The sequence below is a fragment of the Coregonus clupeaformis genome, chromosome 15, assembly GCF_020615455.1.
Source record: "Coregonus clupeaformis isolate EN_2021a chromosome 15, ASM2061545v1, whole genome shotgun sequence".
Classification (NCBI taxonomy): Eukaryota; Metazoa; Chordata; class Actinopteri; order Salmoniformes; family Salmonidae; genus Coregonus; species Coregonus clupeaformis.
The window spans coordinates 24,925,091-24,997,179 of record NC_059206.1 but is presented as its reverse complement, the minus strand read 5'-3'; positions in this window follow the sequence as shown (position 1 = coordinate 24,997,179).

The window sequence follows — 72,089 nt, the reverse complement described above, 5'->3', positions numbered from 1 at the left end:
TATTTAGCAACCACCTGTGCATATAGCTCTAACCTAATCTTACCTCATTACCTGAAAAGACAAAGTGCAATTAGTTTCATGTCAAATAATCATGGTCTCTCATCTGTGATTTCATGCTCATCTCAGTCATCTGAAGATCCCTAATGATTTCAGAGGAATTGCTCTCTGAAATCACAGTATTGCCTAAGATGACATTTGAATTCAAAATGTTTTAAGAAAGACAGCATTAAAAAGATAACACTGTGTCTCAATTAATTCATCAAGCAGCACATTGGCTGTACCATATGTCTTTTTTAAATTAGCGCAACACAAAATGGAGGGGAATCGAGAGGATTTTCGCAGCTGTAAACATATGGGCGGCAGGTAGCTTAGTGGTTAAGAGCGTTGTGCCAGTAACCGAAAGGTCGCTGGTTCTAATCCCCGAGCCGATTAGGTGAAAAATCTGTCGATGTGCCCTTAAGCAAGGCACTTAACCCTAATTGCTCCTGTAAGTCACTCTGGATAAGAGCGTCTGCTAAATGACGTAAATGAGGTACAATAGAGGACATGAAAGAGTAGCGGGAGGTCCATTCCTGACTCTAGCTGTTGTTTATGGCTTTTTAAGGCTTGAGGTTGTCTAACAACAGGCAGCAGGCAGCTCTCGATCCACTACAATAGGTAAATTAGTTTCCCCAGGGATGACTGCTCAGCCCTTAGAAAGACCATCTCCCTCTCCACTCACTTCTACTATTAATTAGTTGGAGCCAGATCGGGAGTTTATTAACACATGAAAATGTATGCATGTCACGTCTTGCTCACTTTCAGAGATGTTGCTTTATTAAAAACGTTTTTCTGAATTTCGTTCACTCTTCTTACAACAAGGTCATTTATTAATTGATTCCCGATAGGTGAAAAAACAACAACACCAGAACCTAAGTTCAAACAGTAACTTGTATTGTTTTTAAGACTTGTCTTTGATTGTGTTTCATTCTATTAGATGAAATATGGCCATAGGGACAACAGAGAACATGGATACAGTAGGCAATTGTCTGTAATTACTGGGATTTCACCAGGGACAATGAAGAAAACCTGTCGTGGCCAAATATGACAGTGTATTACAATCAGATATGGATAAGTAGTTATGTGTTTTTATACTTTGCTATAGCATTAGCTACGCTTCAAACCAGATACATTCCCTTTATTTCGATGTTGAAGCCATGTCTTTGAAAGCAGAATCTTTCAACTTAATCAATTCCTCTCAGGGTTTACAGTAGGCCTAAGTGCTAGAATATTAAAGATCCATTTTCTTTTCAATCTATGAACACTTAATCCAATCTATCTTAATATTTTCTTCAAGTATCAGATCAAATAGGGATATTTGAAGTTAAGTTGAATGTCTTTTATCAAATGCGTGCTTTCTTCAGATATTTCAAAACATGTATTCTCAGTTGTTGTTCCGCAAAGTACTTCAGGCAAACCTGTGTTACTTGAATCAAACATGATATACCTCATCTCATAATGTAGTCTTTAAAGGAGACTGGAAGATTCTCTCTTTTCATACAAATACCACCTGAGTTTACGTCGAATGGAAACCAAATACTATGTGGGCCTTGCCATGTGTAAAATCATTTTGGAATTGTACCTACCCCATGTTTTGATTTGGTTGTACGCAAGTGCAAGGTGTGTAGTAAATTGCTTTCTGATTAATCATAACAGTGTGGAAGAAATATGTGTGCACCAGGTCAAGGATTCTTTCATGCATGGCTTTGAGATGTAAGTTAACAATAATTCATTCAGGAAAAATAATATGAATTGTCATATCAGGCATGACTCAATTTTATGTTGCTTGTCTTCCACCCAAGCCTTACACACCTGAGTCAGGAAGAAAAGACAACTAGTAGACAACTGGCACTTAACGATGAAGTCCCCAGTCTAGATTGAAGATGATAATTAGTTGATCAGTTTAAGATGTCATATGATATATATTTTTTTCTTTAATTGTTTTCAGTATTCTAATGTTGTTTTAGTTTTTTGTTTTCTGATTGTATTTGTGCATGCATTCAACAAACTTTGGACGAAGGACTTCCACATTGCCGCCATCGCAGTGGTCTAAGGCACTGCATCGCAGTGCTAGCTGTGCCACTAGAGATCCTGGTTCGAATCCAGGCTCTGTCGTAGCCGGCTGCGACCGGGAGACCCATGGGGCGGCGCACAATTGTCCCAGCGTCGTCCAGGGTAGGGGAGGGAATGGCCGGCGGGGATGTAGCTCAGTTGGTAGAGCATGGCGTTTGCAATGCCAGGGTTGTGGGTTCGCTTCCCACGGGGGGTATGAAAAATAAAAAATAATGTATGCACTAACTGTAAGTCGCTCTGGATAAGAGCGTCTGCTAAATGACTAAAATGTCAAATGTAATCTCCAAAGACAATAGTTCTAAACTTGGTTTGATTTAGTTTTAATTATAAAAAAACAAAAAATATATATTTTAAACATCCATTGGCTGGAAGCTCATTGCTTACTTATCATGTCAATTCTGTAATTGGCCATTTAAACATGCTAAGGTCAACATCCCCATAGTGTTTACATTTTTCTCATGTAAATGTTGTTTGGGAAATATTCAGTTGTTTTTTCTTCATTAACCTGCTGATGATTTCAAGTTGCATTGGATTTTGAATTGAATACATGTTGTTTAGTACATTTAGTACATTTAGTATATTTAGTTTAGTTCTCTGTGAGAAGCAAGTTCATTTAAAGTTATATGAGATTTGGTTTATGTAGATACTATACCTCATTTCAATGTTGTTAATACACCTGATCGAATTAGCATATTCATAATGAGTTTGTAGCACATTTGCAACAGCTGTATGTTCACCACAAGTTTCCCAGAATTGTTTGCTAGAAGTTCACAAGTTGCAGTAAATTTGCCAAAACAGTTTGCCACAAAACTAATTTGGATGTGAAAATATGAGCAAATATGAGCTTGACAAAAATTTGAGGGCAAATTGGCCAAAGATTTGCCACAACTGTTTGCCAGAAGCCTATTTATTTTTTTCAGTAAGGGTAGCTTTGGCCTCCCTTTTTAATTTAAAAGTTGAAATTGTAAGTGGAATTGGAATGAAACTAAATCTTTGTGTTTATTCGTCCCAAGTTACAGTATTAAATGAAACCATATAAAAATTATTTAAATCCAACTATTGGGTCAGTATTTTAGTCTCTTTTGATGGGTGATCTTTGTACACTTTGGACTTAAATAAAGCTATTCATGGTGTGTTGACTCACTTCCTTGACACAGTGGATCCGTTCTATTTTAAGCATAAATCCGGGGGAAAATGCAATTGAATTGAGATGGTCTTTTTTAGCTCAGCTAGACCTCAGTGATGTCTGCATTGAGTTTCAGCAGGTTCCATTCTTTAAAGCAATTTCTCCTCAGAGCCTTTTAAAACTGTGTGCCTGTGCAGACAGATACTATTTTCTAGAATAAAATGGAAACTAAATATGACAAAAAAACACCTCTAGCTAGTTTCCCTAAAGTTAAGATTAATAATGGAAAAAAGTGGTTGCCTGTGCAATGAGGAACCACACTGTAATGGCCTGAGACAGGACTTAGCGAGAGGCTTTATAATGTACACAGGGTAGCCGCAATGGGGAGCAACATTTAGTGCAGGGGACTCTAAAGGAGTAGGGTTAACTACCCAGAGGAGTTTGGGTCAGGTAGAGTTGGTGGTGGGGCGTTGGGGGTTTGCTAGCTGCTTCTGCTGAAAATGCTTCCTCCATTCCCTCAATCAGCTAGACTCGGTCTGCATTCTTTCAGAATACTCTTAGCTCTTGGGTACAGTAACTTAAGACTTACGGAGCCAAGGTCAGTATTTTCTCAACCCTGAGGCATGCCACTAGAGACTCTGTTGTATTTTGTATTTCACTGCAACTTCATTGAACAAAGTTATGTTGTTTGGTCACTAACATTCTCTAGTCGACTGTGGACCGTACAGTGCTCTTCAGAGTCATGTTGAGCCATCAGGGGAAAGATCTGCGTACAGTACATTAGCCACATGCCTTAGAAACACAGGGTCTAGTAACCAGCTCCATGCTGTTTTAGTAATGCTGAATTAGAGTTCAAATAAAAAAGGAATAAACAGTAATAAGTCCACAGTGAGACCGCAGAGTGGTGCCTATGTGGGACTGCTCATGGTAATATGAGCTTAACAGTGATCCAATGCCCTGAAAGGATTTGTGTAAATATGCTGTTTGCTCACGATCAGCATTGTATTTAATAATGTGGGTGAATATTAAATCATCTTTTGATATTTTTTTCATTAGGCCTCCCCATGTGGGATTTCGTCTTCTTTATAAATTAAGTTCCTTGTCTCGTATACACATGAGGAAAATGAACGAGGACACAAAAACCTTTTTAAAGATTAGTAATAATACCAGGCTATTGAAACTATTTTAATTGGTTCCACAACTTTCTTTTGAATACTCTTCCTCCATGTCTACATTCGAGCTGTAAAAGTTTGTACTGAGTGGATGCCAGATTTACAGTTGTGATATTTCAGAATATGTAATGTAGGACAGGATGGCGCTTGCCTCTGGGAGTAGTATTTCATTCAGAGGCAATGCTTGCCCTGTAATTAGGTCCTACGCACACGCTCAGACCATTCCCAGCACACCTAGCTACAGCTCATGAAATCATAGGTACAGTATCCTAAGTACTGATTCCTTCCCCAAAGGCTATTAAAACAGCACTTTGTTCTAACTAGTTAAAAATATATATATATATATTTGAAAATAGACTTGACTGCCTATCTGCTGAGAAACTGTATTAGCTACATACAGTACATAGAAACAGTTACACACCAAAAAAATTACCTTTTAATGCAAGACATGCAAACCGACTTTATACCTTACTTTGCACTTCATCGCCTAAAACAATACCGGGACAATATTTAGATCATACTTAATGAACTTTATTCTCCTATCTAATTAGCACACACCTATACCTCATAAACAAAGAGCTGAATAATTTCACCTGTTCACTCCCCATAAAGGCTGCCTAATAATGCTAATTATGTTTGTTCACTTATAGGGCTTCATTATGTAGGTAACAATCATTAAAGATGCTACAAGGGGTGCATATGTTAGAATTGTATCATCAGTGCTATAATGGTGGCTATTCTCATCTCAAAGTAAACTCAGATTTATGTCAGAGAGCTCAAACTCATTCATGGACAAGGCTTAGAGAGACTACTCAAATGACAACGGATGGAGGTATGTGGTACCCTCACTATGACATGCATATGAATGAGAATCAAATTCTAAGAGAGTCAAATTCTGTCTTTTTAGGTGAGATAATCTAAAAATGCAGCATTGCACTTCAGTGATTTCACTCTGGATTATAAGGCAGGATACACCTATTCAGTTCTACCTGGGTAACTCTTGGCTTGAGACTTCAGTCCAATGACATGACAGTGATATTTTCCACTGCAAATGTTTCTTCAAAGCACATCCTCTATACTGTAGTTTATTTATAATTAATCTATAGTTCATAAACCGACTGATATTCCTACAGCTCCAGCCATTGTTTTGCATAGAGACAGCTTGGTGATTCACCGGTCTCATGCTGCCAGACTGTGCACACTGATTGAGAAACGTAGCTCTTACAGTGTTGTACCCCACTGGGAGACTCTGCAGGCATGGACATGCTCCGACTTTCCATGGCAAGATGGCGCTGCAAAAGAAAAGGCTACAGTAAAATGCCAGCAGACAACAACAGGGTGAAAACAAATGTCATCCTACGGTGGCATTCTACCATTCTGGCACCATTTTATAAATTATTAAGCGCTTTCCATGATGTGATAATTATGATGTAATAAAATGAGCTTATTGTAGATATTTTGGTCTAGTATATACAGTATCAAGAGTAATACAGCTTTGACTACTAATAGCATCTTTCTCTTTCCATTCACCATGCATTATGACCCTTTCACATAAGACCACATAGTTTCTCAGACATGGTTGAGAGGTGTTGCCTATATTCTATTGATGGTTTCACTAACCCATCTCTCTCTGTTATTCTTGGTGAGGGATTTTTAAGCAATTTATTCAGGTGGATATTTAGTAGTTGATTATCTCTGTCTTTTATCATCCACCACACAGTGACATGCGCACACTTATCATACATTAAAACTCAAGTGTTTTTGAAAAACGTCATTGAACTCATGCTTCTAGTCTGCATGTGCTAAAGGGAGGCCCTCGCAATAAATTGTGAAAAGCTCTTATCCAGATTGCTCGAACAAAAGCGCAGCACTTCATTTGCACATTGATGCGAAAGCGGCAGGGCTTTTTCTTCTCTGCTCCTCTGCATACATGGTGAGGACAGTACCTTCTTGTCTTTTCCCCCACCCACCCTAAACAAACATCAAACCAGCTCACCCGTTCGCCCGTGTGCTTGCCCATGTGAAAAGCAGGAGAATATGTCCTGAAACTCTGTCTTTGTTGACATGTTAACTTAAAGTCTCTGTGTCTTTGATCAGAGGAATTGAATATCTGAAGGGAATGTGATTAAAAGTGACATAAATGCCGAAGGACCCAGGCAGCAAGGGGATTTTCCACACAGTGTGAAGTCGTAAGCTCATATAAGAAATACCCCAGTGATTCAAGCAATGTATCCAAACCGGGAAATATGGCAAAGTGTTTTTCTTCCTCCCCCTTTCTTTTCACTGCTAGTTGTATGCGCTTTGCTCTGGATGACTTTCAAAGCTACTTGTTCCACTTTCTTACAGTTATGATAATTGGAATGCAAATATTCAGGTTCCATTTTAAGCCTGTGGTTTTATGAGAGAGGGGTGAGAGATGACAATGTATTGACAGGCATGGATGGCTCAACACTCAAACCTCAAAGTTGAGAGGGATTTTTAAGGAGAAGGGTTCATGGTGGCAGTAAAGGACAGGAAATATGGTCTCTGTCATCTTTACTGAATAACATTTCTCTCTATGCTATTTGGGCTTCAACTGAACACTGTGGATCGAGTAGGCAGTCTGAAACCCTATGTGTCATTCCTTACCAGTAAATATCCTTCCACTTTGGTGTTATGTTTATTGTATGAACAATTCACTCAAGCAGGACAAATAGTGTAGTGTTCAATGCACTCAGTAAGCTTTAAAGCCTGTCTTGATAAACTAATCAACCCAGCTAAGAATCCGAGGCCCACTTAACACACAGAAGTCAACACAAGATCATAATGGTAAATATGTAAATGTTTTTTTGCCGCTGTTTGAAAAGGACATTGTTTTATGTGAGGCAAAAGCCATGATGACCACATTCTGCCATACTTTGTACCATTGACTTCAGGCAAAAACAAAAGGTCAGGAAGAAGCTAAGGATGGCAGGAGTGACGGGCAAATGTGTGAAGCCACTGTTTCTCGAGGCTCTGCGACCAACTAGCTACCAGCCAGTCATACACAAATAGCACATGAACAAAGCCAATGAAAATACACATCTACAAAAGTATTCTTTATAGGTTTTATTTCATTAATCTTTGCAGCTTTGCTGTAAGTGTTTGTACCATGTTTTAGCACTTATCCTTATGTTCTGTAGGCCTGGCTACATGTAAGAGCAGTTTGTGACAATATCCTGAGTGAGAAGTACAGAGCAGTAGATTCTCCATCTTCTCTCCCAACTAAGTAGGTTGACATCCATTGAAAGTCTCTCCAAGTCAGTTCCCAGAGGTAGACTGGCTTCTCCAACCAGCTGCTCCTCTCTCTCTCTCTCTCTCTCTCTCTCTCTCTCTCTCTCTCTCTCTCTCTCTCTCTCTCTCTCTCTCCCTCTTTCATTCTCTCTCTCTCGCTCTGTCTGTTCTAATTCCTCCACAGTTATTTCTGTAATGCCTCGTTTCACATCGCCCAAATGGATGGTCGTCCAGAGAAACCTTGACACCTCATAATTTCATGTAAATGCAGTGCTCTTAAATCATTTAGTCTGTAATGTATACTATCTATATCCAGCAGCCCCCTGATTCCCATATGTGCAAAACGCAGTTCATGACCTCAGTTAACACAGGCGTTCTGTTAATTTAGTACCCTAAATTAAGACCAGTAGTAAAATTGCAACTGAATTGACTATGGGGTAGCCTATAGTTGGAGAAACGTACTTATCTTATCTAGAGTTGCAGCTCTGGGATGGTTGATTGCTGGTAACATTGCTTAGTTATTTTGTGGCAGAATACATTGAATGAAATTCTAAAACATTTAGAAAAACACTTTGGTAGCACTTTAGTTTACAGTGATGAAATAAGAGGGTAATGTCTGGAAAGTACCAAGAAACAACAGCGAAATAAGATGCCAACAACCAGGTAGGAAAGCGGAAATTACCCATTAATAGTTTGTTTGTAGTAACTAAGTACTGTGGAACTATTCTGGTTGTTATGCAGGGTCAACTACAGTGCCTTGCAAAAGTATTCATCCCCCTTGGCATTTTTCCTATTTTGTTGCATTACAACCTTGTCACGCCCTGACCTAGAGAACTCTTGTTGGTTGGGTGTGAGTTCAGTTTGAGATCTATGTTATTGTATTTCTATGTTGGATTCTAGTATTTGTATTTGACAGTGCGTCCTGTGCTAATGCCACGCATGTACCGTGCGGAAGTGGGCTTCCAGCCAGGACGGGTTGGGCCAGCTCTACGCTCCAGACCTCCAGTGCGGTACGGCCTGTGCCAGCTCCTCGCACCAAACCAGTGGTGCGTGTCGCCAGCCCGGTACGCCCCGTACCTGCTCCCCGCACCAAACCAGTGGGGCGCGTATCCAGTCCAGTACGGCCCGTACCTGCTCCCTGCACCAAACCAGTGGTGCGTGTATCCAGTCCAGTCCGGCCCGTACCTGCTCCCCGCACCAAACCAGTGGTGCATGTCGCCAGCCCGGTACGCCCCGTACCTGCTCCCCGCACCAAACCAGTGGTGCGTGTATCCAGTCCAGTCCGGCCCGTACCTGCTCCCCGCACCAAACCAGTGGTGCATGTCGCCAGCCCGGTATGCCCCATACCTGCTCCCCGCACCAAACCAGTGGTGCGCGTATCCAGTCCAGTACGGCCCGTACCTACTCCCCGCACCAAACCAGTGGTGCATGTCGCCAGCCCGGTACGCCCCGTACCTGCTCCCTGAACCAAACCAGTGGTGCGCGTATCTAGTCCGGCACGGCCCGTGCCTCCTCCTCGCACCAAACCAGTGGTGCGTGTCTCCAGTCCGGCACGACCCGTACCTGCTCCCTGCACCAAACCAGTGGTGCACGTATCCAGTCTGGTACGGCCCGTACCTGCTGTCCGTACCAAACCAGTGGTGCGTGTCGCCAGCCCGGTACGCCCCGTACCTGCTCCCCGCACCAAACCAGTGGTGCGCGTATCCAGTCCGGCACGGCCCGTGCCTGCTCCTCGCACCAGACCAGTGGTGCATGTTTCCAGTCCAGCTCCGGTCAGCGGTTCCACTCCGGAGTCAGAGCAGTCCGCTCCACCGGTGCCTAGTCCAGCCAGCTCCGGTCAGCGGATCCACTCCGGAGCCAGAGCAGTCCGCTCCACCGGTGTCCAGTTCAGCTCCAGTCAGCGGATCCACTCCGGAGCCAGAGCAGTCCGCTCCACCGGTGCTCAGTCCAGCTCCGGTCAGCGGATCCACTCCGGAGCCAGAGTAGTCCGCTCCATCGGTGCCCAGTCCAGCTTTGGTCAGCGGCTCCACTCCGGACCCAGAGCAGTCCGCTCCACCGCGGTCCAGTTCAGCTCCGGTCAGCGGCTCTACTCCAGGCCCAGACGTCAGCCCCTCTCCAGGTTCGGGGTCTCCCACACCAGGGTCCAGACGGGGCTTGGTGCATCGTAGAGGAAGGAGAGGGGAAGCATCGCGAGGTCCAGACCAGACCAGGAGCGCAACGGGGAGGCAGGGAGGGAGAGGTCAACACGCCTGGAGCTGGAGCCATCTCCGTGGCTGAATGCCCACCCGGACCCTCCCCTAATGAATCAGGTTGGTGCGGCCGGAATACGCACCTTTGGGGGGGTACTGTCACGCCCTGACCTAGAGAACTCTTGTTGGTCGGGTGTGAGTTCAGTTTGAGATCTATGTTATTGTATTTCTATGTTGGATTCTAGTGTTTGTATTTCTATGTTTGGCCGGGTGTGATTCCCAATCAAAGGCAGCTGTCGCTCGTTGTCTCTGATTGGGGTTCATACTTAAGTAGCCTGGTTGCCGACCTTAGTTGTGGGATCTTGTTTGTATTCTGGTTTGGCTTGTTGTGAGTATAGCCCATAGGACTTCACGTTACGTTGCTTTTGTTGTTTTGTCAAGAGTTTATCTTCATTAATAAATATGTACGCATACCACGCTGCACCTTGGTCTGACCCATCTCTCAACGATCGTGACAAACCTGTAATTTAAATGGATTGTTATTTGGATTTCATGTAATGGACATACTCAAAATAGTCCAAATTGGTGAAGTGGAATGGAAAAAAAATTGTTTCAAAAAATTCGAACAAATAAATAACGGAAAAGTGGTGTGTGCATATGTATTCACCCACCTGTGCTATGAAGCCCCTAAATAAGAGCTGGTGCAACCAATTACCTTCAGAAGTCACATAATTAGGAGTAGTTTTTATTTATTTAATCCATTTTAGAAGAAGGCAGTAACGTAACAAAATGTGAAAAAAAGTCAAGGGGTCTGAATACTTTCCGAAGGCACTGTATGGAGACCGATTAAGGACTTAAATACATGTCCCCCCGGATTAGACAGGGTTTAGACTAATGGGTTAAGTAGTTTTTCTGGTATCTGTACTTTACTATTTATATTTTTGCCTACTTTTACTTTTACTCCACTACATTCCTAAAGAAAATATGTACTTTTTACTCCCATACATTTTCCCTGACACCAAAAAGTACTTTTTACATTTAGAATGCTCATGCAGGACATACAGTAGGGGAAAAAAGTATTTAGTCAGCCACCAATTGTGCAAGTTCTCCCACTTAAAAAGATGAGAGAGGCCTGTAATTTTCATCATAGGTACATGTCAACTATGACAGACAAAATTAGATTTTTTTTCTCCAGAAAATCACATCGTAGGATTTTTAATGAATTTATTTGCAAATTATGGTGGAAAATAAGTATTTGGTCAATAACAAAAGTTTCTCAATACTTTGTTATATACCCTTTGTTGGCAATGACACAGGTCAAACATTTTCTGTAAGTTTTTTCACACACTGTTGCTGGTATTTTGGCCCATTCTTCCATGCAGATCTCCCCTAGAGCAGTGATGTTTTGGGGCTGTCGCTGGGCAACACGGACTTTCAACTCCCTCCAAAGATTTTCTATGGGGTTGAGATCTGGAGACTGGCTAGGCCACTCCAGGACCTTGAAATGCTTCTTACGAAGCCACTCCTTCGTTGCCCGGGCGGTGTGTTTGGGATCATTGTCATGCTGAAAGACCCAGCCACGTTTCATCTTCAATGCCCTTGCTGATGGAAGGAGGTTTTCACTCAAAATCTAATGATACATGGCCCATTCATTCTTTCCTTTACACGGATCAGTCGTCCTGGTCCCTCTGCAGAAAAACAGCCCCAAAGCATGATGTTTCCACCCCCATGCTTCACAGTAGGTATGGTGTTCTTTGGATGCAACTCAGCATTCTTTGTCCTCCAAACACGACGAGTTGAGTTTTTACCAAAAAGTTCTATTTTGGTTTCATCTGACCATATGACATTCTCCCAATCCTCTTCTGGATCATCCAAATGCACTCTAGCAAACTTCAGACGGGCCTGGACATGTACTGGCTTAGGCAGGGGGACACGTCTGGCACTGCAGGATTTGAGTCCCTGGCGGCGTAGTGTGTTACTGATGGTAGGCTTTGTTACTTTGATCCCAGCTCTCTGCAGGTCATTCACTAGGTCCCCCCGTGTGGTTCTGGGATTTTTTCTGGTGTCCTTTGACAGCTCTTTGGTCTTGGCCATAGTGGAGTTTGGAGTGTGACTGTTTGAGGTTGTGGACAGGTGTCTTTTATACTGATAACAAGTTCAAACAGGTGCCATTAATACAGGTAACGAGTGGAGGACAGAGGAGCCTCTTAAAGAAGAAGTTACAGGTCTGTGAGAGCCTGAAATCTTGCTTGTTTGTAAGTGACCAAATACTTATTTTCCACCATAATTTGCAAATAAATTCATTAAAAATCCTACAATGTGATTTTCTGGATTTTTTTTCACAATTTGTCTGTCATAGTTGACGTGTACCTATGATGAAAATTACAGGCCTCTCTCATCTTTTTAAGTGGGAGAACTTGCACAATTGGTGGCTGACTAAATACTTTTTTCCCCCACTGTACATATTGTCCAATTGATGCACCTATCAATATAACTTATTGTCATTCCTACTGCCTCTGATCTGGTGGACACAAATACTGCGTTTCTAAATTCCGTCTGTGTTGGAGCGTGCCACTGTCTGTCTGTAAGAAAAAAAAAAAAGAGAATCCTGATGTCTGGTTTGCCCAAAATTTGATGTATAGCACTTACTTTTACTCAAGTATGACAATTGAGTGCTTTTTCCACCACTGTACTTATTAAGTACATTTAAAACCAGATACTTTCAAACTTTTACTAAAGTAGTATTTTACTGGGTAACTTTTACTTTTACTTGAGACATTTTCTATTAAGGTATCTTTACTTTTACTGAAGTATAACAATTGAGTACTTTTTACACCACTGAGTAGATTTTAGTAAGATTTTAGAAGGTGACTTACACTAGTTCCTGGTGTTGATCTTGATGTTGATGCCTCTGCAGATGTTGATGGGATTGGACTCTAAATAGAAGACAGTCACTTTAGCCTCTGCGGTAGTTAGTTAGCTAGCTAACGCAACCTAACGAAGCTAGTATTAGCTTGCAAAGTTACAAATCACATCACCAGCTGGCCAATTACATTGAAATGCTGTGGAATGTCTAAGAAGGGTATTATGAAAGCGAGCTAGCTAGAGTTTGGTTTAGATAAACAAATGTAGTTCGCTAGCTAGTTAGATAGGTAACATCAGCTACCTGATGTTAGCTGATCAGATGATTTCCTCTTTTAAGTGAAGGGAAATATCTATGGAATAGCATCACTAGCGTTCGACGAAATGGCAACCCCAACAATTGAGACTTCAGTTCCGTTTCAAAATACTCTGTCTGAAAGTGCTGGCTACAAACACAGACATTTTGATATTTCCTCCACAGGGTGGTCCTCCAAATCCTGAAATTGCTATGAATTCTGTATATTGTGGTTTGCTTAGAACCAGAAATGTAGCTGGCCTGTTCCTACCGATGAGATGCAAAAACACTTGTATATATGTGTAGTGAGGAAATCTTTTTTTTATTACACATATTTTATGTTAACATATTAATGGTCATACAGTGGGGAGAACAAGTATTTGATACACTGCCGATTTTGCAGGTTTTCCTACTTACAAAGCATGTATAGGTATGTAATTTTTATCATAGGTACACTTCAACTGTGAGAGACGGAATCTAAAACAAAATTCCAGAAAATCACATTGTATGATTTTTAAGTAATTAATTTGCATTTTATTGCATGACATAAGTATTTGATACATCAGAAAAGCAGAACTTAATATTTGGTACAAAAACCTTTGTTTGCAATTACAGAGATCATACGTTTCCTGTAGGTCTTGACCAGGTTTAAACACACTGCAGCAGGGATTTTGGCCCACTCCTCCATACAGACCTTCTCCAGATCCTTCAGGTTTCGGGGCTGTCGCTGGGCAATACGGACTTTCAGCTCCCTCCAAAGATTTTCTATTGGGTTCAGGTCTGGAGACTGGCTAGGCCACTCCAGGACCTTGAGATGCTTCTTACGGAGCCACTCCTTAGTTGCCCTGGCTGTGTGTTTCGGGTCGTTGTCATGCTGGAAGACCCAGCCACGACCCATCTTCAATGCTCTTACTGAGGGAAGGAGGTTGTTGGCCAAGATCTCGCGATACATGGCCCCATCCATCCTCCCCTCAATACGGTGTAGTCGTGCTGTCCCCATTGCAGAAAAGCATCCCCAAAGAATGATGTTTCCACCTCCATGCTTCACAGTTTGGATGGTGTTCTTGGGGTTGTACTCATCCTTCTTCTTCCTCCAAACACGGCGAGTGGAGTTTAGACCAAAAAGCTATATTTTTGTCTCATCAGACCACATGACCTTCTCCCATTCCTCCTCTGGTTCATCCAGATGGTCATTGGCAAACTTCAGACGGGCCTGGACATGCGCTGGCTTGAGCAGGGGGACCTTGCGTGCGCTGCAGGATTTTAATCCATGACGGCGTAGTGTGTTACTAATGGTTTTCTTTGAGACTGTGGTCCCAGCTCTCTTCAGGTCATTGACCAGGTCCTGCCGTGTAGTTCTGGGCTGATCCCTCACCTTCCTCATGATCATTGATGCCCCACGAGGTGAGATCTTGCATGGAGCCCCAGACCGAGGATGATTGACCGTCATCTTGAACTTCTTCCATTTTCTAATGATTGCGCCAACAGTTGTTGCCTTCTCACCAAGCTGCTTGCCTATTGTCCTGTAGCCCATCCCAGCCTTGTGCAGGTCTACAATTTTATCCCTGATGTCCTTACATAGCTCTCTGGTCTTGGCCATTGTGGAGAGGTTGGAGTCTGTTTGATTGAGTGTGTGGAGAGGTGTCTTTTATACAGGTAACGAGTTCAAACAGGCGCAGTTAATACAGGTAATGAGTGGAGAACAAGGGGGCTTCTTAAAGAAAAACTAACAGGTCTGTGAGAGCCGGAATTCTTACTGGTTGGTAGGTGATCAAATACTTATGTCATGCAATAAAATGGAAATTAATTACTTAAAAATCATACAATGTGATTTTCTGGATTTTTGTTTTAGATTCCGTCTCTCACAGTTGAAGTGTACATATGATAAAAATTACAGACCTCTACATGCTTTGTAAGTAGGAAAACCTGCAAATTTGGCAGTGTATCAAATACTTGTTCTCCCCACTGTATATAGTGAAATAGAGCAGCAGTGAAATGTCCCTTGATAAGCTCTCAATTATGAATATGAGATCAGTACGATGAGGTGGTATATGGTATATGAGGTGTAATGTTAGTTTAGTGTAGAGATTGTATTGTACCTTCACATAGGGCCTTAGGTGGTGTTCCAGTCCCTCCTCATGAGCTACAATATGAACCATCACTCTGGAAACAGATGAACAGGAGGAAAAGGCAGTATTACTCCTAGCTACAGTGGCTTGCGAAAGTATTCACCCCCCTTGGCATTATTCCTATTTTGCTGCCTTACAACCTGGAATTAAAATAGATTTTTGGGGGGTTTGTATCATTTGATTTACACAAGATGCCTACCACTTTGAAGATGCAAAATATTTTTTCTAGTGAATCTAGCCACTGGGATTTTTGCCCATTCTTCAAGGCAAAACTGCTCCAGCAGTTGGATGGGTTCCGTTGGTGTACAGCAATCTTTAAGTCATACCACAGATTCTCAATTGGATTGAGGTCTGGGCTTTGACTAGGCCATTCCAAGACATTTAAATGTTTCCCCTTAAACCACTCGAGTGTTGCTTTAGCAGTATGCTTAGGGTCATTGTCCTGCTGGAAGGTGAACCTCCGTCCCAGTCTCAAATCTCTGGAAGACTGAAACAGGTTTCCCTCAAGAATTTCCCTGTATTTAGCGCCATCCATCATTCCTTAAATTCTGACCAGTTTCCCAGTGCCTGCCAATGAAAAACATCCCCACAGCATGATAATGCCACCACCATGCTTCAATTTGGGGATGGTGTTCTCGGGGTGATGAGAGGTGTTGGTTTTGCGCCAGACATAGCGTTTTCCTTGATGGCCAAAAAGCTCAATTTTAGTCTAATCTGACCAGAGTACCTTCTTCCATATTTATGGGAAGTCTCCCACATGCCTTTTGTTTTTTTTTCTTTAAGCAATGGCTTTTTTTCTGGCCACTCTTCCGTAAAGCTCAGCTCTGTGGAGTGTACAGCTTAAAGTGGTCCTATGGACAGATACTCCAATCTCCGCTGTGGAGCTTTGCAGCTCCTTCAGGGTTATCTTTGGTCTCTTTGTTCCCTGTCTGATTAATGCCCTCCTTGCCTGGTCCTTGAGTTTTGGTGGGCAGGCTCTCTCTTGGCAGGTTTGTTATGGTGCCATATTCTTTCAATTTTTTTATAATGGATTTAATGGTGCTCCGTGGGATGTTCAAAGTTTCGGATATTTTTTTATAACCCAATCCTGATCTGTACATCTCCACAACTTTGTCCCTGACCTGTTTGGAGAGCTCCATGGTCTTTATGGTGCCGCTTGTTAGGTGGTGCCCCTTGCTTAGTGGTGTTGCAGACTCTGGGGCCTTTCAGAACAGGTGTATATATACTGAGATCATGTGACATATCATGTGACACTTAGATTGCACACAGGTGGACTTTCTTTAACTAATTATGTGACTACTGAAGGTAATTGGTTGCAGCAGATCTTATTTAGAGGCGTCGTAGCAAAGAGCGTGAAAACATTTGCATGCACCACTTTTTCGTTATTTATTTGTTATAATTTTTTAAAAACAATTTACAGTTGAAGTCGGAAGTTTACATATACTTAGGTTGGAGTCATTAAAACTCATTTTTCAGCCACTCCACAAATTTCTTGTTAACAAACTATAGTTTTGGCAAGTCAGTTAGGACATCTACTTCATGCATGACACAAGTAATCTCTAACAATTGTTTACAGACAGATTATTTAACTTATAATTCACTGTATCACTAGTCCAGTGGGTCATACGTTTACAAACACTAAGTTGACTGTGCCTTTAAACAGCTTGGAAAATTCCAGAAAAAGATGTCATGGCTTTAGAAGCTTCTAATAGATAATTGACGTCATTTGAGTCATTTGGAGGTGTACCTGTGGATGTATTTCAAGGCTACCTTCGAACTCAGTGCCTCTTTGCTTGACATCATGGGAAAATTCAAAGAAATCAGCCAAGACATCAGAATTTTTTTTTAGAAATCCACAAGTCTGGTTCATCCTTGGAGCAATTTCCAAATGCCTGAAGGTACTACGTTCATCTGTACGAACAATAGTACGCAAGTATAAACACCATTGGACCACGCAGCCGTCATACCGCTCAGAAAGGAGACGCGTTCTGAGATGAATTTACTTTGGTGCGAAAAGTGCAAATCAATCCCAGAACAACAGCAAATGACCTTGTGAAGATGCTGGAGGAAACAGGTACAAAAGTATCTATATCCACAGTAAAACGAGTCCTATATCGACCTAACCAGAAAGTCCGCTCAGCAAGGAAGAAGCCACTGCTCCAAAACCGCCATAAAAAAAGCCAGACTATGGTTTGCAACTGCACATGGGGACAAAGATTGTACTTTTTGGAGAAATGTCATCTGGTCTGATGAAACAAAAATTGAACTGTTTGGCCATAATGACCATTGTTATGTTTGGAGGAAAAAGGGGGGTGCTTGCAAGCCGAAGAACACCATCCCAACCGTGAATCACCGGGGTGGCAGCATCATGCTGTGGGGGTGCTTTGCTGCAGGAGGGACTGGTGCACTTCACAAAATAGATGGCATCATGAGGAAGGAAAATTATGTGGATATATTGAAGCAACATCTCAAGACATCAGTCAGGAAGTTAAAGCTTGATCGCAAATGGGTCTTCCAAATGGACAATGACCCCAAAATGGCTTAAGGACAACAAAGTCAAGGTATTGGAGTGGCCATCACAAAGCCCTGACCTCAATCCTATAGAACATTTATGGGCAGAACTGAAAAAGCGTGTGCGAGCAAGGAGGCCTACAAACCTGACTCAGTTACACCAGCTCTGTCAGGAGGAATGGGCCAAAATTCACCCAACTTATTGTGGGAAGCTTGTGGAAGGCTACCCGAAACGTTTGACCCTGTCACGACTGTCTGTGAGATGCGGTAAACGAAGTCAGGCGCAGGACACAGAACTCTCGGATACGTACTTTGAATACGAAAAGGATCCAAAAGGACACTGAAAATAACTCCACGCAGGGAGGAAATAACCCGCTCACAAAATAGACAACCGTGAAGGGGAAAACAATCACACACAAAGTACAGATGAGAGACAGGGGTAATTATAAGGGAAACAATTAACATAATGACGAACAGGTGTAAACAATACAGACAAAACTAAACAAACACCGATAACATCGAACGGCAGTAGCTAGTACTCCGGGGATGACGAACGCCGAAGCCTGCCCGAGCAAGGAGGAGGAGCAGCCTCGGCAGAATCCGTGACAGTACCCCCCCTTGACGCGCGGCTCCAGCCGTGCGCCGACCCCGGCCTCGGGGACGGCCAGGAGGACGCGGAGCAGGGCGAGTTGGGTGACTCCGGTGGAACTCTGTCAACAGGGAGGGATCTAGGATGTCCCTCCTAGGGACCCAGCACCGTTCCTCCGGACCGTACCCCTCCCACTCCACGAGATAATGCAGACCCCCCATCCGACGCCTCGAATCCACGATGGAACGGACTGAGTCCGCCGGAGCCCCTTCGATGTCTAGTGGGGGCGGAGGGGCCTCTCGTACCTCATTATCCTGGAGTGGACCAGCTACCACCGGCCTGAGGAGAGACACATGGAACGAGGGGTTAATGCGATAATTAACAGGCAGCTGTAACCTATAACATACCTCGTTCAATCTCCTCAGGACTTTAAATGGCCCCACAAACCGCCGGCCCAGCTTCCGGCAGGGCAGGTGAAGGGGCAGGTTTCTGGTCGAGAGCCAGACCCGATCTCCAGGTGCATAAACCGGACCCTCACTGCGGTGGAGATCGGCGCTCGCCTTTTGCCGTCTGATGGCCCGCTGCAGATGGACGTGCGCAGCGTTCCATGTTTCCTCCGAGTGCCGAAACCATTTATCCACCGCAGGAGCCTTGATCTGGCTCTGATGCCAGGGTGCCAGAACCGGCTGATAGCCCAACACACACTGGAAAGGAGTGAGATTAGTGGAGGAGTGGCGGAGTGAGTTTTGGGCTATCTCTGCCCAGGGAATATACCCCGACCACTCCTCCTGCCGGTCCTGGCAGTAGGACCTCAGAAACCTACCCACATCTTGGTTTACTCTCTCCACCTGCCCATTACTCTCAGGGTGAAAACCCGAGGTAAGGCTGATCGAGACCCCCAAACGTTCCATAAACGCCCTCCACACTCTAGAGGTGAACTGGGGACCCCGATCAGACACTATATCCTCAGGCACCCCGTAGTGCCGGAAAACGTGAGTAAACAGGGCTTCGGCCGTTTGTAGGGCTGTAGGAAGACCTGGCATAGGGATGAGACGGCAGGCCTTAGAAAACCGATCCACAACGACCAAGATCGTGGTATTCCTGAGGAAGGGGGGAAGGTCCGTGACAAAATCCACCGACAGGTGAGACCACGGCCGTTGTGGAACGGGGAGAGGTTGTAACTTCCCCCTGGGCAGGTGTCTAGGCGCCTTACACTGGGCACACACCGAGCAGGAAGAAACGTAAACTCTCACGTCCTTAGCTAAGGTGGGCCACCAGTACTTCCCGCTAAGACAGTGCACCGTCCGACCAATACCAGGATGACCAGAGGAGGGTGACGTGTGAGCCCAATAAATCAGTCGGTCACGGACCTCGAGCGGCACGTACCTCCGTCCCTCTGGACACTCTGGGGGAGAAGGGTCGGTACGTAACGCCCGCTCGATTTCCGAGTCGACCTCCCACAACACCGGTGCCACGAGACAAGACTCCGGTAGTATGGCAGTGGGCTCAATGGACCTCTCCTCTGTGTCATATCGTCGGGACAGGGCGTCTGCCTTAACGTTCTGTGACCCGGGGATATACGTGATCTTAAAGACAAACCGGGCCAGAAACATGGCCCACCTAGCCTGACGAGGGTTCAGTCTCTTCGCTGCCCGGATGTACTCCAGGTTACGATGGTCAGTCAGAATGAGAAAAGGGTGGTTAGCCCCCTCAAGCCAATGTCTCCACACCTTCAGGGCCTGGACCACAGCTAGCAGCTCCCTGTCCCACACGTCATAATTGCGCTCCGCCGGACTGAGCTTCTTAGCATAGAAAGCACAGGGGCGGAGTTTTGGAGGCGTGCCCGAGCGCTGAGACAGTATAGCACCGATCCCCGCCTCGGACGCATCCACCTCGACTTGGAACGCCAAAGAGGGATCCGGATGTGCCAGCACCGGAGCTGAGGTGAACAGGTCCTTCAAATGACTAAACGCCCTGTCCGCCTCAGCCGACCACTGCAAATGCACCGGGCCCCCCTTTAGCAGGGAGGTAATGGGAGCCGCTACCTGTCCAAAACCCCGGATAAACCTCCGGTAGTAATTGGCAAAACCCAAAAACCGCTGCACCTCCTTTACTGTAGTTGGAGTCTGCCAATTACGCACGGCTGAAACGCGGTCAATCTCCATCTCCACCCCTGACGCAGACAACCGGTGTCCCAGGAAGGAGATGGACTCCTGGAAAAACAGACATTTCTCTGCCTTCACATACAGATCATGCTCCAACAGTCTACCCAGCACCCGACGTACCAGGGACACATGCTCGGTACGTGTAGCGGAGTATATCAGAATGTCATCAATATACACCACTACCCCCTGTCCATGCAAATCCCGGAAAATCTCATCTACAAATGATTGGAAGACTGAAGGAGCATTCATTAGACCGTATGGCATGACGAGGTACTCATAGTGACCCGAGGTGGTACTGAAGGCTGTTTTCCACTCATCTCCCTCCCGAATGCGCACCAGGTTGTAAGCGCTCCTGAGATCCAATTTTGTGAAGAAGCGCGCCCCGTGTAATGACTCCGTCATACTAGCAATCAGAGGGAGAGGATAGCTGTATTTAATAGTGATCTGATTGAGACCACGGTAATCAATACACGGGCGTAAACCCCCATCCTTCTTCTTCACAGAAAATAAACTTGAGGACGCAGGAGAAGTGGAAGGCCGTATGCATCCCTGTCTCAAGGATTCGGAGACGTATGTCTCCATAGCAGCCGTCTCCTCCTGAGAGAGGATACACATGGCTGCGAGGGAGCGCCGCGCCAACCTGGAGGTCTATCGCACAATCCCCCTGTCGATGAGGTGGTAATTGAGTCGCCTTCTTCTTACAGAAGGCGCTTGCCAAATTGGCATACTCAGGAGGAATGTGCATTGTGGGCATTTGGTTCGGACTCTCCACCGTCGTTGCCCCTACGGAAACACCTACACACCGCCCCACACACTGATCAGACCATCCCTTGAGAGCCCTCTGTTGCCATGAAATGTTGGGGTCATGAGATATTAACCAGGGAAGTCCCAACACCACTGGAAACGCAGGAGAGTCAATTAAATACAACTGTATAGTCTCCTCATGACCCTTCTGCGTTTTCATCTTCAGTGGCGCTGTGACCTCCCTAATCAATCCCGACCCCAAATGCCGGCTATCTAGGGCATGGATAGGGAAGGGCACATCGACTGGTAATATAGGGGTCCCTAACTTATATGAGAAATGGCGATCGATAAAATTCCCAGCTGCGCCTGAATCGACTAGCGCCTTATGCTGGGAATAAGAAGAAACTTCTGGAAACATCACTTGGATACACATATGAACAGCAGAGAGCTCTGGGTGAGTTGGGACCTTACTCACCGGGAATTACTCATCAGTGCGCTGCCTGCTGCCTCGAATCCGAGGAGACCCTCCCCAGCACCGAACCGCTGTGTGTCCTCGGCGGCCACAGTTGGTGCAGGGGACAGCCTCCTTCCTGGCCTCCCCACTACCAGCACCCCCGAGCTCCATAGGGCTCGGCTCGGAGGTGCTGGGGGATGAAATGGATGGCCCCAGCGCTGGACGTCCGCGGGTAGCCAACAGGGTATCCAAGCGAATCGACATGTCCACCAGCTGATCGAAGCTTAGGTTGGTGTCCCTGCAGGCCAGCTCTCGACGAACGTCCTCCCTCAGGCTGCATCTGTAGTGGTCGATGAGGGCCCTCTCATTCCATCCCGAATTGGCAGCCAGAGTCCGGAAGTCCAGTGCGAATTCCTGCGCGCTCCTCCTCCCCTGTCTGAGGTGGAATAGACGCTCGGCAGCCTCGGCAGAATCCGTGACAGACCCAAGTTAAACAATTTAAAGGCAATGCTACCAAATACTAATTGATTGTATGTAAACTTCTGACCCACTGGGAATGTGATGAAAGAAAAAAAAGCTGAAATGAATCATTCTCTCTACTATTATTCTGACATTTCACATTCTTAAAATAAAGTTTTGATCCTAACTGACCTAAGACATGGAATTTGTACTAGGCTTAAATGTCAGGAATTGTGAAAAACTGAGTTTAAATGTATTTGGCTAAGGTGTATGTAAACTTCCGACTTCAACTGTATTATTTTCATTCCACTTCACCAATTTGGACTATTTTGAGTATGTCCATTACATGAAATCCAAATTACAATCCATTTAAATTACAGGTTGTAATGCAACGAAATAGGAAAAACGCCAAGGGGGATGAATACTTTTGCAAGGCATGTCACACCCTGGCTCTGGGGACTCTATATGTTGAGCCAGGGTGTGTAGATTCTATGTGTTGTTGTTCTATGTCAGGATTCTAGTATTGTGTTTTCTATGTTGGCCAGTATGGTTCACAATCAGAGGCAACGAGTATCAGCTGTTGCTTGTTGTCTCTGATTGGGAGCCATACTTAAGCAGCCAGTTTACCCACAGTAGGTCCTCTGTAGCTCAGCTGGTAGAGCACGGTGCTTGTAACGCCAAGGTAGTGGGTTCGAGCCCCGGGACCACCCATACACAAAAAAAAATAATGTATGCACGCATGACTGTAAGTCGCTTTGGATAAAAGCGTCTGCTAAATGGCATATTATTTATTATTATTTTAATTTTATCTTGTTCCTTTTGGTTTGTTCCGTGTTGGTTGTGTTTAACCTAGGACGTCACGTCACGTCATCGTTTATTGTTTTGTTCGTATTATCACTTTGGATAATAAAGTATGTTCGCTCAACACGCTGCGCCTTGGTCTCGGTTGGGGGCAGATTACTGAGGAAGAGGCCGTCCGGTACCGGAAGGCTATGAAGGGGGAGACCCAGGCAGGAGAGGAGAAGCGGCGTCAACTGGGCCGTGGTCGGACAGGCGAGAGGCACCCCCAATAATTTTTTAGGGGGGGGCACACGGCATGGGCGACTGGGCAGCAGGAGGCTGCCACTGGGCGTATTGGGAGATTAGGAGAGGAGGCCACCGGGTTTGGGGGGCCAGAAGGCAGGTTGGCGGAGCCTGGATGGAGAGCAGAGCCAACTCCCCGTACTCAGGCATGGCAGCATGAGACTGGGCAGGTTCCGGGGTATGCGGAGCTGCGTACTGTGCCACGAGTGGTCCGGCATAGTCCGGTACGTCCTGTGCGAGCACCCCGCACGTGTCGTGCGAAGGTGGGCATGAAGCCAGGACGGAGTGTGCCGGCTCAGCGCTCGTGGCCTCCAGTGCCTCTCCTCGGTCCCGGATATCCTGCACCAGTGTCACGTGCTGTTATGCCAGTACGGGTACACAGCCCTGTACGTCCTGTGCTGATGCCTCACACAGAGTGTGTGAAGGTAGGCATTCAGCCAGGACGGGTTGTGGCAGCTCTTCACTCCAGGTCTCCTATCCGTCTCCACAGCCCGGCCCGGCCTGTTCCTGCTCCTCGCACCAAGCCTCCGGTGCGCGTCGCCAGCCCAGCCCGGCCTGTTCCTGCCACTCGCACCAAGCCTACGGGGCGCGTCGCCAGCCCGGCCCGGCCTGTTCCTGCCACTCGCACCAAGCCTACGGTGTGCGTCGCCAGCCCGGCCCGGCCTGTTCCTGCTCCTCGCACCAAGCCTCCGGTGCGCGTCGCCAGCCCAGCCCGGCCTGTTCCTGCCACTCACACCAAGCCTACGGTGCGCATCGCCAGCCCAGCCCGGCATGTTCCTGCCACTCGCACCAAGCCTACGGTGCGCGTCGCCAGCCCGGCCCGGCCTGTTCCTGCCACTCGCACCAAGCCTACGGTGTGCGTCGCCAGCCCGGCCCGGCCAGTTCCTGCCCTTCGCACCAAGCCTACGGTGCGCATCGCCAGCCCAGTCCGGCCTGTTCCTGCTCCCCGCACCAAGCCTACGGGGCGCGTCGCCAGCCCGGCCCGGCCTGTTCCTGCCACTCGCACTAAGCCTACGGTGTGCGTCGCCAGCCCGGCCCGGCCTGTTCCTGCCCTTCGCACCAAGCCTACGGTGCGCATCGCCAGCCCAGCCCGGCCTGTTCCTGCTCCCCGTACCAAGCTAACGGTGCGCGTCGCCATCCCGGCCCGGCCTGTTCCTGCCACTCGCACCAAGCCTACGGTGTGCGTCGCCAGCCCGGCCCGGCCTGTTCCTGCCCCTCGCACCAAGCCTACGGTGTGCGTCGCCAGCCCGGCCCGGCCTGTTCCTGCCCTACGCACCAAGCCAGGGGTGCGCATCGTCAGCCCGGTCCGGCCCGTTCCTGCTCCACGCACCAAGCCAGGGGTGCGCATTGTCAGCCCGGTATGGCCCGTTCCGGCTCCACGCACCAAGCCAGGGGTGCGCATCGTCAGCCCGGTCCGGCCCGTTGCTGCTCCACGCACCAAGCCAGGGGTGCGCATCGTCAGCCCGGTCCGGCCCGTTCCTGCTCCACGCACCAAGCCAGGGGTGCGCATCGTCAGCCCGGTCCGGCCCGTTGCTGCTCCACGCACCAAGCCAGGGGTGCGCATCGTCAGCCCGGTCCGGCCCGTTCCTGCTCCATGCACCAAGCCAGGGGTGCGCGTCGTCAGTCCGGCACAACCCGTGCCTGGGTCACCGGTGCCTGGTCAGCTGCTCCACACCGGAGCTTAAGCAATCCGCTCCTACGATGTCCAGTCCAGCTCCAGCCAGCGGGGCCAGACCGGACCAGGGGCGCTACGGGGGGATTATTGGAGGGTGGTGGGCAAGCCCGGAGCCGGAACCGCCTCCGAGGAGGAATGCCCACCCAGCCCTCCCCTGTTTGGTTTATGTTGAGGCGCGGTCGCAGTCCGCGCCTTTGGGGGGGTACTGTCACACCCTGGCTCTGGGGACTCTATATGTTGAGCCAGGGTGTGTAGATTCTATGTGTTGTTGTTCTATGTCCGGATTCTAGTATTGTGTTTTCTATGTTGGCCAGTATGGTTCTCAATCAGAGGCACCGAGTATCAGCTGTTGCTTGTTGTCTCTGATTGGGAGCCATACTTAAGCAGCCAGTTTACCCACAGTAGTTGTGGGATCTTGTTCCTTTTGGTTTGTTCCGTGTTGGTTGTGTTTAACCTAGGACGTCACGTCATCGTTTATTGTTTTGTTCGTATTATCACTTTGGATAATAAAGTATGTTCGCTCAACACGCTGCGCCTTGGTCTACTCCGTTCAACAATCGTGACAAGGCACTGTAGATATACAGTATTATCCATTGGCAGTAAAGTATATGAATAGGCACAAAAGGGGAAAAAGCAAAATAAATAAATAATAATAAAATAATGAGATCTGTCAAGGCTGAGGTGTATGTGGTGTGGGAGTCAGGCGCAGGACACCGAAGCTAGTCCAACAAAGTTTACTAGTGAAACCACAAGGCAAAGATACAATGATCGGCCTCAAAATAAAAACAGAGGCGAGCAACGACGCAACTATGCGTAAACAATAAAACAACAAAACATAGACAAACACGCAGCACTACGGACAGGCGAAAAACAACACACAACCTAACCAATACTAAACAAGCAACTTATAGAACACGTAATCAGACACAAACGGATACAGGTGTAATAGACAGACAAAAGCAATCAAACATAGAAACATTCAACGGTGGCAGCTAGTACTCTGGGGACGACGAACGCCGAAGCCTGCCCGAACAAGGAGGAGGAGCAGCCTCGGCAGAATCCGTGACAGTACCCCCCCCTTGACGCGCGACCCCGGCCTCGGGGACGGCCAGGAGGACGCGGACCCGGGCACGTGGGATGCCCACGGTGGAACTCTGTCAGGAGGGATGGATCTAGGATGTCCCTCCTAGGCAACCAGCACCGTTCCTCCGGACCATACCCCTCCCACTCCACGAGATACTGGAGACCACTCATCCGGCGCCTCGAGTCCAAGATGGTCCGGACCCTGTACGCCGGGGCACCCTCGATGTCCAAAGGGGGCGGAGGGGTCTCTCCTATCTCATCTTCTTGGAGTGGGCCAGCTACCACCGGCCTGAGAAGAGACACATGGAACGAGGGGTTAATATTCTTGTACTCAATAGGCAATTGTAACCTGTAACACACCTCGTTCAATCTTCTCAGGACTTTAAAGGGCCCCACAAACCGCCGACCCAGCTTCCGGCAGGGCAGGCGGAGGGGTAGGTTTCGAGTCGAGAGCCAGACTCGATCTCCCGGTGCTTATACCGGTCCCTCACTGCGGTTGCGATCGGCGCTCGCCTTTTGTCGACTGACTGCCCGCTGCAGATGGACATGGGCAGCGTCCCACGTCTCCTCCGAGCGCCGAATCCACTCATCCACCGCAGGGGCCTCGATCTGGCTCTCGTGCCATGGTGCCAGGACCGGCTGATACGCTAAAACACACTGGAAAGGTGTTAAATTGGTGGAGGAGTGGCGGAGAGAGTTCTGGGCCATCTCTGCCCAGGGGATATACCTAGACCACTCCCCCGGCCGGCCCTGGCAATAGGACCTCAGAAACCTACCCACATCCTGGTTGACTTGTTCAACCTGCCCATTGCTCTCTGGGTGGTACCCCGAGGTAAGGCTCACCGAGACCCCCCAAGCGTTCCATGAACGCCCCCCAGACTCTGGAGGTGAACTGGGGACCTCGGTCAGACACAATATCCTCGGGGACCCCATAGTGCCGGAACACGTGGGTAAATAGGGCCTCAGCGGTCTGTAGGGCAGTAGGGAGACCCGGCATTGGGAGGAGACGACAGGCCTTGGAAAACCGATCCACAACGACCAAAATGGTGGTATTCCCCTGGGAGGGGGGTAGGTCGGTCACAAAATCCACCGAGAGGTGGGACCATGGTCGTTGTGGAACGGGCAGGGGATGTAACTTTCCCCTGGGCAAATGTCTAGGTGCCTTACACTGGGCGCACACCGAGCAGGAGGAGACATAAACCCTCACATCCTTAGCTAACGTTGGCCACCAGTATTTCACGCTAAGGCAGTGCACTGTCCGGCCAATACCTGGATGTCCAGAGGAGGGTGATGTATGAGCCCAATAAATAAGGCGATCACGAACCTCGAGCGGAACGTACGTCCGCCCCACAGGACACTCGGGGGGAGTAGGGTCGGTACGCAGTGCCCGCTCGATCTCTGCATCGACCTCCCACACCACCGGAGCCACCAGACAAGACTCCGGCAGTATGGGAGTAGGCTCAATGGACCTCTCCTCTGTGTCATACCGCCGGGACAGGGCGTCTACCTTACCGTTCTGGGACCCTGGGATGTATGTGATCTTAAAAACAAACCGGGTCAGGAACATGTTCCACCTAGCCTGACGAGGGTTCAATCTCCTAGCTGCCCGGATGTACTCCAGGTTACGGTGGTCAGTCAGAATGAGGAAAGGGTGTTGAGCCCCCTCAAGCCAATGCCTCCACACCTTTAAGGCCTGGACTACAGCTAACAGCTCCCTGTCCCCTACGTCATAATTACGCTCCGCCGAGCTGAGCTTCTTAGAATAGAACGCACAGGGGCGGAGCTTAGGTGGCGTGCCGGACCGTTGCGACAGGACTGCCCCAATACCGGCCTCGGACGCGTCTACCTCTACTTGGAATGGTAAAGAGGGATCCGGATGCGCCAGCACCGAGCCGAGGTGAACAGGTTTTTCAGTTTGGCAAATGCCCTGTCCGCCTCAGCTGACCACTGCAAGCGAACCGGACCTCCCTTTAGCAGGGACGTAATGGGAGCTGCAACCTGTCCAAAGCCCCGGATAAACCTCCGGTAGTAATTAGCAAAACCCAAAAACTGCTGCACCTCTTTTACAGTGGTTGGAGTTTGCCAATTACGCACGGCCGACACTACGGTCAACCTCTATCTTCACACCAGACGCGGACAACCGATAACCCAAAAAGGAGACGGACTCCTGGAAGAACAAGCATTTCTCTGCCTTGACATACAGGTCATGCTCCAACAGTCTCCTCAACACTCGGCGCACCAGGGCTACATGCTCGGCTCGTGTAGAAGAGTACACTAGGATGTCGTCGATGTATACTACCACACCCTGCCCATGCATGTCCCGGAAAATCTCGTCAACAAAGGATTGGAAGACTGAAGGAGCATTCATTAACCCGTATGGCATGACGAGATACTCGTAATGACCCGAGGTGGTGCTAAATGCTGTTTTCCATTCATCCCCCTCCCTAATGCGCACCAGATTGTACGCGCTCCTGAGATCCAACTTTGTGAAGAACCGCGCTCCGCGTAATGATTCTGTCATTGTCGCAATCAGTGGAAGAGGGTAACTGTACTTAACCGTGATCTGATTGAGACTACGGTAATCAATACACGGGCGCAAACCCCCGTCCTTCTTCTTCACAAAGAAGAAACTCGAGGAAACCGGGGAAGTGGAGGACCGTATGTATCCCTGTGCCAAGGACTCGGCTATGTAAGTCTCCATAGCCGCTGTCTCCTCTTGAGACAGGGGATACACACGGCTCCGCGGAAGTGCCGCTCCTGTTTGGAGATCTATCGCACAATCCCCCTGTCTATGAGGTGGTAGCCGTGTTGCCCTCGTTTTGCTGAACACAAGTGCTAAATCCTCATATTCAGGGGGAATGCGCATTGCGGGCACTTGGTTCAGACTCTCTACCGAGGTCGCCCCTAAGGAAACACCTAGACATCTCCCTACACACTGGGCAGACCACTCCATAAGAGCCCTCTGTTGCCACGCAATGGTAGGATCATGGGCGCTTAACCAGGAAGCCCCAGCACCACGGGATACGCAGGAGAGTCAATCAGATAAAACTGAATGATCTCCTCATGACCCCCTGCGTCGTCATCTTAAGTGGTGCTGTGACTTCTCTGATCAACCCCGACCCCAACGGCCGGCTGTCTAGGGCATGAACAGGAAAGGGGGCTTCTACCGGCCGAAGGGGAATTCCTAACCTATAACAAAATGCACGATCAACAAAATTCCCAGCTGCGCCTGAATCTACTAGCGCCTTATGCTGGGAATGAGGTGCCACCTGTGGAAATCAAAACAGGTATACACATGTGACCAACAGAGAGCTCTGGGTAAGTGGGGCGCCTACTCACCTGAAATGACTCCCCAGTGCGTGACCTGTTGTCCCCTCTCCCAGGAGACCCTCCCCAGCACCTGGCCGCGGTGTGTCCTCCACGGCCACAGTTGGTGCAGGGGATGGCCCCCCTCGGGTTCTCTCTCCTCCTCTCTCTAGCGCCAGCACCTCCGAGCTCCATGGGAATCGGCTCGGAGGTGCTGGAGGGTGGAATGGACGACCCCCACTCGGGACGTCCGCGGGTAGCCAGCAGGGTGTCGAGACGGATGGCGATGTCCACCAACTGGTCGAAGGATAGGTTGGTGTCCCTGCAGGCCAGCTCACGACGAACATCCTCTCGTAGGCTACACCGGTAATGGTCGATGAGGGCCCTCTCATTCCACCCCGCATCCGCCGCTAGAGTCCGGAACTCCAGGGCGAACTCCTGTGCGCTCCTCTTCCCCTGTCGGAGGTGGAACAGACACTCCCCCGCCGCCTTCCCCTCAGGTGGATGATCGAAGACAGCCCTGAAGCGGCGGGAGAACTCCGCGTAGGTGATGGTAGCGGCGTCTATTCCCCTCCATTCGGCGTTGGCCCACTCCAACGCCTTGCCGGATAGACAGGAGATGAGGGCGGAGACGCTCTCGTATCCCGAGGGCGCAAGGTGTATGGTGACCAGGTAGAGTTCCACCTGCAGGAGGAACCCCTGACACCCGGCTGCAGAACCATCATATGCCCTCGGGAGCGAGAGCCGAATGCCACTGGGTTCCGGTGCTGAGAGAGGAGGACTGGCCGTTGGTGATGGGATGGTGTGAGAAGGCGTGGGCACCTCTCCCGTAACCAACCGGCGCAGAGTGTTGGACACCTCGTTCATGGCGGCCCCAAGTTGCCGGATCATGGGGTCTTGGTCGCTGATCCGATCCTCCAGCGACTTGGGTGCCGCCATGCTCCTGCTGACTCCATAGTGGTGTGTTGTTCTGTCAAGGCTGAGGTGTATGTGGTGTGGGAGTCAGGCGCAGGACACCGAAGCTAGTCCAACAAAGTTTACTAGTGAAACCACAAGGCAAAGATACAATGATCGGCCTCAAAATAAAAACAGAGGCGAGCAATGACGCAACTATGCGTAAACAATAAAACAACAAAACAGAGACAAACACGCAGCACTACGGACAGGCGAAAAACAACACACAACCTAACCAATACTAAACAGGCAACTTATAGAACACGTAATCAGACACAAACGGACACAGGTGTAATAGACAGACAAAAGCAATCAAACATAGAAACATTCAACGGTGGCAGCTAGTACTCCGGGGACGACGAACGCCGAAGCCTGCCCGAACAAGGAGGAGGAGCAGCCTCGGCAGAATCCGTGACAAGATTGCGTTAAATTGAGAAATCCCTCTAGCCATCTGCCATCCAGGACCTCCGGACACCTAGCAGAGTTGTCTATCTACAAAAGAGATTTAAATTGCTCAACAGCTGGATAACAACATAACATTTTCTCTGCTTTGGTGTTATGCATCCTAGCAGCTGAGCATTCCATGTTGGCTATGCCAATATAAGCTTAATAAAGCCAATCCAGCACTGGCAGCGAATGAGGAGGTTTCCAACGGCACGCTAGTGTCCTTTTAGCTACCGTGACGCCGACTAGACTCTGTTTAATAGAGAGTTCATAATTTTAGCTGTCATTAAGTAATAGAACAGATGGTAAACGGGATTGTTTTTTATATTAAAATGGAGAGCACACGGCAGATCATATTCCAGAATTGTCTTACATCATACGAATGAAGGTGCCCTGAGTGAGAGTACAATTAGGTGATTGTTTAGCTTTCATTTTATATAATTTCCGGGGAGTAAAATTGAAGTGAATCATTTGGTGATTCGGATTTCTGGAAGATAGAGCTAAATTGTGCCATATTGTTTGCCAATTGAGAACATTGTTGGATGATTGTAGATATTTTTTCCACAATCCGTTAATTGAAAGCATCTTGGATGAGGTCTTTACTAAAAAGGAATACATTTCAGAGATGAGACCTATTTTTCCAAGCAGTACCTTATGCAAGGGATGAAGGTTAAGCTTCGTTTCCCAAGGTACCCCATTAGCGCGCATAGCCAAACGTAATTATAAGAAGAAAAATAGCGAGGTGCCAGGCAGGTTGTGCTTTTGTTGGATGTCTTGGAATGCAAGGATACCCTCATCCCCACAAATGTCTGAAAGTGTGTCCAATCCATTGTCATGCCACAGGGGAAATGAGATAGGGCGCCCTCCAACTGGAGACCGAGATTATGGAAAATTGGCGATTGGAGGTACCAGTTGGGTGTGATTCAACACATTTTCTCAGCGAGATGCAAAAGTGATAGGGCCAAATCTTAATTTAGATTGTTTCAGAGAAACATTGTAATAGATTAGGTCTTGTAGTCTATGTGGATGATTATTTTATTTTTTCTATGGATTTAGCCAAGTAGCAAGAGAATGCAGAGCAAATGACCAAGAGTACAATTGAAGGTTTGGTAGGCTTATTACACATGAGATGTTTTGTCTCTGTAATAAGGACAGTTTAATTCTTCTTTTTTTCCTCCAGATACATTTTGAGATTAAGGAATTCATTTTCTTCCAGTAGCCATCAAGTGGTGCTATAGGGAGCATTGAACTGGAAAAAATTATGTTCATTTTAACCACTGAAATACACTATTGAAATTAATAGGGAGATGTAGTCCATCTATGTACATCTGTTTCCACATCTTTGTCCAAATTATTCAATACAATATTTTGCAAGGAGGGATACATTTGGAGCCCCAGATATCAACAACTCTGGACCAATGGGATATTTAAAGCAATAGACAACTCTGGTCTATTGTTCAGTGGTAGTAAAGCAGACTTCCCCCAATTGATCTTGTATCCTGCAATTTTGACAAAAGCATTGAAGATATCTAAAAGGTGGGGAAGAGACTGAGGAACATTCTGTAAGAATAATAATATGTCATCAGCATATAGAGAGATATGTGATGTTTGGTGCCATAGATTGTGATAGGATCATGGCAGACTGACTGGCATACTGTCTGGGCTATGGGTTTGCGGGATAAGGCAAATAACAACAAAGAAAGAGGACAGCCTTGGGGAGAACTTCTGGAGCTGGAGAACTGACAGGAGCAGATGTTTCCATTTAGAACCATAGTAGATGAATTGGCGTAAAGGGTTTGGATCATTGATATAAAGTCATCACCGATACCCATGTGGTATAACTCTTCCAAGAAATCATGCCATTAAAGGCGATCAAAAGCCTTTTTTGCATCAAGTGAGCGAATTGCATTATGAGACTCAACACTATCTGATGCGTCGATGACATGGAGGTGGCGAAAATTATCAGCAGCGAGGCATGATTTTATAAAACCTGTTGGGTCATTATGAACTACAATGGTAATAAAGGGATTGAGGCGAGATGCCAACATCTTGGCATAAAGTTTAATTTCTGCATTCAGCAGAGATACAGGGCAATAGTAGCTAAAACATTCAGAAGGGTCTTTGTCCTTCTATAAAAACAGTGAAATAATAGCAATGTTATCATTTTTGGAGTGAACCATATGTAAAAAGAGTGGACCTAATTGGTGAAAGAACGTGATGTAAAATTCAGGTGGAATGCCATCCAGCCCCAGAGATTTACCTTCATTCATATTTTGGGTGACATTTTTTAAAACTCTGACGGTGTTATAGAGGCATCTAATGAGTGGAAGGCATCCGAGGAAAGGCGTGGGAGCTGTAAAGGGTTTAAAAGCGATTACACGCTTGTTCATTGTAGGTCACATCTGAGCAGTACAAATTGGAATAAAATGTCTGAAATGTATTATTAATTTCAGTTGGGTTTGCAGTAGAGCTCACATTAGGTAATTTAGTTGAAGCAGTGTTTGAAATTGAGTAAATGACTAGGTCGTGCACTATTTAGATGCCAATGTTGTCTTGTTCTATGTATAAGGAAATCTGCTCGGTGTCTAAGTAACTGGTTGAGGTCTTTTGTCAGCAGATGGTTTATTAATACAGTGCCTTGCAAAAGTATTCATCCCCCTTGGTGTTTTTCCTATTTTGTTGCATTACAACCTGTAATTTCAATGGATTTTTATTTGAACTTCATGTAATGGACAAATTGGTGAAGTGAAATGAAAAAAATTACTTATTTCAAAAAAGTCAACAAAATAAATAACGGAAATGTGATATGAAGCCCCTAAATAAGATCTGGTGCAACCAATTACCTTCAGAAGTCACATAATTAGTTAAATAAAGTCCACCTGTGTGCAATCTAAGTGTCACATGATCTGTCACATGATCTCAGTATTTATATACCTGTTCTGAAAGGCCCCAGAGTCTGCAACACCACTAAGCAAGGGGGTCCAACAAGCAAGCAGCACCATGAAGACCAAGGAGCTCTCCAAACAGGTCAGGGACAAAGTTGTGGAGAAGTACAGATCAGGGTTGGGTTATAAAAAAATATCAGAAACTTTGAACATCCCACAGAGCACCATTAAATCCATTATTAAAAAATTGAAAGAATATGACACCACAACAAACCTGCAAAGAGAGGGCCGCCCACCAAAACTCACGGACCAGGCAAGGAGGACATTAATCAGAGAGGCAACAAAGAGACCAAAGATTACCCTGAAGGAGCTGCAAAGCTACGCAGCAGAGATTGGAGTATCTGTCCATAGGACCACTTTAAGCCGTACACTCCACAGAGCTGGGCTTTACGGAAGAGTGTCCAGAAAAAAGCCATTGCTTAAAGAAAAAAATAAGCAAACACGTTTGGTGTTCGCCAAAAGACATGTGGTAGACTCCCCAAACATATGGAAGAAGGTACTCTGGTCAGATGAGACTAAAATTTAGCTATGTCTGGCGCAAACCCAATACCTCTCATCAACTCGAGAACACCATCCCCACAGTGAAGCATGGTGGTGGCAGCATCATGCTGTGGGGATGTTTTTCATCGGCAGGTACTGGGAAACTGGTCAGAATTGAAGGAATGATGGATGGCGCTAAATACAGGAAAAATCTTGAGGGAAACCTGTTTCAGTCTTCCATAGATTTGAGACTGGGACGGAGGTTCACCTTCCAGCAGGACAATGACCCTAAGCATACTGCTAAAGCAACACTCGAGTGGTTTAAGGGGAAACATTTAAATGTCTTGGAATGGCCTAGTCAAAGCCTAGACCTCAATCCAATTGAGAATATGTGGTATGACTTTAAGATTGCTGTACACCAACGGAACCCATCCAACTTGAAGGAGCTGGAGCAGTTTTGCCTTAAAGAATGGGCAAAAATCCCAGTGGCTAGATGTGCCAAGCTTATAGAGACATACCCCAAGAGACTTGCAGCTGTAATTGCTGCAAAAGGTGGCTTAACAAAGTATTGACTTTGGGGGTATGTCTCATCTTCAAAGTGGTAGGCATGTTGTGTAAATCAAATGATACAAACCCCCAAAAAATCCATTTTAATTCTAGGTTGTAAGGCAACATAATAGGAAAAATGTCAAGGGGGGTGAATACTTTCGCAAGCCACTGTACTTATACATTCCTTTAATTGCTCTTCCATGGAGCGCCAACGGGGAGCTTGGGTTTTGCCACCAGGGAGCAACATTTTATAAATAACTGCTCTGTGATTGGACAGTGCCACGTGTAAAGGATCAATGTCAGTTGACTTCCCAATTAGATGCTTGGAAGCAAAAATATATCTATACGGAAAATGTTCTATGTTGTGATGAGAAAAAGGTACATTCTCTGGTAGATGGATTTGTAGTACGTCAAACATCAATGACAGCACAGTCGTTAGCCCATTTTCTCAGAGCTGAGGATGGAAGTCACTGTTCTTTTCCTTCAGCTAAGCCAGTTCTGTCCAATCCGTTAAATTTTTTTGTGGGGGGGTAGATCAGCTTTAATATTGCAGATAGATTGTAACTTCCATCAATGTAATTGTCTGCATCACTTCCAATCCCCCATATGTTTTTTTATCGCAAATATATATTATATAATTACCTTGATGGAAATTACAATCTATCTGCAATATTAAAGCTGATCTACCCCTAAGAAAAAAAAAATATATATATATATAGAAATGGTCTCGATCTATGCACCAAACCTTTTTGACATGACATTTTACATGGCGCTAACCACATTAATGCTTGACTGTACTTCTAACCTTGGTCTTCAAGGGCGGCAGGTAGCTTAATGGGTAAGAGCGTTGTGCCAGTAACCGAAAGGTCGCTGGTTCTAATCCCCGAGCTGACTAGGTGAAAAATCTGTCGATGTGCCCTTAAGCAAGGCACTTAACCCTAATTGCTCCTGTAAGCCGCTCTGGATAAGAGCGTCTGCTAAATGACTAAAATGTAAAAATGTAGTGGTGCCCCTTGCTTAGTGGTGTTGCAGACTCTGGGGCCTTTCAGAACAGGTGTATATATACTGAGATCATGTGACACTTAGATTGCACACAGGTGGACTTTATTTAACTAATTATGTGACTTCTGAAGGTAATTGGTTGCACCAGATCTTATTTAGGGGCTTCATAGCAAAGGGGGTGAATACATATGCACGCACCACTTTTCCGTTATTTTGGTGTTCTAATTTTTTGAAACAAGTTACTTTTTTCATTTCACTTCACCAATTTGGACTATTTTGTGTTTGTCCATTACATGAAATCCAAATAAAAATCAATTTAAATTACAGGTTGTAATGCAACAAAATAGGAAGAAACGGCAAGGGGGATGAATACTTTTGCAAGGCCAACCAGAAGCCATGGATTACAGGCAACATCCGCACTGAACTAAAGGATAGAGCTACCGCTTTTAAGGAGCGGGACTCAAACCATGACGCTTATAAGAAATCACGCTATGCCCTCAGAACAAACCATCAAACAGGCAAAGCATCAATACAGGACTAAGATTGAATAGTACTACACCAGCTCTGACGATCGTCGGATGTGACAGGGCTTACAGACTAGAAAGGGAAGCACAGCCGCGAGCTGCCCAGTCACAAGAGCCTACCAGACGAGCTAAATTACTTCTATGCTCCGTAGCTGATGTGAGTAAGACCTTTAAACAGGTAAACATTCACAAGGCCGCAGGGCCAGATGGATTACCAGGACGTGTACCCCGAGCATGCGCTGACCAACTGGCAAGTGTCTTCACTGATATTTTCAACCTGTCCCTGACTGAGTCTGTAATACCAACATGTTTCAAGCAGACCACCATAGTCCCTGTGTCCAAGAACACTAAGGTAACCTGCTTAAATGACTACTGACCCGTAGCACCCATGTCTGTAGCCATGAAGTGCTTTGAAAGGCTGGTCATGGCTCAAATCAACACCCTTAACCCAGAAACCCTAGACCCACTCCAAGTTGTATACCGCCCCAACAGATCCACAGTTGATGCAATCTCTATTGCACTCCACACTGCCCTTTCCCACCTGGACAAAAGGAACACCTAAGTGAGAATGCTATTCATTGACTACAGCTCAGCGTTCAACACCGTGGCGCCCTCAAAGCTCATCACTAAGCTAAGGACCCTGGGACTAAACACCTCCCTCTGCAACTGGATTCTGGGCTTCCTGACGGGCCGCCCCCAGGTGGTAAAGGTAGGTAACAACACATCTGCCACGCTGATCCTTAACACAGGGGCCCCTCAGGGGTGAGTACTCCCTGTTCACCCATGACTGCATGGCCAAGCACGACTCTAACACCATCAGGGCGGCAGGTAGCTTAGTGGTTAAGAGCGTTGTGCCAGCAACCGAAAGGTCGCTGGTTCTAATCCCTGAGCCAACTAGGTGAAAAATCTGTCAATGTGCCCTTGAGCAAGGCACTTAACCCTAATTGCTCACGTAAGTCGCTCTGGATAAGTGTGTCAGCTAAATGACAAAAAAAAAAAAAAAAAAATTAATTAAGTTTGCTGATGACACAACAGTGGTAGGCCTGATCACCGACAATGATGAGACAGCCTAAAGGGAGGAGGTCTGAGACCTGGCCGTGTGGTGCCAGGATAACAACCTCTCCCTGAACGTGATCAAGACAAAGGAGATTATTGTGGACTACAGGAAAAGGATGACCGAGCACGCCCCCATTCTCATCGACAGGGCTGTAGTGCAGCAGGTTGAGAGCTTCAAGTTCCTTTGTGTCCATATCACCAACAAACTATCATGGTCCAAACACACCAAGACAGTCGTGAAGAGGGCACGACAAAGCCTATTCCCCCTCACGAGACGGAAAAGATTTGGCATGGGTCCTCAGATCCTCAAAAAGTTATACAGCTGCACCATCGAGAGCATCCTGACTGGTTGCATCACCGCCTGGTATGGCAACTGCTCGGCCTCCGACCGCAAGGCACTACAGAGGGTAGTGCATATGGCCCAGTACATCACTGGGGCCAAGCTTCCTGCCATCCAGGACCTCTATACCAGGCGGTGTCAGAGGAAGGCCCTAAAAATTGCCAAAGACTCCAGCCACCCTTGTCGTAGACCGTTCTCTCTGCTACCGCACCGCAAGCGGTACCGGAGCGCCAAGTCTAGGTCCAAACAGCTTCTACCCCCAAGCCATAAGACTCCTGAACAGCTAATCAAATGGCTACCCGGACTATTTGCACCCCACCCCACCCCCTCTTTTACGCTGCTGTTACTCTCTGTTTATTATCTATGCATAGTCACTTTACCTCTACCTACATGTACATATTACCTCAATTACCTTGACTAACCTGTGCCCCTGCACATTCACTCGGTACCGGTACCCCCTGTATATAGCCTCGCTACTGTTATTTTACTGCTGCTCTTTAATTATTTGTTAGTTTTCTATTTTTCTTCTTTTTTATTTTTACTTATCTATTTTTTACTTAACACTTATTTTTCTTAAAACTGCATTATTGGTTAAGGGCTTGTAAGTAAGCATTTCACTGTAAGGTTTACACCTGTTGTATTCGGCGCATGTGACAAATAACATTTGATTTGATATCAGCAAAAAAATAATTTTCAAAAAACAAAAGGTTGCATTGATACACACCTTTATAGGGTTAGGGTTAGTGTTCCCATACGGCCATATCTCCATGTTACAGCATGTGTTTACTGAAGACAGAGGGACCACCTGTGCTAATTAACTTTACTCTGAACACCTGTGTGTAACAGAAGAAGGCCACCAGAAACACCTAAGTGAGAATGTCACTGAAAAATACTTTAGGCTGCAACTGTGATAAAGCCAGTTAAAACAGTGTACAGTAAGTGTATATTTTGAGTTTGTGCAATTATTTTGTTGTGATATGAAAGTAAAGGGCTTTATGTTTCTACAACCATATCGCAATTGAGAATCAATACAGGTTTAGATGTAACGGTAGGCTCCTTAAGAGAACATCTTGGGCTAGTTGGCCATTAGCCAATCGGCGTTTCTCATCAAGTTCAAAGCACGTGAATGCATCCAACTGGTATTTACGACTTCACAACTGGTAATTACCACCTCCCACTTGGTTATGAATGCAGCTTTCAAGACAACTGGGAACTCCCCAAAAATATAGAGCTCCGACTGTGAAAAATAGTTTTGAACGGTCATCCAACTCGGAATTTCAAGTCAGAAACTTTGGAATCATGGTGCTTTCTAGACAACTGGGAACTGAAAAAAAAAACATCAGGGATCTTCAGGTCGGAAAGTTGGAGCTCTAGGATGATTCCCTTTTTTTCTGACTTGGAATTCCGAGTTGGATGACCAAAGAAAAAAACATCCCAGTCGGAGTTTTTTTTTTCAGAGTTCCCGGTCATGAAATGATGCATTCACATGCTAGTCGGGACTAGGAAACTCTGACATTTCTGACTTGCTAATTCATTGAACGCAGCACGTGATTAACTATAACCAGTTAGCAAGTTGTACATTTCAGAGTTTACTAGTTCAATCTAAAACGTGAAATGCGGTAAAAGCACTGAAGTCGGAGGTCAGAGATTTCCAAGTTCCCAGTTGTCTTGAACGCGGCATCATCCTAGAGCTCCGACTTTGGAAAAATCTAAACGGGATCCTAGGGTTTTGACTAGATGGGATATTATGTCAGAATTGACCAGAATTGACTTTTCGTAGCAGGTAAGGAGACTTACGCAGCAGGTTAGGAGAATTAACGTAGTAGGATAGGTAATTAGGTTAAGGTTAGGAAAGGGGTTAGGGTTAGCTAAAATGCAAAAACAATTCAACTTTTGAAGTCAATTTGACAGAAGCTGTACCCCATCTAGCCATTACATTTTGTTACATTTTAGTCCTTTAGCAGACGCTCTTATCTAGAGCGACGGACCCTAGTGACATCCCAACTCTGATGTCACCCTCGCCTGAGCAGAGGAACGCGCACCATGCTACTAATGGTAGCAGTGTGTGTAACAGGAGTCAGTAAACTGTGATGAATATTCACCAAATATTCATCAAATCACCCCTTTTTCCTCATTTGTTTTGAGTTGAATCTCTTCCTGACATTTTGGTGGGCTGTGTGTGTGACATCAGCACTGGGATGGTCAAGCACATATCCACCAAATTCGAAGATGGAGTTTAGTAGATGGTAGAAGGTCCAGACTTCGGAAGAGGGGACCGAAAGGATGACAGGAGGGAGAAAGAATAGTGCTAAGAACAAACAATACAAACCAACATCTGCGGAATATAGGCTGAGTACTTTCTCCTATGAGTCAATTGCAGGAGAGATAGTTAAATGTTCCTCTCCTGAAAACATTGAGATGGAGTCAGATAGTGGAAGTTCAGAAATCGAATCCGACAAAAGTGAAAAGGAAGAACCTGCTTTGACAGGTGTGGTGAAGGTTTACGAGCCTCACCCCAATGAGCAGGATAATGCCCGAGATGACTTTGGCCCAGTGGGAGTACGTTTCATGGAGAAAGTAGAGTCATGTCTTTTGGCCGACCCATTTGTGGTATCAGGCTGGGTGGAGGAGAAGTTGGGTGTTGTTAACTTGGTTAAAGTATCCAGAAGTGGACTTACAGTATATTGATTTTCTTTGTGTCTTCCACCCAGAGGGAATGGCCTCTCTGTGTCAGCGACAAGAACTGTGTCTAGCTTTGCTCTCCGAAGCAGAGCACCGCTGAAGAGAGTGATTACTAGGGTGGCTTTGAGTGTGGAGACGGATCAACTGAAGTTGAAGATCCCTGGTGTCTGTGATGCACATTGTCTGGTTAGACGCAGATCCGGTGGCGAGCGCGAGACTGGGGAGACCTGATCTATACTTTTCAGTTTTGATATTGAGTCTTTGCCTGATAAAGTCATGCTAGGATATCTTAGTTATCCTGTGAGAGCATTTGTTGCAAACCTGATACAGCGTTTCAGGCGCCAAGGTTATGGTCATGTTGCAGCAGTGTGTAGGAGGGAGATTCCGAGGTATGAGAAGTGTGCAGGAGGGCATGGGACAAAGGACTGTGTAGTTTCAGTGGAAAAAGTAGTGTGTTGCAATTGTGGGGGAGCCCATGTTGCTGGGGATCAGAAATGTCCTGTGCGAGTGAGACAGGTTGAGTTTGCCAGGGTTCGAGCAGTGCAGAAAGGGACACATGCTGAGGCAGTGAGGAAAGTAGAGCATGATGGGCTAAGGGTGAGGGATCATGAGAGAATACCAGTAAGTAGTAGGCCAGGACTGAGTGACCCGAACAGTTTGTATTTTAGCAAGGTTGGTTCCTTGGCGTTCATTGCTATGGTAATTAACTGTACTGCACAGATGGAAAGGAAGTCGCAGAAATAACAGTAATAGTAGCAGCAGCAGAAAAGTTATTGGGAGTGAAAGATTTTATGGTAGAAGAGTTACAGGAGGTCACAAATGTGGAATTCACATTCCGAACTGAGAAAGGCAGCAATATGTAAAAAAGCGTCAAGTCTTCCGGAAATTCACACGAAGATTATGAAAAAGACGCCAGCGCTGCATGCACAAGGCGAGCTCATTCAGTGCTGTTACCATCTGAATGAGAGGTAGGCTGTGTTCTCTCCCACTTCCCCTTTTTAAATGTGTCAAAGTTACTAAATGGAGTTTGTAACCTCTGAAAAAGTTGTACTTGTATCAAAATTAGTCACATACTGTGCAAACAATGTCTTTGTGTGGTGTCAGGAATTAATGTTCTAAGTTTGTCTTCCTAAGGTAGCTAACATGACAAAGCTAACTTGCTAGCAAGCTAACGTTTGCACCTCGCTAGCAATCAGTGTCCAGTGTTTGGTGGCAAGCTACCATTGTTTCAGTTTTTGATTTCGTCTTCTGGCAGGAAATGTAAAGTGTTGATGACGTCCAGCCCTGATGTCCCTTTTCCTTTTGCCCATTTGAACCAGTTATGGATATTCACTTTGAAATGTGTGTGTGTGTGGGTTTTTGTCTATTCATGAATCAGTTCTGTATCAGATTAGCTCATTTATTAAAGCTAAGTTACAAGGTTTTTCTATGAACATGCTTTCTAACATACGTTTTTAATATTCTATTGATGAAAAGTTGGGACCGAGAGACTGAAAAACAGCTTCTATCTCAAGGCCATCAGACTGTTAAACAGCCATCACTAGCACATTAGAGGCTGCTGCCTATAGACATAGACTAGAAATCACTGGCCACTTTAAGAAATGGAACACTAGCCACTTTAATAATGTTTACATATCTTGCATTACTCATCTCATATGTATATACTGTATTCTATACTATTCTATGGTATCTTAGTCACTTTAATAATGTTTACATATCTTGCATTACTCATCTCATATGTACAGTTGAAGTCGGAAGTTTACATACACTCAGGTTGGAGTCATTAAAACTAATTTTTCAACCACTCCACAAATTTCTTGTTAACAAACTATAGTTTTGGCAAGTCGGTTAGGACATCTACTGTGTGCATGACACAAGTAATTTTTCCAACAATTGTTTACAGACAGATTATTTCACTTATAATTCACTGTATCACAATTCCAGTGGGTCAAAAGTTTACATACACTAAGTTGACTGTGCCTTAAAACAGCTTGGAAAATTCCAGAAAATTATGTCATGGCTTTAGAAGCTTCTGATAGGTTAATTGACATAATTTGAGTAAATTGGAGGTGTACCTGTGGATGTATTTCAAGACCTACCTTCAAACTCAGTGCCTCTATGCTTAACATCATGGGAAAATCAAAAGAAATCAGCCAAGACCTCAGAAAATAAATTGTAGACCTCTACAAGTCTGGTTCATCCTTGGGAGCAATTTCCAAATGCCTGTGGATACCACGTTCATCTGTACAAACAATAGTACGCAAGTATAAACACCATGGGACCACACAGCCGTCATACCTCTCAGGAAGGAGACGTGTTCTGTCTCCTAGAGATTAATGTACCTTGGTGCGAAAAGTGCAAATCAATCCCAGAACAACAGCAAAGGACCTTGTGAAGATGCTGGAGGAAACAGGTACAGAAGTATCTATTTCCACACTAAAACGAGTCCTGTATCGACATAACCTGAAAGGCCGCTCAGCAAGGAAGAAGCCACTGCTCCAAAACCTCCATAAAAAAGCCAGACAACGGTTTGCAACTGTACATGGGGACAAAGATCGTACTTTTTGGTGAAATGTCCTCTGGTCTGATGAAACAAAAATATAACTGTTTGGCCATAATGACCATCGTTATGGTTGGAGGAAAAAGGGGGGACTTGCAAGCCGAAGAAAACCATCCCAGTCATGAAGCACAGGGGTGGCATCATCATGCTGTGGGGGTGCTTTGCTGCAGGAGGGACTGGTGCACTTCACAAAATAGATGGCATCATGAGGAAGGAAAATTATGTGGATATATTGAAGCAACATCTAAGACATGAGTCAGGAAGTTAAAGCTTGGTCGCAAATGGGTCTTCCAAATGGACAATGACCCCAAGCATACTTCCAAAGTTGTGGCAAAATGGCTTAAGGACAACAAAGTCAAGGTATTGGAGTGGCCATCACAAATCCCTGACCTCAATCCTATAGAAAATATGTGGGCAGAACTGAAAGAGTGTGTTTGAGCAAGGAGGCCTACAAACCTGACTCAGTTACACCAGCTCTGTCAGGAGGAATGGGCCAAAATTCACCCAACTTATTGTGGAAAGCTTGTGGAAGGCTACCCGAAACGTTTGACCCAAGTTAAACAATTTAAAGGCAACGCTACCAAATACTAATTGAGTGTATGTAAACTTCTGACCCACTGGGAATGTGATGAAATAAATAAAAGCTGAATTAAATCATTCTCTCTACTATTATTCTGACATTTCACATTCTTAAAATAAAGTGGTGATCCTAACTGACCTAAGACAGGGAATTTTTACTAGGATTAAATGTCAGGAATTGTGAAAAACTGAGTTTAAATATATTTGGCTAAGGTGTATGCAAACTTCCGACTTCAACTGTATATACTGTTTTCTATACTATTCTACTGTATCTTAGTCCATGCCGCTCTGACATCACTCGTCCATATATGTACAGTATATATTCTTAATTCATTCCTTACTTAGATTTGTGTGCATTGGGTATATGTTGTGAAATTGTTAGATATTACTGCACTGTCGGAGCTAGAAGCACAAGCATTTCACTACACCCGCATTAACATCTGCTAAACACGTGTATGTGACCAATAACATTTGATTTCATTTGATTTTAATTGAGAACATGGTTTATTTGTATCTGTGATTTCATAACTATTTTTATTCATATTGTGGGTCATTTAAATTACATTGAGGGGCTTTGTTATTGTGTAACACTGTCTATTTGCACTATTCATATTATGTTATATTGTGAAAGCCTTTTATCTCATTGAAAGTCATTTTATATCACTAATTATATTCATTAGGGTTACTTTTCCCACAAAGCCATATTTCTATGTTACAGCGCTTGTTTTTCGGAAGACAAGAGGCGACCACCTGTGCTATTAGCTATCTAGCATGCGCCGAACAGCTGTGTGTAAGTGTAACTCAGGAAGTGTAGCGGAAGTGTATTTTTGTTGGATGGAGACACCCATAGCTGTATGGATCTGTGCAAAACTGCTACAGTAAGTGTATCTTTTTTATTTGAAGGATTATTTCTCGCTGATGAAAAATAAGGGCAATATGTTTTGAAAGCTTTATAACAAGCAATGATTATTGATGTTTCTAAACATTAAAACCCTGTGCTGGGAATATAGTTCACATGAGGTAGTTGTGGGCGAAGCTAACGGCTGAAAACTTTAGGGAGAAAGCAGAATGCCATCTAGAGTTATCGAGAGCTAGATGACGTCCAGCCCTGATGTCCCTTTTCCTTTTGCCCTCTGAACCAGATACAAACTGACGGGGACTAGCTACCAAGCTGAGTCTTGCCAACAAAGCCATTGTTGCTTGGACAAGCACCTTCTAGACACGAGTCACGAGGATCAATGGCCATCTTCACCGGCTAACGTCAGCTAGCTAGCTATAGTACAGTCAACTATAGCTAATTGTTTTTTTTAGCTAGCTTGGCACTGTAAAAATGCACAGGTCTCATGTCTGGGCCTCATAGTATTAATGCAAACCAATGTGGATATCAATGTGTGGATTGCTTCGACTGGAATGGGACCGTCCAGTAGCTGTCAACTGAAGCCATCATCAGGCTTCCTAGCTAGCTAGCTAGCTAGACACCATTGCTTCTCTGATGATGTTGAAAAGCAGCCTATAAATGGTTGCTATCTTCAATCTAGCTAGCATTAGCAATCTTATTTTCTGGCTATGATGACTAATGATTAATTGTATGCTACAAGAAGCAAAATAAATATGGATAAACCTTTCAAGTGTTGTGAAATGCCCCCATACTAACTAACTACTATTATTGATGTCTCTGGTGCCGTGTAGAAACTACACTGAACAAAAATATGAATGCAACAATTTCAAAATTTTACTGAGTTACAGCTCATATAAGGAAATCTGTCAATTGAAATAAATTCATTAGGCCATAATCTATGGATTTCACATGACTCGGAATGCAAATATGCATCTGTTGGTCACAGATACCTTTAAAAAAAAAAGGTAGGGGCGTGGATCAGAAAACCAGTCAGTATCTGGTGTGACCAACATTTGCCTCATGCAGCACGACACATCTCCTTCGCATAGAGTTGATAAGGCTGTTGATTGTGGCATGTGGAATGTTGTCCCACTCCTCTTCAATGGATGTGCAAAGTTGCTGGATATTGGCAGGAACTGTGAAGAGCACACTTCTCCAGCGTGCCAGTGGCCATCGAAGGTGAGCATTTGCCCACTGAAGTCGGTTACGACACCGAACTGCAGTCAGGTCAAGACCCTGGTGAGGACGACGAGCATGCAGATGAGCTTCCCTGAGACGATTTCTGACAGTGTGCAGAAATTTCTCAGTTGTGCAAACCAACAGTTTCATCAGCTGTCCGGGTGGCTGGTCTCAGACGATCCCGCAGGTGAAGAAGCCAGATGTGGAGGTCATGGGCTGGCGTGGTTACACGTGGTTTGCGGTTCTGATGCTGGTTGACATACTGCCAAATTCTCTAAAACGATGTTGGAGGCGGCTTATGCTAGAGAAATGAACATTTTCTGGCAACAGCTCTGGTGGACATTCCTGCAGTTAATATGCCAATTGCACGCTCCCTCAAAACGTGAGACATCGGTGGCATTGTGTTGTGTGACAAAACTGCACATTTTTAGGGTGGCCTTTTATTGTCCCCAGCACAAGGTGCAGCTGTGTAATGATCATGCTGTTTAAATCAGCTTCTTGATATGCCACTCCTGTCAGGTGGATGGATGATCTTGGCAAAGGAGAAATGCTCAATAACAGGGATGTAAATGAATTTGTGCACAAAATTTGAGATGAATAAGCTTTTTGTGCATATGGGACATTTCCAGGATCTTTTATTTCAGTTCATGAAACATTGGACCAACACTTTACATGCTGTGTTAATATTTTTTGTTCAGTTTATTAGCTAGTCATGGAAATAACAAACTGTATGGTGTCCCATTAATGACGTTCCATTTATAAAACTAGCTTAATTACTTGTGATTCATCTATCTGTAGAAATCTAAAGAAAATAACAGTAAGGTATACAGAAACTAAGGTGAAAGTCATAGTAATTTACACGGTAACAGGGGAACAGAGCATTGCTTTAGATTAGTATCAAGGCCCCGTAGGTACACTGAAACTATGGTGAAACTATACAGAAAGTAACAGTAAGGTACACAGAATCTGTGGTGAAAGTAGTTAGGAACTTATAAGTAATTTACACGGTAACAGGGGAACAGAGTGTAGCTTTAGAATACAATGTCTCGGTCCCGTAGATACACTGAAAATGTGATGAAACTACACATGAAATAACAGGAAAGTTCAATAATATTTACTTAAGCACAGTGCTGAAATAACTGTGTAATGACAGGAAAGTAATCGGAAGATTGGAAACAAGATGGAAACAAGATGGCAACTACCCAGCAACAAGCAAAGACCCAGAAGGTTGGTTTTTAGGATGTCCCACATACAGCATAAGTGAAAATTCCAAGTACATTCTTAGTAAGTATAGCCTCTACTATTGATCGTTCTTCTTCAGTAACAAATAGTTGTTATTTTATAACAACCAGGATAATTCCTCACTTTTTATATCAGTTCTTAGCAGCTACAAACAAACTATTAACGGGTAATTACCACATCCGTACCTGGTTGTTGCCGTCTTATTTCGCTGTTGTTTCCTGGTACTTTCTGGATGCTGAACTCTTATTTTAGCACTGTAAACTAAATGTCATTTTTTTATACAATGTTGGTATATCTGTTATACAATATGTATGTATGTACAGTACCGGTCAAAAGTTTGGACACACCTACTCATTCAAGGGTTTTTCTTTATTTTTACTATTTTCTACATTGTAGAATAATAGTGAAGACATCACAACTATGAAATAACACATATGGAATCATGTAGTAACCAAAAAAGTTTTGAACAAATCAAAATATGTTTCATATTTGAGATTCTTCAAATAGCCACCCTTTGCCTTGATGACAGCTTTGCACAATCTTGGAATTCTCTCAACGAGCTTCACCTGGAATGCTTTTCCAACAGTCTTGAAGGAGTTCCCACATATGTTTAGCACTTGTTGGCTGCTTTTCCTTCACTCTGCCGTGCAACTCATCCCAAACCATCTCCATTGGGTTGAGGTCGGGGGATTGTGGAGGCCAGGTCATCTGATGCAGCACTCCATCACTCTCCTTCTTGGTCAAATAGCCCTTACACAGCCTGGAGGTGTGTTGGGTCATTGTCCGGTTGAAAAACAAATGATAGTCCCACTAAGCCCAAACCAGATGGGATGGCGTATTGCATCGGAATGCTGTGGTAGAAATGCTGGTTAAGTGTGCCTTGAATTCTAAATAAATCACAGACAGTGTCACCAGCAAAGCACCCCCACACCATAACACCTCCTCCTCCATGCTTTACGGTGGGAACTACACATGTGGAGATCATCCGTTAACCCACACCGCGTCTCACAAAGACACGGCGGTTGGAACCAAAAATCTCCAATTTGGACTCCAGATCAAAGGACACATTTCCACTGGTCTAATGTCCATTGCTCGTGTTTCTTGGCCCAAGCAGGTCTCTTCTTATTATTAGTGTCCTTTAATAGTGGTTCCTTTGCAGCAATTCGACCATGAAGGCCTGATTCACACAGTCCCCTCTGAACAGTTGATGTTGAGATGTGTCTGTGACTTCAACTCTGTGAAGCATTTATTTGGGCTGCAATGTCTGAGGCTGGTAACTCTAATGAACTTATCCTCTGCAGCAGAGGTAACTCTGGGTCTTCCATTCCTGTGGTGGTCCTCATGAGAGCCAGTTTCATCATAGCGCATGATGGTTTTTGCGACTGCATTTGAAGAAAGTTCTTGAAATGTTCCGTATTGACTGACCTTCATGTCTTAAAGTAATGATGGACTGTCGTTTCTCTTTGCTTATTTGTGCTGTTCTTTCCATAATATGGACTTGGTATTTTACCAAATAGGGCTATCTGTTGTGTACCTTGTCACAACACAACTGATTAGCTGAAATGTATTAAGAAGAAATAAATTCCACAAATTAACTCTTAAGAAGGCACACCTGTTAATTGAAATGCATTCTAGGTGACTACCTCATGAAGCTGGTTGAGAGAATGCCAAGAGTGTGCAAAGCTGCTATCAAGGCATAGGGTGTCTATTTGAAGAATTTGTTTAACACTTTTTTGGTTATTACATAGTTTTGATGTCTTCACTATTATTCTACAATGTAAAAAATAGTAAAAATTAAGAAAAACCCTTGAATGAGTAGGTGTGTCCAAACTTTTGCCTGGTAGTGTGTGTAAATCAGGTTTCAGACTATTCATGATATACCATGGCCTTCATTCATTGAACGTTAAAACATGTTTCCACTGTGATGATAATCCTCAACACTTGGGAGTAGCATTTCAAACAAACCGTTATTATTTGTTATGACAATTGTCTCTTTCCTCTTCAAAGGAACAGGGTGCTTATGACACTGAAAGGAGAGGCTTGTATTCCTGAACCTCTTGCCACAGAGTCTTTCATGCTATCAACCACATTTATGGAGTATCAGTGTCAGCACTGGGTTCACCCTGGTTCCAACAAGACGTTGAGCAACTTTCACAGTCAGTGCTGAGTTCTGACTTTTTCCCTGGTTACCACAAAAGGAAATACAAGAAAATGTGAGTGCCTCCTTGAGTGATGGGTTGCATTGCCTACCTTCTCCTCACGAAAACATGCATTGAAACAGAGCTTGCTCACACTGACACACACACACACACACACACACACACACACACACCGTGCACACACACACCGATATATAAAATGTACCTCTAACAGTGAAAGTTCTAAAGACCACAATAACTTAGTTCGTTAGATTATACCTAGCCTCTACGGGACTCCTTATGCATTTGGCAATTAAGGACACCTGTTTAATTGCTCAATTTGCTCATCCATCATTTAGGATAAAATAGGTTAAATAAACCAGAGCATATTTTCATATGTTAACCTTTGGAGCCAGAGAATGAAGGTGTTTAAATATAGTGAGTCATAAATAGACATTAGACATCTGTTACACGGTTTTGTCTCCTATGTGTAGAGGTTATCCAACATTTGAAGTGAGATACCTATAAGTTAATGTTTAAGAAGTTGTACAAATATAAAAGGGAGAGGCAGATGATATCAAGGAACAACATTATGTGATGTTTTTTTGAATTTTTTTAGTGTGGTATGTTTCAGAGTGGATTTCAATATGCACTACATGACGTCCTTGTATGACTCATTATAAGCAGTATAGCCATTTGTAGCCATATTCAATTATAGCCATTTGTTTTTACCAAAGAAATGTGACTCATGAAATGAAAGATAGTTTAGCTGAAGTACACTACAATTTCTTGAGGATTAGATAGGATGCTGGCAGTAGCAATAGTGTTTGACAGAGGTACTGTAAGTCAAAGTGGAGCTATATCAGAGTTGTATTTCATTTTTCAAGGCTAGATCATACCATAGTCAGCAGATACTATAGAAAGGGCCTTTCAAGAAAGATGTTGAATCTGGCCTGAAGACAAATTTAACTTAATGTACTGAATAAATGCCAATATAAATTGCCAGAGTATCTTGACATAGAACAAACATGGTCTTTCACAGCATATTGTGATTGTACACCATAATCACCTAACAATAAATGAAAATGGTAACCTGGAAAGGCCTCACAGCTTAAGTGCATTTCGGCTCTTGGTTCTGTTCCCTATCACCTATACCCCACTGTGCTCTATCAATCAGAAAAGGAAAGGTAAACAGCATGCCTGTGAAATGGTGAGACATTTAAAAGCAGCTTTTCCTTTTCTAATTCCTTACAGGCTAATTGCATTGTTGCTGTACCAAACAGACTGTTCTTACGAAACATTATAAATGCGTTACCCATTTTTATTATACTTTATTTAGTATCCACAGAAGGTCCACTGCCCAATCTCTACATTCATCTACCCCATTTTGTCTTTTATTAATCTCATTATTTTATCTGGTGAGTTTCATTTAGAATGTAGCTCTTTTTAGTTTCTGTTCTGTCTTTCATTGAAAGGGTGATCTCTTTTTCATCTGCTTTGACTAATGGCAAGCTCATTGCTTGTTATCTTAGTTATCTGACAAACAGTGTGTTTTTTCAATGCAAATTATCTCATTACCTTCCTTTGATATCACTTGTGTCGGCTTGAGAGAGATGAGGAAAAGGAGGTGCATGTCGGGGAGAGGAGATGACAGTTTGCCTGCTCCAGCGTAGGGTTCAAAAGAGTGTTTAAGTGAACAACCTGTTTTCTCTTAATAAACTGTATGATTCATAAACCACAAAGGGCATTCCTGCATGTATCTCGATGTAACTGCAGCCATGTTTCAGGTTTGACAGGTCTATCTCTATGACAAACATTGCTTTTAACAGAGATCTCAGTGACAGAATTGGTGGTAGGGGAAAAAATCAGTGGAAAGAAAGTGGGAAGAAAATGGGCAGACAATTGGTCTGAGAGAAAGTGCAAAGTGAGCAAACCGCAATATGGCAGGCATAAAGACAAAAGCTCAAAGGTGAAATTAAGTCTGAATTGCATCAAAATATGGTACAGCATGCCATGAATACAAGCTCACTTTCTCACACACACCTATCACAGAAACCTACATTGTTCATTAATGCGGTATCTCACAATCTCTTTTGTTCTTGTTTCATTTCACTGATCTGAGGCAATAACATTATAGCGCCACCAAGTGTTTGGAGGAGGTATGATGAAGATGGAAATGAACAAAGAATAAATATACAATGTGCATGGTTACTAAAGTACAGTATCTGGGAAAATAGTGGTGTGTTCTAGTAATATGTCAGTGTTTTGTATAGACATTTAGTAAATAAATAAAAACTAGTTTATTTTTGTATTTCTATTTTTTTTACATCATCAGAAAGGTTCGCATAAGGTTATACTGTGTGTACAGTGCCTTGCAAAAGTATTCATCCCCCTTGGCATTTTTCCTATTTTGTTGCATTACAACCTGTAATTTAAATGGATTTTTATTAGGATTTCATGTCATGGACATACACAAAATAGTCCAAATTGGTGAAGTGAAATGAAAAAAAATTACTTGTTTCAAAAAATTCTAACAAATAAATAACAGAAAGGTGGTGCGTGCATATGTATTCACCCCCTTTGCTATGAAGCCCCTAAATAAGATCTGGTGCAACCAATTACCTTCAGAAGTCACATAATTAGTTAAATAAAGTCCACCTGTGTGCAATCTAAGTGTCACATGATCTCAGTATATATACACCTGTTCTGAAAGGCCCCAGAGTCTGCAACACCACTAAGCAAGGGGCACCACCAAGGAAGCGGCACCATGAAGACCAAGGAGCTCTCCAAACAGGTCAGGGACAAAGTTGTGGAGAAGTAGAGATCAGGGTTGGGTTATAAAAAAATATCAGAAACTTTGAACATCCCACGGAGCACCATTAAATCCATAATAAAAAAAATGGAAAGAATAAGCCACAACAAACCTGCCAAGAGAGTGCCGCCCACCAAAACTTACGAACCAGGCAAGGAGGGCATTAATCAGAGAGGCAACAAAGAGACCAAAGATAACCCTGAAGAAGCTGCAAAGCTCCACAGCGGAGATTGGAGTATCTGTCCATAGGACCACTTTAAGCCGTATATATTTTCATAGTTCACCTTGTGTTCTTGAACGTAGCCCAGTTAATTTGTGTTCTGGAACGTAGATCTTCCAACCAGTAACTCAGACCCTTCACCCATTCTTCCTTCACTCTGCCATACAAGAAGCCCTAACCTCAGACCCGGCTCCTCCTGAGACACCAGCTGGGAAGAGTTACATACCAGCAGCTGTTAGACCCCAACTGTATTTATTTTCTTAGTTCACCTTGTGTTCTTGAACGTAGCCTCTTTGTGTTCTTGAACATAGCCCTGTCTTTCATTTTTGTTCATTGATTTCACCTGTGTTAGTTACTCACCTGGTCTCATCAGCTCCTTATGTAGTTCAGTTCTTTCTGTTTGTGCCTTGTGAGGTATTGTTCATTTTGACTCTACTAAGCCTTTTCCTAGCTTGTTTGTAAGAACCAGTTTTAGCCTTCAGTCCTAGTTTTGTTTCACCTGCCTGTTTGCCTACCTGTGTATGACCATTGCCTGCCTGTGACCACGATTCTTGCCTTCTGTGAAGGTGTAATATACACCTGCTGCGCTCTGCGCTTGAATCTACACCTTTTTCTCCCTGAGTATTCATTACACCACAGAGCTGGGCTTTACGGAAGAGTGGCCAGAAAAAAGCCATTGCTTCATGAAAAAAATTAGCAAACAAGTTTGCTGTTCACCAAAAGGCATATGGGAGACTCCCCAAACATATGGAAGAAGGTACTCTGGTCAGATGAGCCTAAAATTGAGCTTTTTGGCCATCAAGGAAAACGCTATGTCTAGCGCAAACCCAACACCTCTCATCACCCTGAGAACACCATCCATGTTTTTCATTGGCAGGGACAGGGAAACTGGTCAGAATTGAAGGAATGATGGATGGCGCAAAACACAGGGAAATTCTTGAGGGAAACGTGTTTCAGTCTTCCAGAGATTTGAGACTGGGATGGAGGATCACCTTCCAGCAGGACAATGACCCTAAGCATACTGCTAAAGCAACACTTGAGTGGTTTAAGGGGAAACATTTAAATGTATTGGAATGGCTAGTCAGAGCCCAGACCTCAATCCAATTGAGAATCTGTGGTATGACTTAAAGATTGCTGTACACCAGCGGAACCCATCCAACTTGAAGGAGCTGGAGCAGTTTTGCCTTGAAGAATGGGCAAAAATCCCAGTGGCTAGATGTGCCAAGCTTATAGAGACATACCCTAAGAGACTTGCAGCTGTAATTTCTGCAAAAGGTGGCTCTACAAAGTATTGACTTTGGGGGGGGTGAATAGTTATGCATGCTCAAGTTTTCTTTTTCATTTTTTTCCCTTTTTTTTTTCATCCCAAAAAATATTTTGCATGATGTGTAAATCAAATGATACAAACCCCCCAAAAATCCATTTTTAATTCCAGGTTGTAAGGCAACAAAATAGGAAGAATGCCAAGGGGGGTGAATACTTTCTCAAGCCACTGTATGTGATATTGCATGGCACAGTACTTCTTCAAAGATTGAAGGCTTGAGGATTCCCATACTCCGGTAATTTTAGGTCAGCCTGGCCCAGTCTGTAAGGAGCACATTTGAGAGGTATTGAGCTAGGTCAGAGAGCTTTTCCCTCTTAGGGATCACTATGCCCTCATCTATTTCCTGCTCTCTCCAACCCCCATACTCTGCTTTCTACTAGTCAACCTTCCTTCTCATATGTTTTCTGGCTTCCTGCTGGCTACTGAAAGAGGAGTCACAATTTTAGCATGGCTCTGAAGAGGTCTGATGAAATAGAAAACCAAATACATTAGGTGAAAGGTACTACCCGTACTGATGAATGCCAAATCGACCAGCAACCGTGCTGTTGGGGAAATTGATCCCAGCTTGATCATTTCTGTGGTGCCGGTCAGCGTGAGCCCTGCTGCCTGCCCCATTACAATATAATCAGTATGCTCTATAATATGTCAGTTGTCACACATGTTATCACAATGTCAGTTCCAAGGTTGTAGCTGTTCATGCACATGTGGGTTGATTGTGATAGTTCTAATCTAAGTGGATTCTGCCTACAGAACCCTGTCACATTTACTCATGTTACCCATGGTGCTGGTCTTCTGGGTTTGCAGTGTAAATAATAAAGTTGTATTGCTCTGCAAATTACCAAAGAACTTATCACTTATTCATTGTACCGTATCACAAGAACTGCTCAGACGATACAAAAGCTTTAATAAATCAGAGTCTTTTGTTTAATGAACTTGGAAGAGTACCAGATCTGAAAATTAACCAACAGTGTTTGTTGGTTTTTCTCCCTGTGAATGTCCCCCTTTCCCCTCTTTCTCTGCAGAGAGGGTGAGCTGATGGTTTGTTTACTGGCTCTCTTTTTGATTACTCTCTCAGCTTGATTCTACTTTCTTAAAGAATGAATGTGTTCATTGTGAGTCACTGGGAGATGTGGCTCACCAGGAGACGCCATGAGAAAAGTGTGGAGCTTTTTGACAATGCATCAGCACAATGGAGGGGCTTACAACTCAAAGGTGAGCCCAGGTGGGTCTACAGGCAAAACACATGAGCATGCACGCACACACACACACCTCAAAAGTAATTTAGATGATCAAAGAGTAATGGGAGTTATGCTATATTTGAGCCCTCTACTTTGCATGACCAGACTGTCGGCCTACAGTAATTGAAGCCATGTCACGTATGGTCCTGGATTTAATTGGCCGTTTTAACTCTCAAATGTCATTTGAAGTGCTGTTTGGAGTCCATCAAAACCTATATCACATCAAATACCAACTGGACAGCTCAGAGTGTGCGCCATTGAATTTGAACACACAGCAGTTAAGTGATTTAGTTAACGTCACAGCACAGTACATTTTTAGGAGCCCCTTGAAAATGATCATCTGATCCTCATTCGCTGCTGCCTGCATGGCCCTGGCATCCATTTTCTGCCTGGCTGAACCTGATTCTGATCTTTGGCCACAGGGCTCTGAAACTGCAGGTAGATTATTCCTTTAGAGTGTGTGGTAGAGAGACCGGGAGACTGATACCCAAGATATAAGAAAACTAAACCTAGGTTTAGTATCTAAACCATGATGATAATGTAAAATGAGAATAGATGTTTTGGTATTTTCTTTAGCTACTGAGTATTCCTCTGAGTGCATGTGCTCTGTAAATATAGTCATTGAATAAAATGATAACAACATAGGCTGTAAGTAGGAATGTTTGTATCTGATAACTTCAGAACCCACACCACAGTGGATGATTATGTCATGTGTTGAGGATGATGGAGGTTGTTTTTATCATTCTATAAGCAGGAATATATCCTCCATATCCTTCTCCTTTTAGCAAGCAGTTCCCCTTGTAGTACTGTACAAGGCGTCTCATTTTATTGGCAAAGGACCCAATCCTGCAGACTGCTGATCGCTCCCTCAGCCCACCATTTGTGAGCAAGTTAATAATTTTAGATCAGGCTAAGAACATCACCCAAGGGGAGGCTGGGGTTCTGCTGTCGAGGGATTATTCAAGTTTGGGGAATAATGTCCCTTTATCACTCCCCAGCTTCTTTACAGATGCTCCTCTCGGGCTGCCTGTCAGTTCAAAGCCCTTGAGTTTGGACGGTTTTATCAATGGTGATCCTCCCACTATTACACAGACCCCCATCTCTCTCTGCCTTCCCTTTCTGCTGATAATTCCTCATTGTGAGAATGAAAAAAGTTATCACTGCTAAACCTGGGTCATTTTTAGCTTCACTTAGTAATGGTTCCTTTTCTCTGTCTGTGGCCTTGTCCCACGGTCCAACCTCCCCCGTACCAGTACGCTGACATGGTCTGTGCTGGAATAATAGAATTCATCTGTGAATCGTGGCCTATTCTCAGCCAGCGGCACTGGCTGGTACAGTGAGAGAGCAGTTTGCAGCGAAATGCATCTGAGGGCCATTGTACTTACTGAAGGTTATCGTCATTTTCTTCTCATCCCCACTCTATAAACTCATCCTTTTCTCAATAGAGGATTAGCTCATGTATTATCTGTGTGACCTCAGAGCTGGTCAGAGCTGAGGGTCTGAGGGCCATCCTGTCTGTGGTTTCAAATTCCCCAGCGGGCACGGAAAGGAGGGGAAGCAGTGTCACATGGAGGGTAAGCAAACCAGACCATGAGCTCAACGTATCTGGATGGTGGCACACAAAGACAGAGTGAGAACGACAAAGGGCTGGATTTTGATTGGTAATTACAGTGGAGTCCAGGCACAATGAGGCTGTGGATTTTATTTTTGTCTATCTCACTCTCTGTCTTTTAATCACATTGCGCGCCCTCTCAGACAATGAATTAATGTCCCACTTTTTTCTTCTTCTTTTTTTCATGTGGCTTTAATAATGGTGGGTAATAAAATGTACATGCAGGATCTTAAAATTTAAATTAGGAGACTGAAGGAATGAAAGGCTCTGGACGTCTGTGGAGAGTTGCTGGTGCAGATGGAAGGAAGGAAGAGAGTGTATAGGGATATGATAGATAAGCACACACTCTTAGATGTCAGCGGGGGGTCAGGTAGGTTTGTAAGCTCACTGTTTATTAGCTGCAAGTGTTGCCCTTTTCTTCTTTTGTGGTTATGGCTAATCATGATCAAAAGACTCAGATGAATCATGTACGAGGGCCGCAGGATAAAAAATGAAATAAATAAAAGGTTTGACGGTTTTACCTTTTGAAATCTGAACAGTTGCTTCAGAATAACCATTACACTTCAATTTAATTGATTGCTAGGACTAGCATCCACTAGCTAGCAACACTAGCTCTGTTCTGGCTGTCTTTAAAAAACTATCACTATATCTAATTATACTCAACATCCCAGTTCTCCATATCATCATGGATCCACAGAGAGAATCAGAAATAACTTTTTATGTTGGGAATCTGTAAAGGCAAACTAAACTTAAATTAACCTCTTGTCTGCATAGAAAAATGTGCTGTGATTATGTTGGCAATGTGATGGTTAACATCCAGCATCTAACCTAATAACATCCCTGTCCAATACATCATCCCTGAATTCAATTAAAGCTGTGATTTATTTATTTGTCTAGCAGTGAGACCCTGCTGTCATTATTTTCTCTTGTAAATAATTCAATAAAAATGTCAGCTCCCTCCCTAGTCTACATTAAAATGATGTGTAATAATGATAGTGAAGCCATGCAGCAGCACACGGGAGCAGTGCAGTGCTCAGGACTAGCACAATAAGCAGCAATAACCCTCTTTCTTAACTTCTCTCTACCTATGGGCAGCAGTTGTCTTTTGATTGTTACTTCTGTGGGACAGAGAGTTGGCCACCAACCCGTGTGTCCCTCTACACCTCTCCTTTATAAACTGGGCCACCAGGAGCCAGTTCTAATCTCCTGTAGGTATGGGGAAGGCATCGGAGCGGCTGGTTGCAAAAAAGCCATTGACGCTCAGGGGACCATTTCTCCGCTAGAAGTGGCTGCTAGACAATAATTGCGGCCAGTCTGGTAGGTGAGAGGGAATATGACAATCTGAGATGGCAAATTGATTTTTGCTCTGCATGGAGCTGAGGCTCACATAAACAAGGAGAAAAAAAAGAATTAGTTGAATGGGGAGAGGAAGCTGGTGTTCAATTGGTCAGGGTGGTATTGCATCAATTCTTGTTGCAGAAAATATTAAAATATTAAAGAGAGGTATTTCAGATGCCTCTCAATAGGAACATTTCATCACACAGAATATAATTCCCAAACAATGTTGCTAAAACAACCTTTCCTCGCAAATTAATAGTCTCCTCTGTTAAGATACGATTCGTTCTTTTTTAATGTTGTTTTTTTCCCAACTGCTTGGAAGCTATGGGGATTCATACAAATGTGGCCTTCCATTTCAAAGATTCAAAGAAACATACACATAGCTTTCATAGCAATCAATACGGCATATTTATCACTTCAGTATGTTGGAGGCCTGACATTTTTCTTCTGAGGTTTTCTATAGGAGTCGTGTCATATTGTGCTCATCCAACATATTTTGTCTTGCGGGAACCCCATTGTCTCAGTAAAAAGCATCTCATTTTATTCCTCGACTTGTTTACTTGGCTTAATGTGACTGGCGCTTGCTTTGTTGAACAGTTGTGGAGCGTGACAGTGCTGTGCCGAGCTTGTGTAGTTTGGGGAAGAAAGGGAGAATTTTACATTTGATGTTGGGGACGCTTTCATATGAGACTTAATGACTCATCACCAGCTGCCATAATTGCTCTTTCTGATTTTAATAAGAAATTGGACATAATATCAGCTTAATGTTCAGTGTCGTGAACACTGCTTTTTAGAAATGCTTTCCTTTTAAACTATGATAATAATGGTAATTACAAATAATATTCTTTAATTGCTGTGGGGGATAAATTATGTTTTTTCTCTCCTATCTACCAGATCTCTCATTGTGTAGTCTTGCAACAGGTTGCGTCAGACATTAAAGGAATATTTGAACATACAAACTGGGTATTGGTCAAATAGAGCCACAGCAAAATTATTCAGGATTTTATTCAACCTGTATGAAACTGTACTGTCAAGTCACATTCTTTTCATTGAAGTTCTCACATTTTTTCATTGAAGTTCTTGCAATTTGAATTATTGAATTATTATTTTTTACAGTATATCATACATATTTATCTATTATTACTGGTTGTTAGCTATAACCTCATCATTTGAAATCAATTATTGAAACAGAGCTGTCTGGATGTAACATACAAAACAATATAATCTACAGTAATGAGATTTGTCTTATTATCATCCATTGTTGGTTTGTTTGTTTCAACATTTACTGGATGGAACATCTGAAAACAATTTTCGACCTTGGAGTTAGTTCTGTTTGCCCGAGTGCTATCCTCGGGTAAGAAATACTATTGTTTACAATCAAAATTGAATCTCATTACGTGCTTCTTTGAAGAAATAGGAACAAATATTTACACAACGCACACACACACAAACTCACATAAACACACACACAGATTACACTGTCTTACACACCTAGACTGTACATTTTCCTATTCCAGACCAGTAATTATGAACTTGGTGCCATCTGTTTGACAGGCTCATTCCTCTCCTCTTTGAGGATATCTGAAAGGAACATCATCTTAGAGCTGGTGTGTCAGCTTTGAAAACTGTCTGCTGCCTCTTCAGAAAGAGTCCTCATGCCCGTGGTGAGGTGAAAGCCTATTGTTTTGTTTATTTAATATCAACAGTGCCGCGACAATCTCAATAAAGGGACATTGGGCTTCTTTATCTGCATTACGGCACTGGGGATTGGTGTCATTGGAATTCTCCTTATCCAGCCTTTGAAAGCATTTTCTCCAGAAGCATGTGAGGGGAATACAGTTGAGTTGCTGCCACAAAGGGCATTGCATTAAAAAGCCATACCTCTGCTGGGTGACCTTTCACTGCACTGGGAGGTTGGCAAATTCCCTTTGGACACCTCGTCTGGCACTGTGATGGGAATGGCTCATGTGGTCAATAGATTCCAAATCAGGGATTCAAGGTGCAAAGTCAAAGACCATCCAGGCAAATGGCAACATGTTTTGAGCCATTTTTATTGAAGCTCTCTCTGGGTGACTAGATGGTATGAATGCATGTTGGGGGCAAAAAAGACTAAACATATAAATAAAGACCGTACAGGAACAGAGGATGCTCAAAGTGCTTCCTGCTCTGTTGCTAAAACAGATGTCCTCTCGAGTCTGTCCTCATTCAATTAAGCATTTCAATGTTAGTCTATACCTGTTCTTTATGAAGCATGTGAAAAATTACATTTTATTTATTTGATTTTATTCTAAATGCATTCTTTTCAAATACATGAGTCTGCCCCATGTAGCGCCAAACAAAGTGTTACATAGTTTTATATTGATTTTGCTTAATCTTTGCCAAGCCCCTTAACCATCATCTTTCGACCATGGGGTGCCGTGGGATGTCAACTGATTTCATTGATCAGGTACTAACAGCCAGGGCCGGCCCCAGGCATAAGCGACATAAGCGATCTCCTAAGGCCCCTGGCCACTAGGGTGCCCGACCACCTCACAAAAAATCTCTCTCTCTATTTTTTTTTTATTTTTTGGGGGGGGGGATGGGAACTCAATCTGTTGAGCGTTAGAACAGTAGAATACATCAGGTGCATTTTCGAAATTTGGTTGTGCATCAGCAGTTTTTCTCTTGTTCTCAGTTACTGACAGTTACTCAATTACCCCATGTCAGCTAACACATTTTTATATTGTTAAGTTAGTCTAGCCAGATATCTAACCTTCTGTAATCATGGTCGAATTATCGACCGGGCCACTAAAATGTTTTGCCCGCGAGGTGGTGGGGGCCCCCAACAAAATCTTGCTTAGGGCCCCCAAAAGGCTAGGTCTGGCCCTGCTCACAGCACACAGCAAAACCATTCACACCTCATCTAAAATCTCATATTTAGACACTTTACAATTGGAGGGTCTACATTATCATTATGAAACTGAAATTTTCTGAATTAACAGGGTAGATAAATCAAAGATTTATTGCCTCATTATGCCTTGTAATGTGTCAGTTGTAGATTTTAAGGTTTGAAGATTGCGAGAAAAGAACAAGAATTGCACTTAATCTTGTGGCAATTTAGCGTTTCAGCATGTGACTTAATGAGTCATACGACAAGATGAATAACCATATATACATCTCTGTAGAAATTAAAATAAAAGCTTCAAAATCGGGTTAATCCTGTTCTTAAGTGTTTTGAAGGAAAGCCTTATTGTCACACTGGTGTTCGTAAATACATGCTGAATCTGTGCATATATATTTGGTACATGCTGGAGAATAATTTCCCCACTTGAGATGGTAACATCTTTTCACCCTTCAGGGATGAGGACATTATTTAATCTCCAGTCTTGTGGTAGGCCTACAGACGCTCTCTTCAAATGAGATCACTGAGTATATCAGCTAGATAGACACATAATAAGACTGACTCTAATATGTATTCAAAGTTTGTTTTTGTGACATAACAAAAGGAATTTTATGAATATCTCTTAAGGCAAATCATTGTTAGTTTCCAGGCTGCTGTCCATCATTATCCATGTCTCTTTCAGCGCACATTATCAATACCGTACAATACCCAATGTGCTTGAACATATCATGACCCCTTCAGGGAAATCAGAACTGGTTACAGAAATCCTTTTCTTTCTCGTGGAATCTTGCAAGTTTCTTATGTCTGCATAGATGTACCTTGCCTCACGAACCATATCTTCCAGGTCTTATTATTATAAAAACATTCTATCAGTGTTCTCCTAGAGCTAGGCTTAAAGTGTTTTATACCTTCTTAAAACAGCATGTTTTTTTATAATTAAGATTCCCTGCAGCTGCTGTTGACCTATTCCTCCACGTCGAGAAACTGCTTTGCAGGGAATCAAAGGGAAGAGTTCCCACCTCAAATTTTAATCACAGTCTCTTTCCTGAACTGTTAGCAGCATGAGTGGGGTTGTGGATGGTGAATATGTGTGAAAAGAATTGAATCTTTGTACTTTATCTATTTTTCTCCCCCTGTTCACTTTGTGAAGACATAAGGACTCTCACAGTCAGGTACATTTGGACCTTAATGATGTCATGGTGAGGCCAGCTCAATGCTGAGCTGACCTTGATGAACACAGACTTTGTTTTTACAGATAGTGGTGAAGGCCAAAATTCAATACAAAACATTGAGACAGCTATTGCAGACGTTATTAATACAATTCTCTCAGAGCCCCAATTAAATATACAAACATGCAGAAAGACTCAAACTCTTGGCATGCACCAATCCAAACCACCTGAGAGTTGGCACTACACTGTAATGACACTTTCTGCTCACTTGAGGTTATGAGGACATTTTTGGGGCAGATGTCCTTGTCAGCCAAGAAGATAGCATTAGCAACAATGATCAAATCCACTCAAGATCTCAAATTCACTAACCTCATATTCGGCTGTGTGTATGTAAGATCCCAAGATGCCCTTAGCTTAAATGAACTGTCAGAAAATAAACAGATTCTACCAAGGGAGATGAAAATCAAATATAGTGCCTTGCAAAATTATTCATCCCCTTGGCATTTTTTCTATTTTGTTGCATTACAACCTGTAATTTAAATCCAACCTCAATCCAATTGATAATCTGTGGTATGACTTAAAGATTGCTGTACACAAGCGGAACCTATCCAACTTGAAGGAGCTGGAGCAGTTTTGCCTTGAAGAATGGGCAAAAATCCAAGTGGCTAGATGTGCCAAGCTTATAGAGACATACCCCAAGAGACTTGCAGCTGTAATTGCTGCAAAAGGTGGCTCTACAAAGTATTGACTTTGAAGGGGTGAATAGTTATGCACACTCAAGTTTTCTGTTTTTTTGTCTTATTTCTTCTTTGACTACATTCTTTGTTTCACAAGAAAAAATATTTTGCATCTTCAAAGTGGTAGGCAGGTTGTGAAAATCAAATGATACAAACCCCCAAAAAATCCATTTTAATTCCAGGTTGTAAGGCAACAAAATAGGAAAAATGCCAAGGGGGGTGAATACTTTCGCAAGCCACTGTATGAATATGCAGAATCCTCAGAAATGCCAGAATATACAGAATAGATATAAGATGGATATATTGAACAAGCATATCCCTAGACTCAGGCAAAGAGTAAATTAGCTTGGTTCTCTCCCTCTTTCACCTTCTTACTTCCTCTCTCACTCTCAAAGCTGCATGCATCTGCACCACCGTAAGCACTGCCAATCTCAAATACACACATTACTGTAATTCACACAATGTTTTGCCCGGTGTGTTGTGTGAGCCAAAGTGAGATAGGATTAGGCAACAACAGAGCACAGCAGCCAGGGAGAACATCTGGCCCTCATCATGGTGGATCAACAGGGGGCTTGGAACAGGGCAGCAGATGGTGGAGAGGTTTCCACACAATGGGGAAAGCCTCCCAGCCCAGACCCACAATCCCCCATACACACTTAGCCTCTCTACTACTCCCAGCTAACAAAGACAGACCCATAATAACCAAATGAGCATCTTTCTACCTGTGCAATACTCCAAAAGAGAAGAGCATTACAAATTCACATAAATGCAACCTCGTTCACTTTGGAAGTTGTGGCAAGCTGACATTTTCAAAGACCGCTTATCTGAGAACCTAAAATGATCAACGTTGAGAGAGAACCAGGTACTTGATGGCAATAAACATAAGGGTTTGCTTTGTTTAATTCATTTTTTATAACCTTACATGTCTCTGTGGTTTATCTTTAAGTTAGAACGCCATACACAGTTCAGGAAACTGAAAGGAAAAGCGTTATTTAGCAAATACAAAGCACAGCAACTGATTTTCATCATCCATAAGATCTACAGTGGGGAAAAAAAGTATTTAGTCAGCCACCAATTGTGCAAGTTCTCCCACTTAAAAAGATGAGAGAGGCCTGTAATTTTCTTCATAGGTACACGTCAACTATGACGGACAAATGGAGAAAAAATAATCCAGAAAATCACATTGTAGGATTTTTTAATGAATTTATTTGCAAATTATGGTGGAAAATAAGTATTTGGTCACCTACAAACAAGCAAGATTTCTGGCTCTCACAGACCTGTAACTTCTTCTTTAAGAGGCTCCTCTGTCCTCCACTCGTTACCTGTATTAATGGCACCTGTTTGAACTTGTTATCAGTATAAAAGACACCTGTCCACAACCTCAAACAGTCACACTCCAAACTCCACTATGGCCAAGACCAAAGAGCTGTCAAAGGACACCAGAAACAAAATTGTAGACCTGCACCAGGCTGGGAAGACTGAATCTGCAATAGGTAAGCAGCTTGGTTTGAAGAAATCAACTGTGGGAGCAATTATTAGGAAATGGAAGACATACAAGACCACTGATAATCTCCCTCGATCTGGGGCTCCACGCAAGATCTCACCCCGTGGGTCAAAATGATCACAAGAACGGTGAGTAAAAATCCCAGAACCACACAGGGGGACCTAGTGAATGACCTGCAGAGAGCTGGGACCAAAGTAACAAAGCCTACCATCAGTAACACACTACGCCGCCAGGGACTCAAATCCTGCAGTGCCAGACGTGTCCCCCTGCTTAAGCCAGTACATGTCCAGGCCCGTCTGAAGTTTGCTAGAGTGCATTTGGATGATCCAGAAGAGGATTGGGAGAATGTCATATGGTCATATGAAACCAAAATAGAACTTTTTGGTAAAAACTCAACTCGTCGTGTTTGGAGGACAAAGAATGCTGAGTTGCATCCAAAGAACACCATACCTACTGTGAAGCATGGGGGTGGAAACAACATGCTTTGGGGCTGTTTTTCTGCAAAGGGACCAGGACGACTGATCCATGTGAAGGAAAGAATGAATGGGGCCATGTATCGTGAGATTTTGAGTGAAAACCTCCTTCCATCAGCAAGGGTATTGAAGATGAAACGTGGCTGGGTCTTTCAGCATGACAATGATCCCAAACACACCGCACGGGCAACGAAGGAGTGGCTTCGTAAGAAGCATTTCAAGGTCCTGGAGTGGCCTAGCCAGTCTCCAGATCTCAACCCCATAGAAAATCTTTGGAGGGAGTTGAAAGTCCGTGTTGCCCAGCAACAGCCCCAAAACATCACTGCTCTAGAGGAGATCTGCATGGAGGAATGGGCCAAAATACCAGCAACAGTGTGTGAAAACCTTGTGAAGACTTACAGAAAACGTTTGACCTGTGTCATTGCCAACAAAGTGTATACAACAAAGTATTGAGAAACTTTTGTTATTGACCAAATACTTATTTTCCACCATAATTTGCAAATAAATTCATTAAAAATCCTACAATGTGATTTTCTGGAGAAAAAAATTCTCATTTTGTCTGTCATAGTTGACGTGTACCTATGATGAAAATTACAGGCCTCTCTCATCTTTTTAAGTGGGAGAACTTGCACAATTGGTGGCTGACTAAATACTTTTTTTCCCCACTGTATGTTGTGGACAGCACATAGTGTCACATAGGGGGGAGGGGGGATATGGCATTTTCATAAAAAAGGGTAGGTAAATGTTGTAATTAAAAGTGTTAATTTCCTCATTTATATAAAGCATGACTTTCTAATTAAGCAATTCTGTCATTTAAATGGCCGTCAAACTAGGATTGGCAGGGGAAATTGTATTGCCCATGCAGTGAGTCATTCCCATTCAACCTCTAGTATCTTACACTGTCAAATGTCACAGCCCTCTTCCTCAATTACTATTGGAGGCCTAAACCAAATTGGTTTGAGTGAGTAATATGTGAGCAATCCGTGTTTGCTGAGGCTAAGGGAATGAGACTGAGAGGCTGTAGCAGCCCTGACTCCAGGCAGCTGCTCTCTGCATTCCAGAATTGAGCAAGAGCAATTAACAGTTCTATTGCCTTTTCCCAGCACTTGACTGTGTTTGCTGTGTGCCATTAGGCAGCAGGTATCACCTGTTAATGGACGCCCAGTCTCCCTGCCTCTCCCCAGCCCCCAAGACTGGAGCTGTGATTGATGATAGGTCAGCCAGAGACGGCCCTCAGAATTTTCTATTCTTCCACGGGGAAATTGCTCATTTCTTAGAAGTCCATTTCCATTTTTGCAACAAGACAGCGTGCTAAATGTATATATTACTCTGGTCCCAAGCTCTGAATTGTGATGAATTGTGCCACACATTGGACAGGAAAAATATTAATTTGTGGAACTTTATTGTTTGCTTTTTTTCCTCCTTGTCAGGGGGCCTACTTACAACAAAATTGAAATTTAAGTTGGCATGACATTCTTATTCAGATAAACGCAACGGAGCCTTCCCTGCGGTACCTACACAGTCAAGACTGTCACTTTGACATTGTGTTATTACTGGGGTCTCTAGCTTTTTAAAATACAAAACTTGTATCCTATTTGGCGCGGCATTGTCTTCAAAGGGGTTATTTGTCATCATACAGATTTATGCTGTCATTCAGAGACATTTATATCACTTTAGCTCTTTGGGTGTTCTACTTGTGGATAGCAATACCTCAGTGACACTGTTTCCCCCAACAGCCTAGAATGAGACTGAAATGATTGTGACTGCTTTAATGTTATAGCTATGCTCCAACAAAACAGCATCTGGTGATGAGATGTGGCCAATACCACCTAAAATAAACTCCTATTGACTTTAGTAATCTACAGGTTCAGTATAGGGAAACAGATTTTTTAAATCTAGATTTGGAAAAGGAATAAGTAAACATTCTTTGAGAGAGATTTAGAGTTCTATGATTGACAATGTTATCCATCTGCACACCTGAAGACGTTTAGAGAAGCAACGTTGCATGATTCAGTACTGCTTTTTCTACCACAAAACCACAAAAATAAATGTAGTTCTCTTATATATTTTTACCTTGATGGACGTGAAACAATTTCCATCAGAACAGCTTGTGAACTGCTTTTCTTTGAATGTTGAAAAACTAATGTTGAATACTAGCTGACACAGTTCCAAAGCTTTTGTCCCTTGATGCCCTGATGGTGGCAAATGAATTCCTGACACCCCTGCCAGCAGTGATCTTGTCATATCCCGACATGGAGGTCTGGAGAGCAGGAGACCATAAAAGCTCTCATTGCATCCAAAAAATAATGAAGCCAAAGTAAAGTCAGACTACTGAACACACTAAAATGGATATGAATACTAATGACTGCATTACTAGTGTGTCCAGAAGTAACCTAATTCAGCCATCATCATACTGATTATCATACTGTAAGTACATTTTCGTCCTACAAATTGCCAATTTCTTAAGCTAACCATGGTCCACCTGGGGCAGGAAGAGTATGTTTAAACATGATTTACAGCAAATGACTTCCACTGGAGGGCACAGGGCTGCTGTACTGTAATTACACTGGAAAAGTGAAATCAGAGAAATATAGGTAGAATATGAGGATACAGTATATCATCTTTATGATACCTTGGCTCTACTGCATATGTCCAATCCTAGTCAGACTGGTTATTCCACTCTTTTACCCACACTACAAACTAAACTGCAGAGGCAGCATGAGTCTACAGAAGTATGAATGAGGTTCGTGTCAGCGCTTTCCGGTGCATAAGGGCTTGATGCACATGTAGTGTTTGATGACGTCCACATTACACCCCATTGTGAGGAAAAGTGCTGAATTAGTCACTTGGTCTAGATAGCAGACGGTAGTACTAGTGGGCCTTGTTTCCCAGAGCCTTTATAGTGTGACGTATCTTTAAGTGTTTCCGAAAACACTATGGCAAACGCTCTCTTTGCGTGGTTGTTTGGGAAACATTTAATGATGATAGAAAATTTTGTAGATGCTAATGAATGCAGGAAATGAAGCCCTGTTAATTTGTGTCTCTTTTAAGAAGGAGTGTGATAGGTGGCTAGTGGCGGTGGAGGCTAGAAACCAGTTTGGGTCGTCTGGGTTACAAACCCGCATTGTTTCTTGGTCAATTAGTTTTGATCGACATTTGGAAAAATTTACCCATTTTGTAATGTCATTTGTAGCGTACTATCATCTTTATACATAAACGATTCCTACTATTCCTCTCGTCCTCTTTCTCTCTCTCGCACACCCCCACGTGCACACACAAACACCCCCACATGTGCACACACAAACACACACAAGGGAGCTGACAGAATGCTATTCCCCCGCCCCCTGAGTGCCCTTCCCAGAGCCTCTGTCAGGACATCTTACCGCTGCCCGGTCTGCGAAGGCCACACAGCTTTGTCACCTAAAGAAATAAAAGTCACAGTTGATTTACCTGACGAGGGCTCTTTGTTTGGGCTCACCTTGATCGCATACTGTATACCATTTCGGTCTGGTGCAATGTTCCTTCCCTCCTGCCCTAGCTCTTTCCTTATTCAAAGGGTGCTCTCTTTTGGCAACAGTTCAGCTCAGTGGTGCTCAATCTTATTAGAGGGTGATGTGGATTCTGAAGGTTCACTGTGACCACCCACAACCCCCCCCCAAACCTCACACACAGTCAAAGTGACATTTGCTCAAGGTTGTGGTATGCAATGGTTGATCACTTGCATGACAAAGAATCCTTGTTTATATGATAGAGAAAACCCTGTAGCAGAACAACACATCTACACATCTATAAAGCACAGTGTAGATGTCTCTTGAAAACAATTAGATTTGAACTCTGTGAGCTATGTGCCCTGTGGCCTTGGAAATGCATGGGTCACAGCCCTTCTCTCGACAGATGTGTCTGCTCCTATTCCCTCCCTTTAGTTCAGAGTCATGTTCAGGGTTTTGCTTTCGCAGTTCACATAGTTTACATAGTTGAAGTGCTCACGTCTGTTTTTGCCTCTACAATTTCTTACACAGCTTTGTCTACGTAATATTAAAGGTCACAAGCCATGTTAACATCTGCATGTTAATTGCTTTGCAGTTCCTTATAGCATTGTTGGCGTAACAAACTTTTCCTGGACGGGTATGTTACATTATCCCAGAATCAATTGTCTAGGATCAAGGGCATTGAAAACATACATTAAAAAAATTTAAGGGATAATGGTGAATCATTCACTGGTATTGGACATCAAAAGATACTAAGACTTTCAGTGAGCACATCATGGACGCATGATGACATTCAAGCCACATTTCACAATCACTCAGAATTCCTCAAGTTTATGTCCTGATGTAATTGTGTTTTATTGATTCGGCTTTGCCTTGACACCTGGATATCTCAGTAAATGGGCTGCAAAGATACAGTGGCTTTACCTGTATAAATATTTCAATAAAATAATTCAATGTAGGTATTACAATTTTGTGAAACTGACTTTCAAGTGTTGATCCCCCCTCTGCAAGTGTTATTGATGTTACCAGACAGCAAGCTAATGGGGTCCTATACTAATGCTTTGTTTACCTACTGGGCTGAAGATGGCTAGCTTTAGGCATTCTCTGCTAAATAAAATGCATGGAATATATTGAGAAAACATTCAATTACTGTACATATTTGTAATCTGGGCCCACATGTCATCATTGGCCCACAAAGTTGAATCTTCTCTGAAATTGATCATATGATAACGTGTAATGTTTTTTTAATAAAACAGAATTACATTCCCTAGCTTTGTGTTAGTCCAGTAACAGGTTAAAGCCAAGGTATTTAAAAGTATTGACGAAGACACACCAGTAGGCTGGCTAGCCATTAAACTACAATTCAGATAGACAACAGAGATCTCCCTCAGACGCATTCCCTCTCGATATAAAATACAATAAACGTCCCTTTCTTATCTCCAATTCCTTTTTTTATGTTATTTTCCTTGAAGTACTTTCATGGTTCCAAGAAGGGATTGTGAGCTGCAGTCTTTCACTGGGACCAAGAGTCACAGGTCTTTGAGAGTGGAGCTGAGACTCCATAGGGTCCTGAGATTGCTTTTGAACACAGATATACCTGCACACTCTCCAGCAGTCGCTATGTACATCTTAAAGGCGTCCTTAAAGTGCCCTCTTCCTTGCTGCAGCGACCGGGAGCACACATTAAGGGGATAGCTCAAAAGGCAGGTAGAGCCCTTTTGTCTGTGTGTGTGTGTGTGTGTGTGTGTGTGTGTGTGTGTGTGTGTGTGTGTGTGTGTGTGTGTGTGTGTGTGTGTGTGTGTGTGTGTGTGTGTGTGTGTGTGTGTGTGTGTGTGTGTGTGTGTGTGTGTGTGTGTGTGTGTGTGTGTGTGTGTGTGTGTGTGTGTGGGGGGGTCCAGTCTAAAACTCAAGAGGCTTTGCCCTAGTAACTCAATCAACCACAAACACATCGCTGTAACTAACCATCAACTGGAATGATCTTACTCTGAATTCAGAGCAGACACATTCTCCTTCCCCAGAGGACACATGGCTAGGGTTTGACTGACGAAACTACTCACCTTTGTCCATCCTACGCTGTTATGGTTAATAACAATTTCAAATATATCTTTCTCAAATAAATTCTTACACTACCAGGCAAAGGTTTTAGAACACCTACTCATTCAAAGGTTGTTCTTTATTTTTACTGTTTTTTACATTGTAGAATAATAGTGAAGACATCAAAGCTATGTAATAACACATATGAAACCATGTAGTAACTAAAAAATTGTTAAACAAATCAAAATATATTTTATATTTGAGATTCTTCAAATAGCCACCCTTTGCCTTGATGACAGCTTTGCACACTCTTGGCATTCTCTCAACCAGCTTCATGAGGTAGTCACCTGGAATGCATTTCAATTAACAGGTGTGCCTTCTTAAAAGTTAATTTGTGGAATTTATTTCCTTCTTAATGCGTTTGAGCCAATCAGTTGTGTTGTGACAAGGTATCGGGGGTATACAGAAGATAGCCCTATTTGGTAAAAGACCAAGTCCAAATTATGGCAAAAACAGCTCAAATAAGCAAAGAAAAATGACAGTCCATCATTAATTTAAGACATGAAGGTCAGTCAATATGGAACATTTTAAGAACTTTGAAAGTTTCTTCAAGTGCAGTCGCAAAAACCATCAAGTGCTTGGATGAAACTGGCTCTCATGAGGACCGGCACAGGAATGGAAGACCCAGAGTTACCTCTGCTGCAGACGATAAGTTCATTAGAGTTACCATCCTCAGAAATTGCAGCCCAAATAAATGCTTCACAGAGTTCAAGTCACAGACACATCTCAACATCAACTGTTCAGAGGGGACTGTGTGAATCAGGCCTTCATGGTCGAATTGCTGCAAAGAAACCACTACATTCTGCAGCAATACGCCATCCCATCTGGTTTGGGCTTAGTGCGACTATCATTTGTTTTTCAACAGGACAATGACCCAACACACCTCCAGGCTGTGTAAGGGCTATTTTACCAAGAAGGAGAGTGATGGAGTGCTGCGTCAGATGACCTGGCCTCCACAATCCCCCCGACCTCAACCCAATTGAGATGGTTTGGGATGAGTCGGACGGCAGAGTGAAGGAAAAGCAGACAACAAGTGCTAAGCATATGTGGGAACTCCTTCAAGAAAATAATTCCAGGTGAAGCTGGTTGAGAGAATGCCAAGACTGCACAAAGCTGTCATAAAGGCAAAGGGTGGCTATTCGAAGAATCTCAAATATAAAATATATTTTGATTTGTTAACAATTTTTGGGTTCGATTTTTGGGTTCGATTCCCACGGGGGGCCAGTATGAAAAATTAAAATAAATGATGTATGCACTCACTAACTGTAAGTCGCTCTGGATAAGAGCGTCTGCTAAATGACGTAAATGTAAATGTAAATTTACTACATGTTTCCATGTGTGTTATTTCATAGTGTTGATGTCGTCACTATTATTCTTTAATGTAGAAAATAGTACAAATAAAGAAAAACCCTTGAATGAGTAGGTGTGTCCAAACATTTGATTGGTGCTGTATGTAAATAAGGTATTTCTGTAACATAACAAAATGTGGAAAAAGTCAAGGGGTCTGAATACTTTCCGAAGGTACTGTATAATACTTGTGATTGTCCGCCATGGTCTGAAAAACAACAAGAATGAGGAGGTAGGGAAACTCATTGTAGAGTGAATACTTCGTCCTACCAGTGAGCGGGATTGGCCCTTGGAGAGCTGAGCAGTGTCTGGCAGTGAAGTCAGGGGGAAAAATGATGTGGCAGCATAAATTAGCACCTGAGCCCAGAGAATTTGATCCACTGTGCAGAGCACATTCTGATGGCATTTGTATGCGCAGAGTCATTCCATTATCACACCAGACGAAAAACACATACGTGTTCGTGCCTGTCTGTGTACGTGGCCTTTAAATATAAACAATTTTTCCAGTAAAATGGTTCAACATGGGTGGTTATTTTCCAAGTACAGAGGCCCACAGTAATATTCTCCCTCCATTTATCAATCTTTTTCTCTTAAAACAACTGATTTCCCTAACCGTGTTTGCATGTTTTCGGAAGCTTTTAAAAATATAAATAAATGTGTTACTCTATATCATTACATATAATGTTACACAAGGGTGTCCTTCGGTTGGAACAGGAATATTGGAAAAAGACCCTGATTAATATAGTGTAGAAGTTAGTGCTAACATCAGACTGTGATTCTCTTGTTATTGAGTGTTTCATATTGGTAAGAGTTTAAGTGTTGTCGGAACTAATAGAACTGGAGCTGCTATTGCTCCCTAAGGCAGGAAGAGGCAATACTGAGAAACTAAATCTGAAGGAGGCTACCTTCTGCAGAGCTAACTGATGGACTTTGAGTAATTAGAGCTGCTATTTCCAAAATGCCTATAAATGAGTTCCTTTACATCTGGTTTGAGATGTTTTGTGTATTAAAACAATATTGGAAACCTGATCTCATACTGCCTGGATGTTAGGCTGTATAGAAATTTAGTCAGAT